Source organism: Ciconia boyciana, chromosome 9 (genome assembly GCF_034638445.1).
Source record: "Ciconia boyciana chromosome 9, ASM3463844v1, whole genome shotgun sequence".
Taxonomy (NCBI): domain Eukaryota; kingdom Metazoa; phylum Chordata; class Aves; order Ciconiiformes; family Ciconiidae; genus Ciconia; species Ciconia boyciana.
In genome coordinates, this window is record NC_132942.1 from 6,119,217 (window position 1) to 6,180,164 (window position 60,948).

At 40.8% G+C, this 60,948-nt stretch overlaps 1 protein-coding gene across 3 annotated transcripts; it reads left to right on the top strand.

Annotated features, from left to right (window-relative positions):
- Window positions 1–22,104: 22,104 nt before the first annotated feature.
- CNOT6 (CCR4-NOT transcription complex subunit 6) lies at window positions 22,105–55,693 on the top strand. 3 transcript variants are annotated; one of them, XM_072872534.1, is made up of 12 exons: window positions 22,105–22,273; window positions 37,295–37,408; window positions 39,983–40,169; window positions 44,009–44,094; window positions 45,094–45,198; window positions 45,285–45,353; window positions 46,821–46,978; window positions 47,483–47,637; window positions 48,596–48,750; window positions 49,723–49,953; window positions 50,738–50,940; window positions 51,622–55,693. In XM_072872534.1, exons 2-12 carry the CDS (start codon window positions 37,297–37,299, stop codon window positions 51,832–51,834), a joined length of 1,674 nt encoding a protein of 557 aa, XP_072728635.1. In that variant the 5' UTR covers window positions 22,105–22,273; window positions 37,295–37,296; the 3' UTR covers window positions 51,835–55,693. The 3 variants fall into 3 exon arrangements, with proteins under 3 accessions (XP_072728635.1, XP_072728636.1, XP_072728637.1); XM_072872535.1 differs by lacking the exon at window positions 22,105–22,273 and adding an exon at window positions 24,414–24,436; XM_072872536.1 differs by lacking the exon at window positions 22,105–22,273 and having other exon boundaries at window positions 45,094–45,183.
- Window positions 55,694–60,948: the final 5,255 nt, after the last annotated feature.

Below are 60,948 nucleotides of genomic sequence, written 5' to 3' on the forward strand. Positions count from 1 at the left end.
ACAGGCACTTGGCCGGGGACTGAGAGTCTGAATTATTGGTTGGATAAAAGGAAGAGACCCAGGGCTGATGGGCCTCCCATCGTTTTCCTGGAGAGGAAAAAATCTCTCCAGAAATCCTGCCCCGACCGTTCCCCGCGCTGCCGCGCCCGCCTGGAGCACACTGATCTCTTACCCAGGTCAGAAAGGATTTTCCTTGGCACCCAAGATTGGATCATGTTAGGTTTTGTTTGGTTTTTATAGACTTAGGGTTGGCTAGAAAACAGCATTATGTTTAATAAAAAAATGGAGGTTTCGAAATTTATTTTCTTTCAGCTTAGAAATGAAATTGAAGCCGTTCAAGAAAATTAGCTCCCCCCAACTCACCCTAATAAATCTTCCAGCCAGCTTGAGCCAAGGGGTTTTGTTTGCTGACTTGGGCTTTTTTAGCAAAAAGCATAATCAAAAAATTTCCAGTCTTTTTCTTTTATGGAGGTAGAGGGGAAAAGAGACTGAGTGGGTGTTTTCAAACTTTTTAAACCACCTCTAAAGAATTCAGTGGTCTGGAAGTTAACACATTTCCTTGGTGAGGGTCAGCTTTCAGCCCAGCCGGAACCAGCTGTGACTGCAGTTAGAGACAACAGATTGTGATAGAAATGCCCATGACAGATGGCCTATATATATATATATATATATATGTATATATATCTGTATGTATACATACCAAACCTTACATTCGTCCACCTTTGCAAAATGTTTTGTGACCCTCAGATGAACGCTGTTGTTTTAAGAGCAAAATATTGTTATTGCTTCACTGTGGCAGGAAAAGAGCTTTCCATCTTGAGAGCTTTATTAGCTAATGTGGAGCAAAAATAATTTAACTGCTTGCTAGAAATGTGGAAATTAATTACACTCGATTTCATCGAATTGCTAGGGAAAAAATATTTGGGTATTTTAACAGCTTTTAAACAAATGGACTGCCAACTGCAAACAGCTGAGCTCTGGAGCAGAGGGCTTGGCTCACAGGGGGAACCAGCCCAGGGCTAACTGCTAACGTGGCTTTTATTCATTGCTTTTTTCCAGGTACGGTTGTCATCCAGGAAGATGATAAACTCCAACACCTTATAATTATTTCAGCAAAAACAACTCGGAACAATGCATCTGAAATTAAAGGGTACCAAAAAGATGGAAAGTGTGGTGAATGTACTTTCAATACCTCTTTCTATTGTTCTTCAAGGATAAAATTCTCTCTTCTCTACAATTTATACAAAGTGAGAGAAAATCTGACAACTCCCACAACTACTGGACGCCCCGTGTGTCAGCAGTCACTTTGGCTGGGATGTGCAGAAGACTGAACTGTTCTTCCCCCCAGGCTTATCGCTGGAGCTGGGCTAGCTCTCCAAAAAATATTCTGTTTACACTTCAATCCTCAACTGCACATCAGAGAGCCTCTCACAAGGTCTGGGGTGTTCCAGCAACTGCAGTCCATCAAATGCATTGAAGAATGCAAAAAAAAGATAAGAAAAGCTGCGGAGGAGATGCTGGGCTGGGAGTCAGGAGGCTTTGGTGCTGTGCTGCTCCAGCGCAGCCAGAGCCCTGCCAGGCGGGGTGGGGAAGCGCTCCCACTGCCCCACGCTCCCCGTCCACTCTTTGCTTCATGTGTTTAAGAGCACGAAGCCTTTTGGGAAAGCAGCTTGTCTGCGAGGCCGTACGCAGTACGGAGCACTAAGCAGCTACACTCTCATATTGAGCTTTAAGGCACCTGTAAAATATCAACAAGAATAAATTGGCTTAGACAGCAACCCTCCTCTCCTCTTCATCACCGCTAGCCGTGTAGCAAACGCAACCTAAAATCTCCGCAGCACCTTCCCAGACCCAAACGTCCCCTGAGCCGCCCTGAGCCCCACGGGAGCTGGCTCGGGCAGAAGGGCTCTGCAGCTGCGCCGGGAAGGTCAACAAATTCTGACATTTGTTCAAATAAAGGCTCAAATTCATTTGACTGCTGTGGTCTCTTATGGCTTCCTGAAATTGTGTGGGGGGATACATATATGTGTGTGCGTGCATGTCCACGAAAACACACTGGTAAAAAGCCATATAGCGTGCTTGCGTTGGGCAGAAGGGGTATTTAGCGTAAGTATTCTTTCTTGAGGGAAGAGGCTGTACTGCAGCTTGCGGAGAGCAAGGGATTGAGTCAGAGGAATTTAAGAGATACCTCTATTCATTTCTGAAAGAGGAAAGGAATTAGGATACGAAATGAAAGCTGAAGACAAGATTAGGGCAGATGGAAATAAAGGGTAGGCATGTTGAGTCTAATGCCTTATTCCTAAAATCTCCAATATTTTTAAAATAAAGTTAATGAAAATTTTTCCAGGCATAATTCTCTTCAGATCTATATTTGCTTCTCCCATGAGTTGTAGCTTGTCCCATGGCAGACCTTGTTATTTTTGAGAAATGTGAAGGCAAAGGGATATATGTGCATCAGGAGCACTAAACCTCAAACCTTTACAGGACTTTTCTTGTAGAAGAACCTCAGAACATCTGTTTATTTTATCACATCCAATTGCCATGGAGATGTGAACACCCTGTGTTATTCACAGGAAGATGACATAGCTATTCTTCTGCAAAACAGAAATTGCTTCTTAAGTATTTCCAATCATAAACCAGAAAAACACCCAAAAATCCACGTTCCACCCATGGCCCAAAATACCACACCCTATTCTGTCAATTTAAAATAAATGTCTGTGATAACCTTACGCTCCATTTGGACGTGTCCTGCACTGAGAAGGTCAGCAGGGCAGCTTGCCTTCAGACCTGTCTTGCTGCCACAGCCTTTCTCTGAGTAATGAAAGGATTTGCATGGGCAGCCTGGCTGCAGAAGCAATGTTCATCCTGGCAGAAAGTATTTCTCTGCCTGAATTTCAGATATCAACAGTTTGTGGTGAATATGCCAGAGCGACCCACCAGACCATGAGTCTTCTTGGACAACCTGCCTGGGAGACAATTAATGGGTTTCAAGGAAGAAGACCATTATGATTGCTCTCCAAGCAGAAAGCTGCTAATGGAACAAAATACCTGCGGTTATATGAGCCAGTCTCTAGGCTCTACACTGCATTAAATCTTTCAAGTCTGTCACCGACCGATTATTTTAGCAATAATGTCATGTTAAATACCAGAGGCCCTGGGATTTTATCCCCGAAGTGCAGTCAATGAGCAACCCCAGCGCAGACCTGCCCATGTGCTGCCGTCCTGTGGTTTCCCTTTCCTTTTCCATCTACCTACCAGCAACCTCTCTCTGCATTTTCCCTCTGCCCTGCTGGCAGGAATATGAGTTCCTCTGACACCTGTGTGCGCATCCAACTCCTGTAAGCCTGGAAACCCTGCTGACAGGCATGCTCTGCCTTCTCCCCTGGACTTCTACTCATCGGAGCATGAGAGGTGCAAGAAGGAAAACTGAGACACCATCAGCAAGCGACAGATAAACCCTCAGATCAGAAACTATTGGCTTTGTCCTTTTGGGAATGTAGCTCCTTCAAAATACACGGAAAATTGGCTAGAGATTGTAAACTCCTCTGCAGAAACGTCATTTTTCTGGTTTCCTTTTGTACCCCACTCTCCATTATCTCAGCATAAGTTGTGTCCCCCTACTTGCATTATCTGAATAAGTGGATGTCCCATCTTCATTAAAAAACAACAAAACCAAGCATCACTTCGTATGTCGTGGAGGTATGAGATTATGTTGACCGAGGTCCCACCAGTGGTGGCTGCACACACAACAGCATCTCAGGAACACCGACATACTGCTTTGAAGCAGCTTCGCGAGCTTTAGTGGGGGATGTATCGCTGCCGGGTCCCCTGATCTATTTGGATAATTAGAACTCAGCTGTATTGGGAAGTAATCCAATGCCTCCAGCTCTTGCAACATTACAAGGACAATTGCCAGGCACAAGGTTTTCCTTTATAAAACATAGTTTTAGTCTCATAATCCCAGCCTGATATTTCACCCTCCAGCTATTTACCACATTTTATGATTAAAGTAGGCTTTCAATTAACTTGTCTTATGGATCAGATGCCACCTGCAGATACAAATACAAACATAAAAAATGGAAGGTTGCTCAGAGGCTAGACAAAAATCCCACACTTTATCACTTGTTTAAATCCAGCCAGCTTGATAGAGAATGGAGGCTGTCGCTGATGGCTCTGGAGGAGGTGATGTTTAGTTTTCTGTGCATCCACCATTTAGCACATCTTCCAGAAGCACTGGCACTGCTGATTCCTATAGTACACAAAACAGGACACAAAAGGGATCATCCTCTAGACAAGTGGCTTGTGTAATGGAAGAAAACTACAAGTATGTATGATTATTCATTCTAAAAGTATTTTAATAAATAACTTCAAATCTCTTTCAGGTTATTCTTCTGCAGGATCTCAGCAAGCATTGACCTTCTTGTGCCGTGCTCCCTTCTTGAACATGTTGATGAGCGAGAGGGAACTCCGCTCTCCTACGCCTTCACACCATTGGGAAAGCAACTGTTAAAATCTAAAATGACTGGCTAATATTATCAGAATAAAACAACACATTGCAGGAATTCCAGCTGATATGAAATGAAGCTGACTTATCTCACTGCAATTTCCACTGGGGGAACCGCACTGGGATACAGTGGGGTTTGCACAGCGTTAGCTCTTCTTCTGGCAGGCTCGGCCGGGGGCATTGCCAGCTGAGCTCCTTAGGGCCCTCAGTGGCGATGCAGAAGAAGAATTGCATTAAGTCTATGAGATGATAACTTGTCTGTTCTTCTGGGAGGGAGAGCAGGAAGGTTTTAGAGGACTTCCAACATGCAATGTACTATTCTAGTGGAGTTCAGTCAGTGACTCACAATTTTTTAATGTTATATAGACTATTGAGTGGTCTGGAAGACATAGTTGTCAATGTCTGTATTCTCTTTTGCAATCTACAGATGCAAAATTTGTATAATTTGTATTTCCACTAGAAAAATTTTAGGGAATCACTAAGTTAAAAAGGGTTGAAACCCATCCGTCTGTCCCTTAACTGCAGGTTACCACCACAATGTAAAGGAGCATGTGGATTTTAGCCCCTGTCTGCAGCTATGCCAAGTAACCTGCCATGAAAAGATGACTGCAGTCAAAGGAGGGATCTGTGCATGAGGGAGCATTAAGGTTGTCGTGGTTTAACCCCAGCTGGCAACTAACCCCCCGCCAGCCGCTCCCACACTCCCCCCTGGTGCGATGGGGGACAGAATTAGAAGACTAAAAGTGAGAAAACTCGTGGGTTGAGATAAAGACAGTTTAATGGGTAAAGCAAAAGCCACGCACGCCAGCAAAGCAAAAGAAGGCATTCATTCACTCCTCCCCATGGGCAGGCAGGTGCTCAGCCATCTCCAGGAAAGCAGGGCTCCATCACGCCTAACGGGGACTTGGGAAGACAAACGCCATCACTCCGAACGTCCCCGCCTTCCTTCTTCTTCCCCCAGTTTCTCTACTGAGCATGACGCCCTATGGTGTGGAATAGCTCTTTGGTGACTTGGGGTCAGCTGTCCCGGCTGTGCCCCCTCCCAGCTTCTTGTGCACCTGGCAGAGCATGGGAAGCTGAAAAGTCCTTGATTTAGTATAAGCACTACTTAGCAACAACTACAACATCCCTGTGTTATCAACACTGTTTTCAGCACCAATCCAAAACATAGCCCCATACTAGCTACTATAAAGAAAATTAACTCTATCCCAGCCAAAACCAGCACAAAGGTCAATCCCAACGGGATTCTTAAAGTAGAGAAATATCCTAATTACCCCAGAACTACCTTTGCACACAAGGTTTCAAAGTATTTATAACATAGTTGAGCCTTTTTTCTTGTAACATTCTGGCAGAGACTGCAGGAGAGCATCAAGTAATTTGCCTTTAAGACAAAAGTGTGGATGATTTTCACGCCTTGGCTTTGCTTTCCAAGATTCCCAAGAAGCAGAGAAAGAAGACGGGCTCTCAGGGGCAGCGTGAAGGGGCAGCTCAGCCTTGCCGAGCCCTGCTCCGCTCCAGGCGGGCTGCTGTCGGTGCGGGAGCCGGCCGCCCTGGGACATCTCCAGGGCCTCCAAGGGCCCTTCACCCACTCGTGTCCACAGGGACCTGGGTGAGGCTTTGCCTCATACGGAGATGGGTTTGCAGGTGACAGGGGCTGCCTGGCAGCCTCTAGTGGCACCGCTGGGTCCCTGCAGAGCTTTGCTCGCCTTAGTCCCTAGTTTAACCCAGCAAAATTTGGCTTTTTCAGCTCTCAAAATTTTGTACACAGGCAGGTTTGGTGCCTGCACGTCCCTGCCCTCCCTTCGTGGGTAGGTCAGGGTCTCGCACAACGTGGGGCAGGGAGGTGACGGCTGCCAGATAACCTGGTTACTTGTCTTAGGCTCCCTTACACTTGCCGCTGCATGCACGTGTGTGGTTTGCTTATAAACGGCGTGTTCAGGCCCAGCAGCCACAATTAGGATGAAATCAGGATCCCGCTGTGCTAAGGAGTGTGTTCTTCTGGAGAGCTGTAAATTTATAAATGATGAGAGCCGGGAGGATGGGTAGCATACAACATAATAATGTTTTTAAAACATCTAGCATTTGTGAGGTGTTTTTTTCCCAAATTAATACTAACTCTCCTTCTCTGGCTTTTTGCTAGACAACCACTAGCCGGTCAGTTAAATGACATCGTGGCAAAAACAAAAATCAAAGTAGGATCTGAGGGTAGGGAGTCCTGGTCTTCTGAGTGAAGTCAGGGCAGGGGATCAAGATACTGGAGTCAGGAGAGAGGCAGGGGAAGGAGCTGCCACGTCGATGGGAAAGGGCTGTATCGCTTTTGGAGCAGGCACGGTGCAGGGCAGGAGGAGGTACAAGAGGACAGCGACAGAAGAGGGAGGTGCTGGTTTACAAAAGCGCTGGCAGATGGGTAGGCATGTGCATGAATCGAAACACCTCCAAAGATTTATTAAGAACCCAAGGAAAGACTGTTGGTTGAAAAGTAGGTATTTATCCCCAAATCATCTTACTTTCAAAGGAGATGGAAACAAAGGAAGGATTTAGGAATTACTATGAAGTAATAAAATGCTTGTAACAGGGTCATAAAAGTCATCCCGTTTCCCTACAAAGGCAGCTGTGATAACAGAGTTGCTTTTCCTTTCCATTTCTTACAAGTGAGTGAACGACTGTAGAAAATACAAGTGCTTTGTGTAATGCTCCGCTTCGTGGTTGGCACAGTCGAGCTGAACTTTTTAAGGAGCGTAATGTCCTCTGCGGGGAAGCTCCGCAGTGCCTCGCTGCGAGTAGAGCCAAACCGCAGGGCACGCCAGCCTTCTTCCTGCTGCTGCCGCTTATTGGAAATGAGACTCCGAGATCTTCAGGGCACTGCATGAAATATCGCACCAGGCATCTATCCTGTGCCACTTCGCAAAAGTCATAGGCAACCTGGTTTCTAAAAGGCAAACAGTGCAAATAGTTTTATACCCTTTCTTTTTAAATTGCTTGTTCTCTGATTCAGCTTCTCCGCTGTCTTCCAGAGATGAGCGTCTGGGATGCTCTCTCGTAGATGCTTGGAAGTGAGGAGCAGTCCCTTGGAGTTACTATAGCTATCTCGGGGAGTGGTGCCAAAGAGAGACAGCACATTATCGTGCCCTTTCTAATATTGTTAAGTGCACAAGGACCACCTGTAACAGAGTTATCACCCTTTCGATCAATTGAAATGATGCTATAAGGGCAGCTATCCATTAGAGGGAAGAAACAGGTTTAAATGAGCAAAGCCAAAACCAGCGACAACTTTGAGCTGGCATTCAGTGCGGGTCTTTGTTCAAACTAGACCACTGCCACTCCTGGGAGCACCCAACCCTCCTATTTTCTGGGTGCAGTTATGCCTGCTGAAGCTCAGATCTCTTTACCCCACAGCTGGTAGCTGGACTAGAGCATCTGGGCTGATGCAGAAACCTCCTGATGAATTCTGTGGTTTGGATTACAAAGCAGGCAAAAATGACAATTGCTTAGTTCCCTGTAACATTTTCAAATCAACTTTCTATATATTACTAAGCTGCATAGGGGGCGACCGATCAGTTCTGACCGGGAAAGGCTGGGATTTGTGTGTTCAGCTGTTACTAGTGATGTAGGAAAGAAAACATCTGCATCAATTCAGTCACCTCCGTGAGCAACAGTGTGGATCAGACACTACAGAGCGGGCAGAACTTGTATTAAAAATCTGAGGATTAGGTCATATCTTATACAACCTTTTTTATCTTTTAGTGCGCTTAAAAACATGAAGCAATCCTTTTAATCATTAATCTTTCACAAAAAACAAACAAAAGCGAGTCTTTTACAACTGCCTATACTGATAATCAGTTAAAGCTAAAACCAGACACGGCTTTATTTTTAAAACTTCATTATATGGAACATATACGGAACATCACTTTTCTTGTGCATAGCAGTACAGCAGTTGAAAAACAAAGGTCTTTTATGGACAAGCTACAGGCCCTTCAAAATACTGTCAAACATTTCTCCTGCCAAAGGAGAACAATTTTACCCCACATAATATAGTGTAATACACCCAACACGCCCTATGACGCATCAAGGAATACTGCGTCATTAACAAAGTTACTGGAACCGATGCTTAAAGAAGTAATTTATTTTAAAAATATGCTCTTTTACCCTGCATTATCTGCTTTTCTAATCTGACCTGAAGAGGCAGCCTGATAAGTCTCATCTGAATTCAGCCAGTCCAGCACTAAGGAGGAGTTTCTTTTTTAGAAGCATTTGAATGTTTCCATTAAATCATTTTTTTCTTTCCTAGAGGCCTTTATAACCACACAAAGCACTCCAACACCTAATTTTAAATACACCATCCGTTTCAATGAGATCAATGAAATTATTCACATTCATTGCATAAGCACTGAAATGCTTTGTAGGGCCATGATGAGCAGCTACAAAGTAAGTATGAACCAGCTCCTTTGATCTGAACCTACACGTCCTCACACTTGGAGAAAGCAGGATTGAGGCTGCAGTCTGGTTTTCAGTGATAACTGACAGAATTCCTGAAATCTCCCATCAAAAAAAGGGTATTTTTGCAGCTTGACTTTATTACTGCGGGGGTCTGGAGCAGATCTCCCCTCTGCATTCCTGCACGCTAATCGCCTCCGCTCCCCCTTGACGTCTGCAGCCTGGGCTGCTCCTCCTTCGCTTCCAACTCTTTCATGGTGTTGAGCCAAAAGGTTACTTCACCTGCTGCATTATATTAGGATTTTCTTCATTCAATTCTGCAGCGGTGAGATACAGTTTGCAGCAGGGCCAGTTATGCTCCTTAGCGGCTGGACAAGCTTCCAGGGATGTACACTAGAAAAATGCAGAGAATAAAATCCCCTGAACCTCCACAAGCATCACCTAAGCATCACAAACACTTAAATGAAAGCTATTTAATATGAGAAAAACACAGACATGGCCTGAATCTCTTCTCTGGCTGAGAAGCTTTTTTCTAACAAAACCAGACTTACAAGATCTGGCATCTGTAGGGTAACTGGCAACAGAATCCTCTCAGAAAGGAAAACCTTTTCCTTCTGGCTGGACCGTACTAACCCCACAAATCTATAGTAAAGCCTATAAATATATTTTCAGCTTGCCCTCATTCAGATCCACTTGGGAACACATCAGATTTACTGTTTCCTTAGGTTAAATGTTTTTCAGCTGAAACCTGCAGACATCAAAGGTCAGTTGACGGATTCTTATCAGGTTTACTGGAGTTTTCCGTGGGAATCTCCCAGCTGGGTACTGTATCTCGACCACATAGGGTGGAGTTTCTCTGATTACTAATGTTCTCCTTAGCCCCCATCTATATCTAATAGCAGGACACTGTGTGTGAGATATCGGCTGCCTTGGCCAACAGCCAGAGAACTGAACCTGTGACTTCCCCAGCAAAAAGCCAGAGCCGCGGGAGCCAGAGCTGATGTACAGCTTTGCTAAGCTAGCAAAGGATACAGCCTTTAACCGGCTCACCCATCAGTAACGATATGAGCACCATGTTCTCTGCCAAAATTAAATGAAGCATCCCTGTAGTCTCTAGGCATGCACACTTTCTCACTTTGGCTAGAAAACAATGTCAAATGGCAGTCAAGGGACACGGTGAAGTGTTGCACCATGTGAACCACCGCCAAGGGGGGTCAAATGGCAGAGCTTCCCAAATCAGAGAAAAACATCTATGAGCTCAGCTGGATTTTCAGACTGAAGTGCCTCTGTTCCTGAATGAGGCTCTGTGACTTGTCTCTGAGCAATTCTACTCTTTTTTTTAAAAAAAAGACACAGCTTAGAAACAAAGTTTAAATCATTTACACCACTAAGCAAAACCAGGAAGATTGTCCCACTCCCACCTTCATGCTAATTCACAACTCAGGTCCTTCTTTTGCAAGCCATAAAAGACACCTTACAAAGGAAGGAATTTTTTTAGTAGACCCTGGTCCAGCCCCCAACACCATCAGCCCCAAGTACGAGAAGATGGAGCGGAGAGTCAGGTTTTAGGTCCTGTTTACAGAGCTGGACACCATCCTGCACATCCACATCCCATCTACAATTAATAGCATGTTCCCTGTTGTACTGAAATTAAATAAGAAAGAGCTGACCAGCCTGTCAGGGACATCTCTAATAGCCTGAGCCATCTGCACTCCTACAACGGGTGGTTCCTCCCACGTCACTGCAGTGAAGGTTACTGGCAGGACACCCAGTCTACGTTAGGACTTGTTCCCAGAGCTTTCCTATCACCCTGTCCTGAAGGGAGTTTTACTTACTAGCACTGATATTTCTGCAAGCACCACCCTTCAGAAGCAGCATGCTGCAATTACACGTCAGAATCTGGCTAAGTCTGACTGGTAACTTCATATCAGTCGCTACTTCCACATTCACTTACTTAAGAACAAATAAGTCATCACTAGCAACCCCCCTTCTCCACTTAAAATGTGTCTTTTATAGTATGGTTTACTAGCTAGCCATTTTTTTTCTGTAAACTTTATAAAAAATAACTTAGAAACATGCGACCTCATTGAAGAACCATTCCTGCTATTAACATTTGCCATGTGATTTATCAGCTGACTGGGACACAAAATTAATATCCACTCCTTGGAAAAGTTGGGGTTTGGCTTGACTACAACTCTAGAAAACAGGAGGACTGCAGTGATAATTTATCTTCTAGATTACCCAGATGAGAATTAATGAGGTTTTACTGGTAAAAGTTTAATGAAAGAAGAGGTAATATTGCCACATATTGTAATAAGCACCTGCCTGAGACAGCTTTGCACTGAAAAACAGATGACACAGTGACTACAGTGTATAAGAACTAATTTAAACTACACAGAACAAACCTCTGGAAGATTTGGAAGTCTGGCCAGTTCCTTGGAGAATTGTTACTGTTTCTACGTTTATGTTGTTTTACTTTTTCTACATTTAAGTTGGGAACAGGATCCCAGCCTGCTGATGCAGAAGAAAAGTTCTGGCTTGTCAGAAGCAAGACATAAAACCTCAAACACAATTTAATTACAGTAGGCTTATAGTTCAATCCTGAAAAAACCTAGAGAGTTCAGAATAAGCAGAGCCAAGTTGGATCACAGCATCCATTTCCTATAGCATAAAACGCTGGCATTTCTGCTCTCACAACTAAAATAGATATATACAAATATAATAGAATAGATGTATAATATTTTTTACACGACCAGCCACACCTGAAAATACATGCCATGTCAGAGGGTTAAGCCTCCTGGTACACGTCAGCTCTGGCCCAGGCCTGATGAGGAAAGAACTCAGTCATTATCCCAGTGGCCAAACTGCAGATGTTGTTGTCCAGATGTGGGCGCCTTTAAGGGCAGTCTGAAAGCAATTATAAACCCAGTCAAATGAGAAACCCGAGCTTAGATCGCCTTAATTTCATCTGAGAACATTTCATTGAAGCTCTGCTTTGCAGGCCACAGCAGACTGTCATAACACGTAAGTTAATTATGGAAGTCCAGTTAGTAAACAAAAAAAAGAAGTTTGCACCTTTATTGGAGCTGAAATCTCTCCAAAGTGAGCAGTAAACAAAGTGTCTGTACTAAATAAATCACAGGATGAATGTATTACTGACATACGAATTAACTGGGCTGAATGCTTCAAAACCGCGTCTGCATCTCTGTCCAGTCTCATGCAGACACTCTCACCAGGCCAATACAAAGCACCGCCTTATCACAAAACTTATAGGAATATTTGTCCAAAATAATGGACATTGCTCCTGTTGATGTACAGCTCGTAGGGAAGAGGGCTCTGTACATTTCATCTGCCAGCTGGAGGGCAGACCCAACCAAGTGGCCAGACCCTGTCTGTTTGAAGCACTGCCCTGGCTATCGGCACACCTCTCGGGAGCATTTTGGACTGGAAGAGACTGTTTCCTTTCGGCAGCACTGCTAGCTGATGCAACCGGTTTAATTCGGCGTTCCCGTGCGGGTACACACAGTCTGTCTGAGCTCGCTGCTGTTCCCAGCCCCGGTGCTCTGCTTGCTCAGCACTACCTGCATGCTTCCGCAGCAAAAATGATCCCGCACGGTATTACAGAGTCAAGCCAAGACAAGCTCTTTCGGTAACACGGCGAAGGAGCTGACAGAGGAAAAGTGTCTCTAGAAATGGCAGAGTGGAAGGGAGGGGTTTTAGCTTTCGTGGAAAAACAGAAAAACTTGGAAGCAAGCCAGGTGCTCATCCTCTCTGGAAGCAATCTTCCCGCCCCCCTACCCCTTTTTATAAAATAAGATGAAGCTTTGCAAAGCCTAATTATTTAAAAAATATAAAAAGTAATGAAATGAGCATGTGCTACCACCTGCTGTCCGTTATTTGCAAGAGCAGCCTCCTCAGCACTGTCTGGCACCAGACGGTCTCCGCAGCATGGGCAGCGTCGAGGCCTGATGTCCCATCCCTGCCCCAGCACATCTGGAGCAGCTTCAGCCTGTGCAGGGACAGCCTCAGAGGGCAGGAAACAGCCACGCTAAAGAGCAAAGGGTTGACATTTTGCTGAATTATGTTCAATAAAGAGCAGCATCGAGGACAGAATTAGGAGACAAGGCTAAAGGCAAGGTCAGAAAGGTGCCCAGGCTGGAGCAGTTCCGTGTGAACGTCAGATCCATGGATGCACGTGGAGGTACCGAGATGGAGAAAACAGCACGGGCAGCTCCACACACCGACATCCTGGGAGCTCTCCTGGGGCCCGTCGTCACCCACTGGCACATCACTGACAGGCTGCTGCTGTTACAAACAGCCATTATGGCAAACAACGCCAAAAGATTCACTGAATAAATACGGGTTTAAATAAACAAATCCCCACCAGGTCATCGACTCCGAACTAGCAACGCAGATCTGAAGCAGTAAATCACCTAAGGTTGGCAAGAATAACAGCCCAGAGCTCACAAATACAAAGAATGTATTTAATTTTTTTGCTGTTGCTCTGGTGAGCAAACAGAGCGTGCCTGGCACATTAGGCAGCAAAGGTGCGGGCTCTTCTTGCGTTAACGTATTACCCATAATTATTTGTAAAATAAAATGGACACCAGTGGATTCAGTCTAGGAACTAACCATTCACTGCAGCCAAAGGACTCCCAGGAATCATTATCCTCCCAAAGTCTTGACAAATAGGGAATTAAAGGAGAAAAAAAGATCTGGTTCCAATTGTTGTCCAATTGTCAGAACCACATACGTCCTGAATCCATAGTTACACATAAGATCTTACAGGAGAAAAAGAACGGAAAAAACTTCTGGACACATCAAAAATCCACCTTTATCCTTCTCAGCCTGTGCAGAGACTTTTGTGTTTGCAAGGGCCCTGGGCATGAAAGTTACACATCTCAGAGTCTTTATATACGCTTCTTTTGCAACATGTCACTGGTGCCACTGGTCCACAGAGCCTCTCGTCCAGCGCCCTCAAAACCCCTCTACAACCAATTAATCAAGCACACTGTTTTACAAAGGTTAAATGAACTAATCCCTCGCATGCAACGTTATATAGCTGAGCAGCAAACTTCAAACACCAACTCAGTGCAGAACACGTTATGGATTTGTCTCAAACAGCCGACGTGCTCAGCTGTGCTGGCAGAGACCACACGTTGAACATTTATGAAAAAGAAATTGGGAAGAATGGTACCTTTTCCAAGCACATGTATGAAACTAAAGTATGGCTAAATTTAATTAATAAATTAATCAGATATAATATTTTGATCAACTGCAACAGGAGGTTTGATTGCAGCAGAGATTTCATCAGTAACTTCTCTGGCCTTCCCAAGCCTCTTGCAGTTTGCTCTGAAAGCAAACCTCCCCTAAGCTGCTTTGGAAGCAATCGCTTCTATAAGCGCGTTTACCCCAGTTTTATGTGAAACCTTTTCTGTTCAGCCAACGTGCTGGAGCAGTAACTACCAAGGAATAAAAAGGCCAATCCAGCATCGGTGTAAAGTAGAAAGGCAAAAGGTATTCAGAGAAAAAAGAAAGAGGGAATGAGTTAATGGCAATCCAGGCTTTACAAATATGTTTCAAGGGCTCTTCTCTTACTTTCCATCTGCCATAAAGAGAAGAAAGAAACAATCTACAGTGCAAGAAAAATGAGCAAAGGAAGAAAATAACATGTGTGCTAAACCCATTTTTTTCAAAGCCTTGATGGCATTTCTCTTCCGCAGCACTCCACATCTATCCGTAGGCTTGAGCCAGCGAGCGGATGCTGGGTTACTTCACTCTCATAGCATGAACTCATACTCCTTACTATTCTCAATCTGTCACATTCAACAATCACATGCGAAAATGACTCAAGCTGCCAGTTGTCTGTGTGTTGTGCTCGTTGAGCGTTTGCCAGTTCCTCAGGAGTAGGCTTGATATTGAAAGCCACACTTTTGGAAACGTGATTTAGCTGGAGGCTGCTGCATTAGGCTCAAACATTTTGATTTGTGTCCTACAATTTTTTCTCCTTTTTTTAATCTTGCAGCCCAACGTTTCTGGACACAGAGGAAACAACGGCAGGTCAGATCGGTGGCTCGTTCAACCTGGCATTTCACCCCGTCTGAAGGCATTTATTCAAAGTGCCTAATATTTTGGAAGGAGTGGAAACACCCTTAATGCACCACACCAATCACCAGCTGTAAACGTTGGACAAATTTTCTTCCTGTCACCTGCAGTGATCACCTGAGAAGCAGGCAATGATTTTCATCTTTTTCTGAGCAAATGCCGTTTCATGGTGCAGCCTTTTAGCCAGCATGGCCATAGACACTGAGTCAACCCCCTCCCCTTTGCAGCAGTGAATACCGCTCTGAAGACCTCACTGAGGTCTCCCAGCGCTTGGAAACAAACCTCTTCCAGTTTCATAATCTCAGCTCCAATGCCTGCCCTCAAAGCCTTCAAAGAGAAATTACAGCCCCAAGGATCCGTACTGTAGCCTCCACTGACTATAGGGGCAGCCTATGGTGAGCAGCTCACAGACACGTACGATATATGCCCATGCTGATTTAGGTGACTCCTACCCCAGGGTGTCTGAGAGCAACGGCCCCAGCTCTGCAGCAGGGAAGCGATCAAATGTGTAGCTCCAGGAGAAGCTGCCGAGTTTTAGTACTTAATTATTTTGGCTGTGTTGGTGTTTCGCCCAATACTATGTTGTCCCCCCTCTCTGCAAACCTCGTGTCCTAAGGAAAGTATTTTGTCAATTCAGATAATATAGAAACATCCACACTTTACTAGCTAAATTTATTCAGTCATTTTGTATTTTTTTTGTAACTACCAATGAAAAAAAAAAGATTAGCACCTATAATAGCTTCATGATTAAAGTGTACTTTATAAATTCAGTGGCGGGTTTTTTTCCCCACTAGAGACTGTCCTTAGCCAAAACTCTTCAGATAAATAATGATCTCCTATACAAAACATTCAGCAATTAGGACATTTAACATCTTGGAAATGTGTAACAGGTAGCAAAAGGAAGACTGTGTGTAACTGTAATTGGAAATTGTATGAACTCACTTACTGTTATATAAGTACAATTTGTGCCTAAGGTTTGATGCAAGAAATAAGAAAATTATAGAGATTGATTCTAAAAGCTTCATGCAACCATTTTGTTGTTATTCAAAGTAATTAAACTGAGTTACTAATTTACAAAAAGTAAACAATAAATCACTCATTCTATCTCTCAAATATCACAAGTAAGGTCATGGTAATGATAAGCGAAGTTTGCAACGTCTTCTAATAATGCAGCAAATGAACTTTATATTCAAGAAGCCTCCATAACTTCCCCCAATTACATAGGTAGCTGTCTGAAAGCATACGGTTTGTGTAAAGACTGCATATACCATATGCACATATCACTTCACTTGCCACTGAAACAGTTGTGTCATGGGTGGAATGTGGCAACTCTACCCACACACAGTAATGTGATACAACAGATGAAGATAGTGGAAAGCCGTGAAACTGCATGGAGAAATTTAAGTAGATTGAGTCCATCTCTACCTCAATGGGAATTAGATCAGGCCCCAAATGAGAATTTATGCATGACAGCTGGATTAACATATATATTTCCTCAAAGATAGTACCTTTATAAGCTGTAGAGTTCCATAGTGTCACACTGGAGCATTAGTTCATCTTTTATTAAGAGAGAAACCATCATTTTGTAATTCATGGTAATTTCCTCCAGGACATAGGTCTCCTTGGTTATCTCTTTGGAGTCCTGATCCTACTTAATTTGCAAGGTATGAGACTGCAGGAAGGACAGCTAACTGTATATTTGAGTTATAGTCCCCATATATTCTGGTTCATGAGTAGGAAACCGTGCAAGCGTGAGAGACCCAATTAAGTTAAAAGTTCAGCAGTCTTCCATTTCAGTGAACTAGCAGGCGTCAAATGATTATAGTATTATTGCGTTTTCTTACACAAGGAAAACTGCACACCCTCTTTTTTTTAAAACCATGCCCAAGCGGCAGTACCCTGCCTGTGTGATCCGCGGTGTGAAATCCTGGCACTCCTGAAGGCTGGAGCTTCCTAGCAGTCGTACGAAACTAAACCAGACATGCAGTGCCACGGCAGGGGGAAGCTTCACAGTGCAGGAGCGCAGATGGGATCAGCTTGCAAGTAAATATGTTTCTGTTGCTAGAGAAAAGCGTAGAAAGCAACAATGAATAAAGATTAAAAATAAGATGCTGATAGAAGACGGGAAAAAACCCGCCAAAAGGGGTACAAAGAGAAGAGGATATGGTAGAAAGGACCAAAAAGCTGGATGGGTAGTTTGAGCAGCTGGCTTTCCACTAATGAGAATCCTTCCATCTTACATCAATAATGCCATTATTTGGCATTTAACCACTCAGTTGTGACTCCATAACTGGGCATTCAAGTATTTCATAGCAATTTTCACTATTCACTCACATACATAAAAGCTCTCCCTGTGAAAGGCAAAGCCTTGTGCTCCTTTTGCAGTGCTTTGAATGCAACCAGGAGCTCTGTCCATGCAACGAATGCATGCAGGTCATAGCTTTTTGCTTTTTCTTTCATATCATTAACTTAGTCTTAATATGAAAAGATCGTCAACTTCTTGGAGAAAGGTAACCAAGAGTTGGAGAGGTGATTCTAGAGACAAAAATTTGTAAGAACCAGTCCGTACCTAAAAAATGACAATGAGGAAAACATCACAGTTCATAATTCCAGCTTCTTAACGGTGTTCAGATTTTAATATTTGATTAGGACAAGTAAGAATTATGGTATGCTTAGATCTGTTACTTTACTACTACAGCATAGCACAAATGCACACAGTAGAAAATATTACTGTCTAAATGCTCCGTAGACGTGCAAGCTTAAGCTCGAGAACAAGATTCAGCACACATTTTAAACTGTTACAGTCCTGATAACAGATCAAATATTTAAGTAATTATAACAGTCATCAAAACATGGCATAAGCATCTCAGGTGGTGGCAGAGCCAAGTATTAGTATCCATAACTGGCAAAAAGGAGTTAGAAATTCTTCTCTCGCTATGGAAGTCTTCATACTAAAAGCAGGTATTTCTAGAAAGAAAGCTTTTGATCATATTCAACTTCTTTTTAAGTACTTAGACTATTTTTGTGTAACAATGCACATTAAAGTAATGCTAAGGCTGCAAAGCTCTTACCTACAAATTGTGCCATCCCAGGATTAAAATTCCTTAATTCAGCTCTGTTGTGGATATGCATAAGGGGAGTTTTCAATTATCTTTTTATATACAAGTCTTCTGGAAACCACTGAACTCCATTCCATGCAGAGGAAAGCAGGAATATTAATTGCCTCGATGCTTTTTGTATGGGGCTTTCACTGTAGTTTTAAAGCTCAATAAACATCAAAGAGTTATCTTTACTATCCAGCTCTGACAGAAGATGTTCTTACATTCACTCAGTAAATGGAGAACAGGCCATAAAACTTAAGGCTGAAATCATTAAGCATGCAATGATTTTAGATGTACAACATGAGTGCTCCAAGTCCTCATTTTTCAGAGTACCTGTCATTTTAGGAATGGCCCACGTTCAGAGCAGTGATGCCACTGATCTCAATAGCCATGGAAGCGATCCTGCACTTCAGATGCCTGTCTCTCTACCTGGATATATTGAAAATGTAGAGGATAATTAAGCTCTGCCCTCCTATTTGGGTTCCCTCTCCTCCTCCCAGTTACTCCCCTCTTTCCTCCTCAGTATCTCCCCTGCTTTGCCCTAACTCTGCTCTCCTCCCCTGCGTCATTTCTTGCCTCCAGTTACATTGGTTTTTTCACATTTCCTGGGCACAGAAAGTGGGGGAGCGAAGACCACTGAGCCTTTCCTTGTCCACCTCTTCTGTAACCCCAGGCACAAGAGCTTTCACAAGCCATGACAGCTCTGTACTTGCTTGCTCTCAGGGTGGGGTGATGTCTCTTCAGCTCACCCATCATATATGAGCCATGCAGGATGAAGGATATATCTTTTGCTACAAATAATTTAGAAGTCAAACAAGCCTCTACTACGTAACCGTATATAGATATTTCAAAAGAGCATAGCTTCACCGAATTTGGCAATTTAAACAAAGCAAAAAGTACCATGGCTCAGCCACAAAGACAACTCTCTACCACAAGTTTCACATCCCTCTGTCAGTGCACAAGGGCAACAGGACCTCAAAACAGCTGTAAGTGTTGGTGAGACAGACCAAGTAGCACTCCCCGAGTCCTCCCAGGCACACTCCCCAGCTCCTGCCTTGGGTGCGTGCATGAAGAGGGGAGATGACGGGGGTGCTGAGGGTTTTTAAACTACTCACAGCAAGTATTTCTGGCTCTGGGTATAAAGTCAGAAACGTTGTAGAACATTCACCTTCATTTTGTGGGACAGGTGGTTGTGTGTCACAAGCAAGGTTTGGCCCAACTGCAGCCTTATTCCACAGCACAAGAAAAGGTATTTTTGTTTTAGGGCTAATGAATGAAAACTTAAGCTCAGAATATGGTAAATTTAACATTGTGTTTAAAAAAGGGACTAATTTCTGCTCTAATCTGATTGTCTTTAACAGCAGTACTGTCCTGAACTCAGGACAACGGCACTCCGTGCGACACGGCAGCTCCCAAGATGTATGGAAACTCTCATGGGCAGGCAAAAGATTAATGGGAAGGGCTCTCTTCTGATTGATGAATCTGTGACCTTGAGCAACAAGAGCACTTGCACGAAGTATATCTGCCATGTGAGACAGACAAAATGAAAGAGGCTCATATTGCACTCTCAGATCTCATTAAGCACCCAGACCAGAAACACTGATACTGGCACTGGCCATCTGCTGCAGTGTTTGCCTGGTTACAGGTCTGATAACACTTAGAGGGAGCAAAAGTTAATCATACGTACAGATGAGCAACAGCACTTCTGCACAGGAAATTCAGTGGACCGTAACAGTTTCTAAAAAAAAAATCAACCCACATACCTGTTTTTACTTCATTCTGTTGTTTCAAACCACACAGGCAAGCTGGCAGTTCAAAGAAAAATTGTTGACGTAAAAGGCCATAACTTTAGACTCTTCAAATATTACTGTTTTTTTATAAATAACCTGTAAAGTTATCATAAAGTTAACTAACTTCAAATCTGCCAAATTGCTGTGATCTCCTGTTAGTCTATATAATGGGCAATAATATGGAATTATTTTTTAATTGCTTTTAAATTATTTCCTATAATGCTCTTTTTTGCTTATCTGAGTTATTTGAGAATTACTAGTATTTTCTGCCATTTGTTCTCCACTTGCAGCGATGCAGGCCCTCGCCAGTAGACTTTTCCAAGTCTACTGTAACATTACCCCAGCATCCATCCCCGAGGAATGAAGTTTCCCTGCAAGCATTTTTCGAGAGACTTACAATCAGCTGAATTTTCTTTGCTGAGCAGCAATTCCTGGAAAATCTTGCAACGTATTCAAAGTCTTTCCTACTGCTTTTGGAGAATTAGCTCTGCGCAAAATGATACAGCCTATTGAGGCCATATCTGACCTAGAAAGTATTAACTGAAGAATGTGCAGGACAGCTGGTTATCGGAAAGAAAAGATATGCAGCGCAGGAGAGTGACATGTAGAGCTACTCGAGTTAGTTCTGAATGACTGTCAGCTCTCCAGAGCCAGCCAAGCCCGGGAAGCAGATACGGCACTTCTGCCAGAGCCTGTGCCGCATCCCGTAACGGAGCTAGCTCAGATATCTCTAGCGCAGGACTGCGCCATGCCGCGAGGAGATAGTTTATCATCCGAGAGCATTTCAGATACGTGATATGATAAGGCTGTCCAGAAATCTGAAGTATAGCAGGATTATTTCCAACAAAGTGCCAAAGGATTCAGCCTTTCGACGGCGGTCGTTCTGCGATCAGGTTTGGTACAGAGCTTGCCAGAGTCATCTTTTTCAAAGCACTGCTCTTGATGGTCGTTGGTGGTGTTCCTCAGCAGCACAACCAGGTACCGTCCTCCTTTAAATTATGTTAAAATAGAATGCCTTGTTGCACAACAGCGTGAGCGCTATTTATTTCCAGCTACATATCCAGTTGTACCTAAACAGATGAGGCTTCAATCCTTTTTTAGCTTTCCCAGTTCAGACATAGGGTTGTGTATCTGGGATAATGTTTTTTTTCTTTACTATTCCTGTCGATGAGGTGGGGCATACGATGCACACATTTGCTGCTGCATCACCAATGCTTGAACATTTTAACCCTATGAAAATCAGAGGAAATCCTTCATTTGGAAGTCATTCTTTACAGTTTTGGCGGGTACTACACCACGGATAGCACTTCCCCACCATTGCTTCACCTAGCATCTCTCAGCTTACTGTAACGTCTTGTTGCACAGGGACAGTAATAACACCACTTAATTATTAAAGGACAACTTTTATTAAAAATAAAGGACAAGAACGTCCTTTATTTTTCCCAATACCTTGGTACACATCCATTAATGGGTTCAAGAGAGAAAATTATGTGAGCCGTAACCTGAGTTTCACAAAGGGGCCGTTCTAGTGGCCATTTCATGGGAAACACTGTTGGTGCAAATGTCACAGCAAAGGATGTGGGGCACTATTTTGCTATTAAAGACACAAACATATAAAAGATATCCTCTTTCCTAAAAAGCGCTCAGCACACCATCCACATTTCGTCTGAGCTCATCTACCGCAAGTTCGAGTTCCCGATTCGGACTTTTGCAGGAGAATTTAGAAGTTCTTTTTCAAACAAGTGACTATTTTAATTAGGCTTCCTGGACTCCCACTAGAAACCGCTTCCCTGCGATACTCCATTTACGCTGGTTTCGTGTTTTACGATAGAGCTGACACGTTCCTCTCTCCCACTTTCCTGCCTCCCTCTTCCCTCCTCGCCCGCGCCCCCCGTTCCTACAGCCGTACCCCGAAACGTCCCTCCAGACGCCTTCCCCCACCCGTTACCACCCCCACGGCCCACGGGCCCCTGCCCCTCCCCAGCTCCGCCACAGCCCCCCCAGCCCCCCCACCCGCGAGTGCCCCCGAGCTCGCCCCGGCCTCTCGCCCCGCGTTGCCCTCCGCGGCCGCGGAGCGTGCGCGGAGTGCGGGCGGCCTGGGCGGGCGGGGCAGAGGGAGAGGAGGAGGAGGAGGAGGAGGGGGAGGAGGAGGAGGGGGGCCGGCCCGCCCGCAGCCGCCGCCGCCGCCGCCAGCGCCGCCATGATGCTTGTTTGCTTTCAATGAGTGTGAGGAGGAGGCGGGGGGGAGCTGCTCTCCCGTCCGGCCCGCGGCAGGAAACAAAGAGCCAGGCAGGCGGCGGAGCGAGGGCGGCGGGGGGACGGGGATGCTGCAGCCACAGGTAGGGGCGGCCCCGCCGCGGGGGGCGTCCGCGGCGCCTCGCCTGGAGGGGGCTCTCGCTCGGGGGCACTACCGGGGGGGAGGTACTGCTGTGGGGGAGGAGCGGCGTTACAGGGCGGGGGAGCCTCCCTCAGAGTTTGGCGGGGGCCCTCCCCGCGCCGTGTCGTTTGGGGGTGGCATGGGGGCGAGGCCCCTCGGGGCGTGAGGGGGCTCCGGGGGGGGGGGGGCGGGCCGCGGCGCTGGAGGAAGCGCTGGGCCCCGGGCGGTTGTTGCTGCGGGGACGCCCAGGGGAGGCTCCGCGCCCCGGGAAGCGGGTGGGAAACGTCTGGTATCAAAGCGGGGAGCGGCGGGGAAAGGGGGCTCCGCCGCCGGGAACTTGCCCGGCCACGCACCCCCGGCCGGAGGCCAGTAAACAGCCAGCCGGCGTGCGGGAGGGAGCCGGGCCGGGCGGCGCCTCGCAGGGAGCCCGGGCTTATTTGCATCGGGAAGGCAATTAAGAGAAATTAGTATAATGGCATCTGGAAGCCTGAAGTTTTTTTGTTTTTGTTTTTTTTCCCTCACTGTGCAATTGAGTTTAAAATAATTAAACAAAGGCAGAGGGAAATGACATCAATCTGGTAATTGCCCGTCCACCCTCAGCGCACGGCTTCCCCGTGTCTCTGCCTCCCCGGAGGCCGATCTACCTCGCTGAGAGCACACCGAGGACCGGCAGCGCTGCCTGTCAGCGGAGCGCCTCTCCTGCTCCGGAAGGAGCTGCCGGCAGCTGCCCGCCCCGCCGGCAGCGGGAGCCGCGGCCTCGCCGGCGCCGGGGCCCGGAGCGGCCCTCGCTCGTTCCGGCGGAGGGAAACGGCGAGGCAGGCGCGGGGCGTGATTGCCAGCCCTGGCGGCCAATGGGGGAGCGCGGGAGGCGGGCCGAGCGCTGGCACGTGAGGCCGCGGGACGGACGCATGCAGGGATAAACAGAGGGGAATTGGGGCGGGCGGGGGGGGGGGGGGGTGTGCGCTGCTGGAGGGGCGATGGCACCCGTGACAGTGGGGTCAGGGAAACTCGGCGTGCTCCGACGTCTGAACAGCAATTACTCTTTAATTGAGCTAAGTAGGAGGGGATTTTGATGGCGTTTGCTCGACTCGGGCAGGTGCACGGGGACTCGGACCTGAAGTGGGTGCAGGACTGCTGCGTCGTGTCCTGCGTGACTGCTTCAGGCGTGGGGGAGTGGGGCAGTAGCTCCCGGCCGCCATGGTCTGCATCATGCTTACGGGGCAGCTTTTCTCATTTATCGTTTTATAGGGAATGTTAAGCCTGGGGTCAGGCAAGGCTTTAGAAGAGTATGGATCTATACATCGGTCTCTATCTTGATATACATGCATATTGTGAACACGTATTTTATCAGCAATTTTTCCACAAACATTAAAAATTCATATGAAACCTACTTTGTGTAATACAAGAAATCTGTTCAGACCAAATACAGCAGAACAGAGGTTTTGGTGTGTTTTTGTTTTTTTTAAATACAGATACCTGTATTTCCACAAATGCATAGAAAATTGTATTACTGAAAATATAGCTTCACAGACGGGTATTTGCTTTGTAACTAGAGCTGCAGATCTTCTGTTTTTTTGTTTGATTTCTGGGGCTTATTTTCTTAATCTAGATTTTGCCACACTGGGTAACTAATTCAAAATTCAAGGGATTAAGAAATACCTGTGGTATTTGTCTGGCTTAAATACAAAGATGTGCAAGTGTTGACTGGTAATTGTATTGTATCTTGCATTTTTTTTTCATTCTAGAGCAGGTCTCGTAATTGGGAATTTATCAGCATTTCCACTGGGGTAATTTTACAGGATTATCCGCCCTCTGTTCTTCCTGCTGGTTCATCTGGACTCTGTGGAGTTTGCTGCTAGCAATGAAGCCTTCTGTGGGGGTTTATTCATGCTATTACTGAAATGGAGCCCTTCGCATTTGGATTAACTCTTTGTTCACTTTTCACCTGAATCGCTCGGACCAGTCTGTTTATAAAAAGGATACTACCATGCATCTCTTTTCTGTTTGCATTTTGAAGTTGAACTCTGAATACAGGCTTGATCTGTTCAGGCTGTTTACTTTGCTTGAATTTTAGAGGAAGACCTGAAATATAAAGATAGATGAGACTGTAATACTGCATGGGCAGGTAAATACTTTTGATGTTTTATATGTGAAGACTTGGAAACGTGTTACGAAGGGTCACAAATTGAATAAGCATGGTACCTTTCAAGGTAGAAATCGTTAAGATCAGGCTGTACTAGATATTAGGAAGACATTCTTTTAAGCAAGTGCAATGTTCATGATGGAAACCACTGTCTTTAAAATGGGGGTGAATGCTCCCAAGATTGAGCAAACTAAAAATTCTTTCCCAACGGATGCACAAAAGCATCTATTTTTTTAAAGCATGGCAGTGTAAATAACAATGGTCCTGTTAATCTACCACCAAAAAGCTAAGTATTTTTGTTTGTGGTGCAGTGTGTCTTACCATTTGGATTACTACCATGCCTAGGAAGCCAGGTGGTGAAACAGAATTTCTCCTTCCACTTGTGCAGCACCTGCTACAACAGGCAGCCCCTGCTGCAGAGGCCCTGGTTCTGTTTGCTAACAGACTATTGAGTTTTAAATTATTGTCTGTTTTTGTCATGTAATTTTGGCTGTACGCATGTATGTGTGCAGTCTGTACCATTACATCCCTGGCCCAAATGGTGCTGCGTTAAGTGAAGATTATACACAGACAGTATCTTTATGCCTTTCAGTCTTCAGAATTGAAAGAATATACAATAATTGTCACTTAATTCCATAGGGGTGTGTTTTGCTAGGAGAAATATATAGTATTTAAGGGTTACAATTGTGTATGATGAACTGAAAAAAAGTGCCACTGACGTTAAAGCCCCACAAGAACAATCTCAACAGACCCTACCTGTAGATTTTAGTCCTAGTTGCATGAGACAGAGGTTGACCCTTGCCCTGTTGCATACAACGTATCTGGGTTTTTTTTAATCTGTATATTGAGATTTTACGCTGTTTTCGGTGTCAAAATACTTTACTGATATTACTGAATCCAGTATAAATTTAGACTTCTTCATGGTGTAATTTTGAAAGCTTTAGACCTAAATTGCTCAAACTGAGTCACTGCAGGGTTTCATCTGTTTTGTATTTCTTCTTCAGTGTTGGTGCTTCACACTTGGAAGTGTGATTATTGTACAATATCCTGCAAGATTATTAGCATTGTATTAAGTGACATAATTTATGTTCCTACATTGAAATTGGGTTGTAGAAGTCCACTCAACAGGGAAGCTTGGCATAACTCGGGGACCTGCACTCACAATTTCTACATTGAGCAATTTTTGCAGTTGAAGTCTTGGAAGAGTTTACAAATGCTTAGGCAGGTCCCATAGCAAAAGCTGTTTAAATGCTTAACGTGTACTTTTGAGCTACTCATTATGCTTCCAAGATGGTGCTTATTTAAAAAAAAAAAAAATCAGTACAACTCAATTTTCTCTTTTGTAAGACTGCAACATGAATCCTTTTGTTAATGCCTCAGAGGGCTTTTTTTAATCAAGGAGAGACTAGGAGCAGAAAATATATACATAGTTGTTTACTTTAGAACTAAAATACTTGCTGTTAGTATTGCAATTTATGCTATAATGGAGCTCTGCAGGAAGAGATTTATTTTTTTTTTAGACTGGGAAAGCCATTATATGTGTTATGCAGGCTGCCATAGATGTTGTGATCGCAGCCTGGATATTCTGATGGCTCTCTTGTGTGCCTTAGTTCATGTTCCTGATATGCAACCTTTATTTTGCAAGTTAAGCGGCTTCCTATGTTAAGCCTCTCCTAAAGTTATTGTACCATTTTATAATACCAGTATCTTCAGGACCTCCTTCAGCTCTTTGAACTCCCCCCTTTCCTTAGCAAGGCAGCAGTTTCAGTCTGAAGACTGGGGGTTTCTAGAACATGCTGAAGCAATCTGAGTGATAGCTCATGTCATTAGGGTACAGCATCTTGCCATAGTTAGGAGACCATGAAGTATATAATAATTTAATATACGGCATATTACAAATAATCTGTGCAGCTTTACTGCTTGAGCTATTTTGGAGTATATGGATGAGTGAAGCGTGGATCCTGCAAGTTGATCTGACTTAAATGGTGCTCCACAAAAGTATCTCTCTGCATAGATCAGTTTATAGAGTCAGGGATCAGAAAAAAACTTTAAGCACTGGCTGCGCTTCAGAGACAGATCCTTTCATGTGGTTTTTGGAACAAAAAACACATTGAACCGACACCTACAAAGACAGGAAGGCTTGAAACTAAAGTAAAAACACAACTAGGTTTGAGCGTGCACCATCTGATGCATATCACCTGTCAGAACAAGGAGACAGCATCATAATAGCTAAATAATAAAAAGTATGAAGATGTTTTATGCCAAACTGACCATTAGCACTTTTTAATATTCTTTTAAAGAAGTTTTGTAACAGTTGTCCACCCAACAGAAGAGCTTTGCCTGACAAAGCAAAGGTCCTGTGGACTAACATAGAGGAGTTTCAGTGCTGCCTTAATCACAAGTCATCTGTATATAGAGTACTTTCAGGAACAAGAGTTTTTAGGAACAAGTGATCTGTGTGAATAATAATTAAAACTAGGAAGGAATCCTTGCTTTGCTGAGAAATGTCATGAAAGACCCACCTCTGGAGAGCTGAGAACTGATTGTACAGTAGTTGTCAGTCATGGCATAGATGCTTTCTAGCAATCGGCTAGATAATCCATGGTTTCTTCTGGTATAGTATGTCAGGACTTTTCTCCAGTGGCAGAACTTGGAAAGCTGCTACTTTGGTTGCTCATTAACTCCACATAATCTACATCAGTACAACCATTGTTGGAGTAATACTGAAAATCAACCAGTGATGTGGCTGGAGTGGTGATACCTCCCCCCCCCCCCCCCCTTTTTTTTTAAACCACCAACAATAAACCCCACTTTCTTACCTGGGTATCATTGTTGGTTTTCACCACTGTCTCACAGACAGCTGCATCAACACACCGGAGGGAGGTGATGTAGTGGAACATGGGGACAGGAAAGAAATCTCGAGTTGGCTTTGCTGTGCAAGAGTGTGATTGTGGAACAACATTCTTAAGCTTGTTGGTTTAACTTGAAGTAAAAACAATCTATGAATAGTCTGCTTGCTTCTGTCAGGATGCAGCTAGCTGGGTAGAGCATGAACTCCGTGAACGAGTTCTGTGATATCCTGAACATCAGTTAGTTTAGCAACTCGAATATTAACAAGAATTTAAATATCTAGAAATTGTTTTTCAGGAAGGCAAAGATTTTTGGATTTAGATACTGACATCTCTTGTCAAGCTCTTGTTCAGATCTGTAGCAGGAATGTTGAAAATGAACTCATGTCCAAACTTAATTTAAAATAGCTAGGTTATCTCTTACTCCTAAGTTTTATTGCAAGACTAAGAATAATGTTGTGTGGTGACTTCATGTTTTTACCCACAAAACAACAGAAATGTGGTAAGTATTCTGCAGATGCGTAAAGGAAAATGTGGTGAGGAACATTGTGGTATACACGCCAGTATTTAGAATAGCTTACTGAGTTGGACCAAGATAAGAAATTGTGCAGTAGTTACTCTAAACAAGAATTAATGTTCCATGTATTGTGAAGAATCATAACTAAATCGTCAAATATTATTGCCTGGACGCAACCAGTGGAGTGAGAGTTGTATTGTATTAACATTTTGGAGTGTAAGACCATTCTCATTAGCTTTCTGAAGACATCTGTAGGTGAAGCTTTTAAGCCTTGGTCTTACTGCCTATATGCATTTTTTTAAACTTGAAGCTAAATGTTTTATGACAGCACTCTTCCTTTTAGAGTTGATCTTTTAGGTTCCATCTTATTCGTAAAGTATATAATTATGTAATGCAAGTAAATTCTTAAAGTAATTAGTGAACCTGACAGATCTTTTAATGTATTGGCATTTCAGAATACACTAAAATAGAAAATGCAAAAATCTGAGTGTTGTAGAGTACTCATTAGCTAGCCAAAGTGTTTCTAGGGATACCAGTTAAAGGTCAGCCTTTGCTTTGCAATTTGGTTTTGCATTAATGTTTGTTTTGTATACAGCAGCCTTTTACTACAGGCATAATTACATACAATTGCTGATAAATAAGAACTATTCTAATTATCTGGACTACGTCTATGCTACGCTGAGAACATGTGGACATAGTATTTCTAATCAGTAGATGTTGTGCAGGGTAAGGGGTGGGAATTTGAGTTCTTTATCATGAGTCAGATAAAACAGATCTATCTTGTAGGTCTGTCTAGCAGATGGAGCAGTCAAGGACCTCTGCGCTGAATTGTGCCTTTTGTATTCTGACTATTTTAGAGTTCTCTTTTGAACCCAAACTGGTCTTCATAGCAACTGACCATGGAAGTGAAAATTGCTTCTTTGCACTAGTGAAACTATGGTAAATAAGTTTTCCACACCTTCCAAGGTTTAGGGGGTTACATATACACCATTAAAATACTGGACTGCAGGTTGCTTATCTGATAGGAAATTGTGATTGCAAGTGGAGTGGAGGGGTGGTAGGTTGGGCAGGAGGAGACATAGAGGTTTGGAAAATGGGAACCTCCCTACCCCTGCCACACACCTTGTAACCAGCCAGTTTGCATTTCTATAAACAAGTAGTTAAGAAAGACAAATAAACCTTAATTAAATTTGAAATACCTGCAGGTCAAAACTGAACAATATGGTTGTCTTAAAAATATGCATTGACTGATTTTTGGACTTAACAGAATTTAAAGCCTGATCTAGTCAGTACTATATAGCTTTATAGTCTAATCAAGTCTTCCTGATTTGAAAACAGCAAATATATCCTTTAACATTTATGGCCCAGTTGATCTGAACTGGGATGCTTTGCTTTTCAGGAGGGTTATGTCTCATTTTAGTCAGCTTCAGCTAGGTTAAGGGTTTTGCAGAACTTTTACAGCTTTATAGATTTTTTGAAAGAATACTAAAACATTTGTCAACTTCTGAGTTTTCTGTAGTAGAACTTATATACACAAAATCAAATAACTCATCTGATTAGTCATATTCCAGATATACTCACATGAACTAATGTGTATTGACTTAATCAGTATCTTGTATTTATTATTACAAAGTTGTAAGGCATGTTCACATCCCACTGCATTATCTAGGTCTGAAAAAGAGGAAGGGTAACTTGTGGTTTTGTATTGGCAGTCATGTAAAATTCTAGTTTTAGAAGTCCTCAAAATATGATGAAGCAGCATTACTTCCCTGATTAAGCCATTAAATCTTAATATGCCAGCAGCCACTAAAATGTGATCCTACCAAGTGAAAAAGCACTTGGAATGAATCAGTTGACTTTGTGTTGACTTAACAGCATTTTTATTTTTTTTAATTTAGTTTATTCCAACATTAAGCTGTAAGTTGGGTTAAAGGGATCTTGACACTTTCCCACGCGTTGCAGTTGAGTCTCTTGGGGGTGGGATGTGTTTCAGGAGTCGTTCTTGTGCTGCTCCAGTTCTGCCTGTGCACACAGCTGTTAGGTGCCATCCCTCCCCACACTAGGGAAAAGGAAATTTTTAATTCACAGCATGTATTCTGAAAAATTCAGGTGTTACCCTTTAGCTAATTTCCCAATCAGATATTTCCTAGTCTTATTTTTTCAATACTGTAAAAAAAAAAATGACTTGAACAGCCTTTTTTAAATAAAATGCCAAGAGTGTTTGCACTAGTCAACAAATAATAGGTGTTTACACAACAGACTTGATATTTACCTAAAAGTAGCATACTAGTAGGGGGAAAAAAAAAAATAAAAATCTGTGTTTTGCAGTACTGATGTTTTCTTTGTGTATATTTCAATAGAGCAATCTTATTCACTCCTACAAAGTTAAACGTAAGGTTGTATTTCAATAGATAGGCAAGTCTTCAAATTTCTGTTTATTCAGCATCAAAATATTTGTAACTTTGGTTCTAATGTGCTTTGCTACAGATTCCTCTAATTTGAGGAAGCTTTAATTCTTTCAGATTTTTTTCTTTCAGGTGGTAGCTTACACCTGCATTTCTGAACTTCGGTTTATCTACTTTGCACAGTTGTATATTGTAGCAAAATATAACCAGAAGCTATATTTCATAGCAGGATGCAAGTATTCTTCCATATTAGGGTGTATACCTGCTAGTAGTTAGGAAATCCAAAACTGTAGGTGTATGTTAAGATTTATTTTTAAAAAAACAAAGTTTCAATTTAGTAAGTTCTGAATAAGACATTGATAGAAATAAGACTGACATGAAATTTAGAAGGCTTTGTAGGAACAGTATCAGGCATACAGAAGAAACATTTAATTCTCTAATTTAAGTTTTATAGCTCGGGGTGGGGGGTGGTCCCAAATAATTTTAAATAAGCATTTAGCTGAAGTACATTGTTTACTTCACATGACACTTGAGGTTTAGCTGAGATGCGTTGGGTACTTGCTTGCTTCCTTTCCTCATCGTGGTATCTTGCCTATGAACATTTTTTCCATCATTTTTCAGTATTAAGATCACCATCTTGTTCGTTGTCCATGCACGGTATAGACTGAGGATAAATACAGTCATTGACTCAACTCATCAAGTGTGTAAATTCTGTAGGGACTGACCTTTATCATAAGCCTGTTCAAGCTTCTGTTGCCTTTCTGTGAGAAGATGGATGTTGTGCCTTGTCCTGCTGGCCAGGAACTGTGTCTGTTTACACAGGGTTGTTGTTTCATTTGCCTGTACTTCAAGCTGAAATGTAATTAAGTTCCCATAGAAATTCACTGGTGGTACTTTACTCAGCAAGTTACGACAGGAAGGTGAAAGCAGTAAGCTTGATTCATTTTGGAAAAGCACTTGTTTAAAGAATGGGTAGTGGGTCTTTGAGTGGGAATGAGCAAATCTTAAGTTTTATGGTAAAAACTGAAATACAGCACTATGCAATTGCCTTAAAGATTTTTTTCCAAAGCATAGTAGTTATCTTTTAGCTGTACTTCTGTTCCCTTTGAAGAGGGTCACTGTTCAGAATTTAAAGCAGTAATTTCTGCTCGTTCTAATAAAGCTCAACAGTAGAGATTAACCCTTTAAATACAGGTTAACATTTCTGATTAGCCTATACATTGCTAGAACTGCTACAACTTTAAGTTATCTAAAAAGCAGTGTACTTTGCCTTCAGTTAGGATTTCAGACTTTGTTCAGTGTTACTATTTAACTGATGCATGGGTGAGGGTAGTTGGAAGCAAGATTTTGCTTCCTGTGGTGGGAGATGAGATTTCGGGTAGGTCTGGCCAGAAAGACAATTATGTTGTTGTCCCGATTTCAGTCCTGTAAACAGCTGTGCTGCAAATCCACATATACATTACTGCTATATAGGAATAATAATACAGGAAGCTAGGCTCCCTCAAATATTTTTTTTTTCCCCTCCTTCCCCTTAGCTTTTCAGCAGTTTAATTCTCTTAACCAGCTCCTTTTGTTATCAGACAAAAGTCAGCGCTGATGCAAGAGTGAAGTGGAAATACAGGGTCCTGGGGAGGAAGGAACTGCAGCAGGACCAGCTTAGTTCTGCTTCATGCATTGTAAAACCACAGTGCAAGTGGCTGGTGTGAGGAGGATCCTAAATTAACTTTGAATTCAAGACATACCAGTCAATTTAAGAAACACTTATTAGAACCCATTTTCAAATGAAACTTTGGCTTGCATGGAAGAGAGCTTCAAAGTTAAAGACACAAGGGTACAAATGAATGGTCTGGGATGAGCTTCCATTATTAGGGTTTTGAGAAAGAAAGGTCTCCTGTATGTGCTATCACTTTCTTACAAAATCTTTGAGCAACTCAATGGTTTATAATTAATAGGAAGTACAGTAGATTGCATTCTGTCCTGCTGTTTTTAGCAGTGCAGAAGCCATTTATTTGGTAAGTAACACTGTACTGCATCAATAAATGGAAAGTTACTTAAATTATCTTGTTACTTCTAACTTTGTTAGATCTAGATTTGTATAATTTATTCACTATTTTTAATTAAAGTAGCAAGAAGTTTGAGTAATTCTGCACTCCCTCAGGTGTGGTGCTGCTTTGTTTACTTCCCACTCCTGGCTGTCTTCTGATCTACATCAGCTTATTAGTGATCAGTAATATAAAGTAAGGGAGGGAAGTTAAAAGAAGTCATCAACATGTGCCAAGAAGTTTCAGAAGCAAAGTTGTAATGCTTCAGCATAGCAATCTTGAGGTATTTCTAAAGGTATTTGTAAATGGGATTCGTAGATGCTGCTTAGTAAGCGGTGAAATAGTTATTTCAGAATAGTTGATTAGATCAGATAGAGTTGTATCTGAACATTAACCCATGCTGCTCTCACTTGTTCCTTGTTTTCTATGAAGTTTCAGAATTCAAGTTTTCTTTGCCTAATTTAAATTTTGATATGGAAGAAGCTGATGTTTCTAGGAGAGGTTTTGTAGCAATTGTGGTATCTACATTTATAGTAAAGCTAATACTATAAAGGATTGATGGTACTTGGCCTACAGGAGTTGTCTAATACATTTAGTTTTGAAATAAAGTTAACTTATGTGTGGTATTATAGAGAGCATTTCAGGAAATGAACTGCTGTAGTATTTTCTGTTGGTGTTTTTTTAAAAAAGCCCTTACTGCTTACTGTCAAAAAAACCTGCTTACCTACCTAATTCTGATTAAATCCTTCTCCCAGCCATCTTCTAATTTCATAAAAATGGCAGAAGGGAAGGACAGGAAAAAACTCACCATCTTTCCTGCCCTGTTATTCAAAGGAGTTTCCCCAGGCTATCATCTCTCTATTTGAGGCATTATTTATGGGTAGTTTACATAGTCACCTGGAGCATTAACTACTTCATAGTCCAGCTTCCACCTTACACACACCTATAGCCTAGGAGACTTACCAGTTCAAAAGTCTTGTTGGGCAATGGTCTGAATTCTCTTCAGTCTTCTACAGCTAGCAGTGTAGCTAAAACAGCTTGGCCTTTGGGCAACTCCTTCTCTTCTAGGCCACCAGCTCCTCCTGACACCATACCCTTAATGGCACTGGGGCTGCAGCTGTAGCAGCGGCTGTTTTGTAGCACAGCACACCCACTCGCATGGCTGCTGCTAATCACGCTGTCTCTTGTCCAGGACAGTTCTCTAAAACAACACCTAGCCTGGCTGTTCATCACCTGATTGCACTCATTGCTTTAATCTGGAGAGACAGGCAGCAATCGGTACAGGTGCACCTCGACCTGGGAACATTTGGCTTTGTCTCCAGTGGTCTGTTCCTGAGTCAAGCCAGAGCCAGTGCTCCAGCATCCACTTGTTGTATTGGCCAACTTTGTCAGCTCTTCTTCTAGCAGGTTGCCCTCCCTTGACTTTACAACCTTCAGGTTTTTTCTTCTCTTTCTGATCCTCATCGTCCTTGCCCTGCGCCTTTCCCTGAAGGATCTTGTCTGCCACTGCTTGCCTTGCCCTGTCCTACTGCCTTTCTCTCGGTACCTCTGTGCAACCAAGGGCTTAAAACTGTGCCTGCACTGAAGACTCGAGATCTAATTCCTTGCGTCAGACCCTTTGCACTGTTGACCTCATCGGCCTCGTTTAGCTCAGTTTCTTTGGGGTAAGGGGTGTTAATTCTGTGTTGGGACTAAATGACCCTGGGTGGGAACGGGCAGCCACGCTCCTCTTGAACTCACAAGCTCTCCTGTTTTTACAGCTATTTAAATAACAATTTTAATAACCTGGTACAAGATAATAAACTATTCCATTTGCATTCAAACATATTTAAATGTCCCCTTCATTAAATTTATATAGTCTGGGGTGTGTTCTGGGCATCCATGTCATATCTTTGTTTATACAGATTTTCTCCTTTATGAACTAACTTGCTGTAGGGATAACAGCCTAATGTTCAGTGGTGCTTTCCACCGTCTGTGTTGGTGCAGCTGAAAATTACAGGTGGTGTAAGCTCTTCTGAAAATGATCGTCGTGATAGTTTAAAGCTGCAGTTATCAATGGCTCTAAGGTTGTTCAACACCATTTTATGGGTCTTACTAAAAATTGCTTTAGTCTGACAAAACTGTATCACTTAATCTGACGTTTACCTCAGCTATTATGTTTAACTGTAGCAGCTCAGCAGGCTCTGAATTTGGCTTTGGGGAGGTGGAGACAGGAGGAGAGACAGTGATTTGTAGAAGAGACTGATTTTCTTGAACTACTCCATGCTGTGAAGTTTTGAAATGCAATTCAAGGTATTGCGCTCATGTTTTATGATGACCTATGAAATACGACCCAAATTTAGCCTTGCTGTCAGGTCCTGAGAAACCTTGAGCCCTACGTGATGGGTAAAGATGCACTAACCCTTGGTGTGACAGTATCCTTGGTGTTCTGGTGTGGCTGGTGTCAGTGATGCTGTCGGTCATCAGCAGCTCCTTCAGCCGGGAGTCTCGAGAGCATTTGCTGCTTTTTGTGCTCCTGGTAATCCTAAAAAGCAGAGAATCGTCCACTGTGAAATGCAGCAGTGAGAAAGGGGAAACCATCAAGAGCGGGAACTTTAATGAGAGGGAGAGTAGTGCCATGGATGGACTGGGAGCGCGGGATCACCAGGATCCAGTGTTAAAACCTCAAATTCTTAAATCTCTAATTGTTTTAGCACACATTAACAAAACCCGCTGGAAAAGTATGTCATCCTCTTCTGGTAGCGAGGAGCGATATGCTGCTGGTACCAGCAAGGCTGTTAATTAGTGCGTGTGATTGAGTGTGCTCTGGGGAACGGTCGCGTTTCTGTACTGAATGAGATTTCTGTCTCTAGTATACCTGCTTCGTCTCTTGAAAAATTGGAACGTATTTATTAATTCAGGAAGAGAAAGCATCAAATGACTGAGGAAGGTAAATGTTTCCTGACAAACTGGAGTGTTCCTGCGTGGCACTGATCTTTGTGAATGATATATAATTATATATAGCAATTTCAGAAGAGATGCTCTATACATTACTTTGCCATATATTATTACACTAGTTGCATAGTTATAGCAAGGAGAAGTTAATGCTTTTACTTTTCCGGTGGTTATAATCCAGTCTTATCTCCTTTAATTAGCTTAGTTTGAAGAAGAAAGTGTTACACTTGATGATTCCAGTACCCTGGGTACTCAAGTGTCTTCATTCTTTAAGGAGCTCCACCCAGCTGCTATTTATAATCTCATCCTTTTACCCACAATTCACTTTTTAAAGGGAAATTTCTTTTCATTGCAGAAATCTGTTTTTGACCAGTAGTGGGAGTGGGAAAGGGAAGGAGCAGTGTGAATTAATAAAAGAGCTGTTGTATTAAAGTAAGCGTGTCGAGCCTAAAAGCTTTATTTTAATTAGGATGCATAGTTAGCTGGAAGGTTTGGGGGGTTTTCTGTTGTTTATTTAACATGTGGAGTAAACATTTTCCAGTAAATTCAATAAACAGATAGTAAGTCTGGTTGTTAGTCTAATTGACTAACAATTATTCCTCATTTATTCTCTATATAATTACAACACTTTTCTGATGTATTCACTTTGTCCAGGGATATGAAAAAATTAGAAAGTCTTAAAAGACCTGGTAGGTAGGTGTGCTCATGATTTTAACCAGTATAGCTGCTTCTTTATTGAGTGTTTTTGGGTAGTATTATAATATTACTGTAATGTATTTTGCTTAATAATTGCATAATATTGCTTGTAATGTGTTTGTAAATGTGATTTGAGCCAGCATTGTTTAATTTCTCTATTTCATATAAATAATTTTATAGCTTGTTGCTTGTGCTTTTCTGTGTGTATTTGGATGTGGCAGCTTAAGATGGTGAAATCTTTGCTATAGAAGTTCTAAGGTATATGTAGGGCAGTGAAAAAGCATTATTCTTATTTGTGATAAATGTGATTTCTATTGGAAGTCCTATGTAACTTGAAAACACGGAGCTAATTTGTAAATTAATATAGTATTGATTGATTTATTTAAAATCTATGTAAGCTGGTTTTCCTCTTAAACTGACTAAAACCCAGATGTATTTCTCCTGGGACAGAGGAGAGCTAGCTCATGGTACAGGGAGGGTTATAGCACAGGGCTTTTTTAGGGAGCCAGGGATGCCTTTTTTTTCCTCCCCCTCCTCTTTGCAGTGAAGCAGTACAAATATGTTGATGTACAAGAAAGCTGGAAGGAGGGGGTTTTTTTGAGAGGAAGGAGGTCTTTTGGAGAAGGATTTTCTCTCTCATGGTCTATGATTTGGTATGGTAAAAAGAGATAAGAAATTAAAAAATATTTCTGGTAAAGTTATTGGGAATGATGTGAAAGAGGGTGAAAGAAATTGAGTTAAACTTCAGCGTTAAGCACTTGCCTGAAGAAAGTGATAGAAATTTCTACCTCGGGTACAATACTTTCAGATTAAAAAGAGTAGGATCAGGGTAGGATTAAAAGCTACCATTTTGCAGACTTAAAGAATTGAGGATCTTTTTGAAACCTGAATTCTTTCCTTAGATGCTGAATTGTGTGAAGAGTTAAGAATTGCAGTAAACCTGGAACTGATAGATAGTCAAGGTTGTTAGCAAATGTTTTCTTTATAGTTTGTATGAGGGAGAACCCAGTGGTGGTCATCATCACTTTTTGAAGTTTCATTGTTGAAGAACCAAGAGCCTGCAGCAGGATGGATTGATTTTGAAGGACGCAGTGACATACCTATGAAAGATGGCAGAACACAATGTTTATGTTGGTCTACAAATTTTGTTAAATTATTGGGGGGTTAGGCTGTCGTCTGCCATTCTAGGAGCATCAGGAATCTGTTGTCTTCTATTTTATAGCAGTCTTTCCCACTCAGTGAAGTTTGTAAATGGGCACAGGTTATCTTTATCTTAAGTTTTGAAAAGTATTTGGAGCGAATATCCAATACGAAATTGAACTGAAACGGAAATTACCTTTTAAAGAATTCTCAGTATATAATATCTTAATTAATTATTTGTCTTTGTGTCTCAACAGGAATGCCCAAGGAAAAGTACGATCCACCTGATCCACGGAGGATGTACACAATTATGTCCTCAGAGGAAGCAGCCAACGGAAAGAAATCACACTGGGCAGAGTTGGAAATAAGTGGTAAGAAACTGAGGAACGGTCCCAAGTACGATCTCATTGCGGAGTTAGGAGTAGCCTACGTAGTATGGGCTTGAACAAGAAATCTGGAGTGGCTTACCTACCTTGAAGTGAGCTAGCACACCAACATAGCAGCTGCCAGCCTTTGGGTGTGCCAAGGGAAGAGGCTGGGTTGGGATAACGTAGGGAGTTGTAGGAGAGGTAAGGTGAGGCAGGTGGGGAATCGTAACATGTAGGAAAGTTGGGAAGATGAGGATATGGATGTGAGCTCTTTGTGTTTTAAGAAGATGGGGTGGGTGAGAGCGTGGATTTAAGATATAATTTGTCAAAGAGCAGGGAGTGAAGTTGGGATTGATATATACACATATGCTGATACTTAAAGTGATGTAACAAAAGTGTTGTATTAGTCCATGACGGTCTAGTTTCTATTGAAGTAGAAGTTTTCAGTTTAAAAGCAGTTGTAAATCTTTGGTCTGTTCTTGAGATTTAAAAAAAAAACAAAACTACAAAGATCCTCCAAGAGCTGTGCTAGCTTTGCGATACTGTTTGACTTTTGGATCTTTTCTTGAACGTAACATAATGCTCAGAATTCATAAACATTAATTCCAGCTGGTGTGGGACACCAGTCTCTCTTGATTTGTAGAGTAAATTCTGATTTTGCTACATAAAGTGTGTTTACAAGGAAATTCAAACAAATATTTTAAGAATTTAAAAAGTATTTTGTGATGTTGTAAATTTAGGCTGAAATTTTGCTTAAATATGGAGGTTCTGTAAGAGACTGCAAAAATTGCCATGTGGTATTTTTAAATGACTGTCCAATAGCGAAATTTATGGAAGGAGGAATACAAATAGAGTTCTTTGAATTATGAAGAGTCTTTCCATCCAGATCATTGACTCTGTCTTGCTTCAAGTGCCACGTGCCTTCACGTGTGAATAGCATTCTTCACTTGAAGGTTACAGAGGCAGAAGCCTACTTAAATGCTGCTTCAGGAATCAGCATTATATATCAGCATTAGGCGTGGATATCCACTTGGACATCAGCTGCCTCTGCATAAGGAAATGCATTAAGTGATGGCTCTTTCCTTTCATGCCTAGTAATCTCACTATCGACTGATTCCAGCCGAGAGAGGTGCAGGTAGTGAAGAGGATGGATCAGTGATGTTGGTTGGAAATCCTTTCAGCTACAAGGATCACAGTCACCTGTTTGCATTGGGGGGTGGGGGGGGGCAAGGAAAGAGGTGTTAATTCAATTTTAAAAATGCAAAGAACTATTGATTTGTATTTAAAACTTGCAAAAGATTTCTTAATGAGCATTACAGTAGCATGAATCCTTTAAGAACTGTATTCATTTGCCTTGTGAAATAAAATGTGACAATGGTTTTGTTTTATTATTGTTCACACTGTCTTTTCCTTGCAAAATACTTGGTCATCTAATACAGAAAGCCACAAATGTTTTAACTGCTCTCATTTAAATCACTGAGCTTTTTCACTGCAGGCTTTTTTATGCCACTCACTTTCTTATAGCTCACTGGAAATGATACCTGTATTAAACCTTTTGTTACCAGGGACTGGGTCCCAGATACGTGTGTATCAGTGTAGCTTTCCCCAGGCACTAAATATGACTTCTTTTATTTTGAAGAAAATAATTTAAGGAAAGGAATTATAATGTGTGTATGTTGGTATAATATTAACCAGACCATTCTTAATATTAGTGAGTCATGGTGGGCTTTTTAAAGGCTGTCACAAGTGACTTGTTGCCTTGGAAAGACTGGTGTTGGTACTGTTCTTCTAATGCTTTTGGTACAGTGAGGTGACTTCTGTAAATGAAAAAGGATCCACTCCTGGGGGGGAAAAAAAACTTTTGGAGAGAAGAAATGTTTTGAGATCTTCTGATATCTCACATTCCTTGCGTGCAGCAATGTAAAAATCTTGATTCTGTCACACAAATCCATGTTACCACCCTTCAGTTTATACAAAAATCATACCATTTTTTTAAATATCTGGCAATAGTTTATGCAGCTTTTAGTTGAATGCCAGATGGATATCCATGTTCTCAACTAAGCATTTTAGTCACCCTAAATATAGTGCTTCTATCTGTTCTTGGCTGGATTAATGCCATAGAATATAGATTTTTAGTTTGAAAGACGTTGCACAGAAATAAGAAGCAAACCGAAGAAGCATCTTTCATCCCAAATATAAACTGTAATTGAAAACAATCTGTTTCTTACACCTATGTTAATTATTGAATTCATGGTCAGTTAGTAAATATGCCTTGTTTTGTATAGAACTTGGGAAAGACAGAGGTTTAAACCTTAAGTACGGACTGGAGAAAACCAGTCGAAGCATCCCTGGCAACACCTCACATTCTCTTATGCAGTGCTGAATTTTTTTTGATCTAAAGAATCAGTGATTAATGGAATTTTCATTAAATAAAATAATAATAATAAAAACCACAACAAAAAACCCAAACAAAACTCCCCGTCAAGTCCCTGCTCCCCCACTGCCCCATACATACTTGTATGATGTGTAATTATTGCCAAGCCTATATATTTTAAATGTTCTATTTTCCTTCCGCAGGGAAAGTGAGAAGCTTAAGTTCGTCATTGTGGACACTGACCCATTTGACAGCTTTGCATCTCAGTGACAATTCCTTATCCCGTATTCCTTCAGACATTGCCAAGCTTCACAATCTGGTATATCTGGACCTGTCCTCTAATAAAATTCGCAGTTTACCAGCAGAGCTCGGAAACATGGTGTCACTCAGGTATGTAAATTTTAACAGTTCTCTTTTGTCTTGGTAGCAACAGTTTAAATTTCAGCATAATTTTCGTTTACTAGAACGTAAAAAGCATAAATAAATTCCAGCTTCCTCAGTTCTTTCTATGTGTCTCCCTGAATACTTGGGTATGGTCTGTGCAGCTATAGCAATGCTGGTTTTTCTGTGGTCTCCTGTTCTGATGTACGACAGTACAGAATGAGCTTCAGAAGTGCTCAGTTTGATAGCAATCACCCGTTTTATATTTTTCCAAGTCAGGTTTCCTCTCTTATGCATCTCTTTCCAGACTCTTACAAATCTTGATGTGGCGTTTTTCTCTAATAAATACTGATGCACAAAAAAAAATTGGTTTTAACTCATAGTAAGGTAGGAAAAAGGTCAGATTAAACATTCGTAATCATGCTAACTACATTTTTTTCCTCTTTATGCATCTTTAGTAATTATTCTTAACAATAGTTCTTATTCTGTTTAGTTTATAACAGCTGCAACTTGTCTAATATCATCTCCTTCCCGCCTTTGCTATCATGTAACTGCATTCATGCGCAAACTGGGGAGGAGAAAAAAAAAATGTTCTCAACGCACCTTTTTTATTTTTTCTCAATTTTATAGTGCCAAGATGTGCAAAGTTTGCATGGAATGATACCTCCTTTTGGAAGTGAAACATGAATAGTGATGCCTATTTAGATTATAATTAAGGCTGCAGCGTTTCACTTTGTAAAAACACTGTTATGTAAATATATAAATGATTTCTATATGAGTAAATATTTACAGGATACATTATTTTGCCCTTGACCCAACGGAAGAGCCTTATCTTAGGTTTATTAGACAGTCACCAGTAATTGCCTTCATTGCTTTTAATTTTGAAGACATTTATGGATAGCTTTCTCAAATCCAGAAAACACTGAGTCTAAAAGTAACGAGTATGTTATTAGAAGTAAAGGAGACAACAATGGAGAAATGGACTGCCAGCACAGCTTTAATGAAACTGGAAGCAAAGCAAGTTTGCACATAGAAATATCAGTCATTGAATTTTCTTCTACTTTAGAAAAGTCCGCTCTGTTGGGGAGGATTAAACTAGCTGATTAAATCGGTACTAAAAGATCAAATTCCAATGCAGTTAAAGTCTCAACCTTGGAGGCTGAGCAGAGTGACGTTGCTTTTTAAGAGCATAGTTGTCAGCTGTTTTGTAGTGTGTTGTGCAGTTGTTTTCAGCTGTGAAGCAGTCTGTTCTAAAGAAAGCTTTGTGTTACTATTTCAATTAAGAGCAGTTATTAGTAACAGGTTTCTTCCCTCCTTTATCCACTCCTCAGGTATTGTGAGCTAGCAATCCTAGATTTACTGGAATATTCTCAAATTCATCTTTGTACTTCGTTAGCATCCTTTTATTTTCATCAGTCTTTTTCCTTTTAAGATACTGCTGTAAACCTAATAATCCTGACATGGAGTTAGCTTAGCACTGTATAGTCCTAAGTAGTGTCAAAAGATATTATGCCTTCTTCCCAACACTTTCCCCAATTTATTCTGGCTGATTCTATGAAGCTTCAGCTCTTCCAAGTCCTAAGTCTCTTCTGAGTAGAGAAGGCTAAATCTTGTGAATGTGAAATGCGTAGCTAAGGCCTAGGATCACACTAGTTTTCTATTTGTGACCTAAACATAACACTTGAATCCAGATCTCTAGATGTGAAAAGCTAGTGCATTAATCTCCTGCGTGCTCTCTGTCCTCAGTAATTGCAGCTGATCCATGATTTCTTTTCACTGGGATGAAAGTGAAGAAAAACCTGTAAGTGCATCCTACGTGATAGCACTCTGTAGGTCTCAGCTGTGCTGGAGTTTTATGTTTCAGGCTGGCTCTTACTGCAGACACTTCCCATAGCTTTTGAGAAGTTGTTCAAACTAATGGTAATTCAACACTGGGCATTGCTAATATCCTAAGCCACAGAAATCATTTGTGCTCTCACACTTGAGAACTGATAACACGTCTTCCAGCTCCCACATCTGGAGCTCTGGGTTTGGTCTGTATAGCAAAGCTCGCCTAAGGCTCCTCGCATCTCCCTTTTTGCTGCAGGTACTTGAAGAAAGAGGTATCAGAGAGAGCAGTAAGATTTCTGATCTTTGTGGAAAGAGGAGAAAAAACAAACACTGTAAGATGTTATCTTGGAAAGCTCAGCTGTAAACCAGATTCTCTTGATACGCTTGAAAGAACTAGTGGGATTTGCTGTGATCCCCTTTCCTGTGTAGAGGGGGCGGGTTCTGCGGAGGCAAGGATCATTAGAGAAAATAATTATTTCATCCAAGAGAGAAAGTGTAACGATACCTACTACTGTGCCATTCTTCCAGCTCGGTGTTTTTTCTCTAGAAGAACTTAGTATGGTTTTTTATAATTCATACATAACTTTTTTTAGACTTCAGCAGTGCTTTGAAAAACTCTTAGAGGAAAAAGTAGCTTCCTAAAGAATAAACTAGTAGCTTTATAATGTCATATAGAATATCATCCCTAAAAATAATAGCCATTTACATCTCAAATGTCTATAGAAGTGCTGAGAACTAGTGGAGATGTTGATGGTTTAGGTGTTTGTTTTTTTTTTTTAACACACCCCCCACACCCCCCCCCTTCTACCTGCCATGTGCCTCTTTCATACTTAGAAACCCTAGAATGACACAGTGGGCTTCTGAGTTTCTCTAAAATACGTGCTTTTGTCTATGGGATTTTATATTGGAAAAAAAACCCCAAAGCCCCCAGTTGGCTATATGTGTTATAGTCTGGCAATCATTTGTGCAATGACTTGACATTTCTAGATAACCCAGTGAAATAAAAAGGAAGTCCCCTCCTGTGTCTTCTTCCACTCCCCAGAGTGTCTCTTAAACAATCCACTTTACTTTTACCAAGGTTTCTAAATACGCAGTGAAACGGAGAGAATTTCTCAGAAAGTCCTTGTTAGGGAAGGACCAGGCAGAGTACTCTTGAAATGCAAGGCTAGAAGAATTGTGTCTCTTTGCTTGTAGAAAAATCTAAAAGAGCTAAGGTAACTCTTAGCATCTGGGTTTCCTTTCCTTCCCCCCCCCCCCCTTTTTTTTTTTCTTTTTTGTTGCCCCCAAAATACTTTTCAAGTCTCTAAGCACGTAAGTTGTAAACACGTTGAAGTAGCAACTTTATATTGAATATGGTGAGGAAGGTCTTCACTGCTTAGATGGGAATGCATTTAAGAAAGTGAAAGGCTCCTAACAAGTCCATTTTCTCTGCCCAGTTCATTGGGATATCAGAATTCAGGACATGAATTCTGTTCCTGTCTGCATGTTGGTTTTGTAAGTGAAAAAGCATGTATTTTTGTCTTAACACTGAAATTATGAAAAAACCACCAGAAAATTACTGTTGTAAATGACTATTACATGGTAATGTCATAGCTCTAATTGTACTGCCATGATCCTGGATTTTTTGCTTATTTGGTTTTGGGGATATAATTTCCCTTTATTTGGCCTTTAATCATAGCCGAACTGTTTGGTCTGGTTTGTCAGCGCTGTTACTGCTTCATCACTTGTAGTTATTAAAGTATTTAATTATTGCTAATGTTTACAAAATTTCTGACTTTTTAAGATGAACTTGCCAAACAGCTACTTTCCTCCATACTTCCAACATAATATGTTTTGTCTCTGTGTGTGTGTTTGAGTACAGCAGGATTTCCCTAACTATTGCTGTTTAGTCTTTGAGTTTTTCAGTATTGTGGTTTGCTAGTATATTGTTTCTCTTTTAGTTAAACTTCTTGTACTATACTGCTGAAGACAAATGTTGGTCTGTTTTCAGCCCTATATGATTCTTGCTCTGTCTACAGGGAACTACATTTAAATAACAACCTGTTACGAGTTTTACCTTTTGAGCTGGGAAAACTGTTCCAGTTACAGACTTTGGGTCTGAAAGGTATTACTACTTTTTCTTGGTATCTGTGCTTTGTTTAACGGTATCGCTTCTGAGATGTAATGGCTGTAGACTGCTAGTTCATAAAATGTTACTGAATAGCAATCCCAAGTGTAGCTACTTACTCCACATTTATAAATATTGTTATTTAGGGATTATTTAAAAAAAGAAAACGAATGAGTTTGGCGAAGCACTCAGCACACAAAGAGGTTTGCTTCTCTTTCTGCAGAGTGAGCGGAAGCTTTCAGTTGCTTGCATAGGGGTTGAATACAGTGCTGCTTTAACTAAGGAATAGCCTCCAGTTAACTGTAGGTATTCAACCCCAACCAAAAAAGGAACGTGCCTTGTACTGCTGTAGGGTACTGTGCTGTTTATGCAAGCAGCAATTTAAATCTTTTTCCAATTTTTTTTTTCTCTGAACTGTGTGGATTCTAGCTATAAAATTGCTGACCTCGGGGGAACTTGTGTCACAAAATCAGGAGCACTGAGTGATGCAATACCTCTAAACACTGTTAAATCCCAAAAGTCTGTTTTTCTCCCCCTTAAAACTGGATAACTGCAACGTGCATTGTCCATGAAAACTTTCACAATCCGCTTATGCGTTTGTCAGATGGTAGACTCTCTACTCGGGTATGACTGGCAAATAAAGTGATGGTGGATGTTTCACTCACGCCGAGCAAAGCGAGCAGAGGTGGCTTGTGTTTGGCCTCATCAGCTCTGCCTGCGTGTTGTACCATGCCGGTTCTTCACTACTGTCAGATCCAACAACCGCCCTTGGGGTGGTCAAGCAGAAGACAGACGCAGGAGGGAATGTGGTTAACTTCACTAGAGCTATTCACACAGCTAGTGTTTTGTGGGACTGAAGACCTGAGATTTGAAACCTCGAAGTAGTTCATAATAGATGCAGTATCTTTTCTCAGAGTTGCCAGCTTTGAACACTGATATGTAAGTTCATGATGGATCTGTTTATTTTATTCAATATTTCTGTAAATGTGTTTGCAGGAAATCCACTTACACAGGATATTCTGAACCTTTATCAGGAACCAGATGGGACGCGAAGGCTACTGAATTATTTGCTTGATAATTTGGCAGGTACTGCAAAAAGAAGTAAGTGATCATTCTTGAAATATTTATTTCTGGTGTGTAAAATAAATGGGATTATCACTTGTTGTATCTCTAAAATGTTCCCACAGTTTCAACAGAACAACCACCTCCAAGATCTTGGATTATGTTGCAAGAACCAGACCGTACAAGACCAACAGGTACTGTAACACTTTTTTTTTTTTTCTCCCCTGTTATAAAAGGTGTGGATCTTTACTATCTGTTTAAAAATTTTTGATGCTTAAATTAACCAGTCATCTGTGCAGTGCTGACCAGCCAGCTGAAGTAGTTCTATCTCAATTGGAACACCTGTTCCAGATTTACCCATCTTTTACTATAAAGTAATTTCTTTTTAATTAACGTCCTCCTCACAGGAATTGAAACTGTTGTCCACAATTAGTTAAATAGTTGAATTATAACAGGCTTAATTGAACATTTGTTGAAGAATAAAAAGATGGAAGAACATGTGAGCATAATTTCACAAAAATGTAGAAATTTTTTTCTTTTAAGTAAATGATGTATCATCTTTGAATCAGCATATTTCTTGCTATTGGGATTCAGGTCATGTTTAATTGTTTACTAATTTTTTCTGCATGAATTGTCTAAAATACAGCCTTTTCTATTTACCTGCACACCAGAAATCTTAGTGTGTTTCTCAATTATTGCAGCATCCTCTCTTTGAGGACTGATGTACGTTACTTTCCCCTATTAATTTTATTAAGGCGGTTGCTTCAAAGATCATGATGTTAATGCAGTTTGTCTTTTGTGGTCACCTATTTATTTTCAAAATGCTGGGCTTTGACCCCCAATCAGCCCAAGATTGTTGCCTCAATTTGCTAAATCTTCAAACTGTCTTGGGGTTTTTTTCCTGAATTGTACTCCACGTTTGAGAGGAGCTCCCAATAAGCTTCCAAGTGTCTCATAATTGTACTGCAAATTCCTTAGTGCTTTTAAAAAACAAACCATAAAACCCAACAAAACAAAACCAAAAATCCATGCCGCTGGATTACCTGTCAAGTTGCCCCAAACTGTCTCATTATCACTCCTGTTCCAAATGAATACAGAGAGTAGATGTTTCTTGTCTTTACACCTGAATTGTAAGCTTTTTGAGGTGGAAACATTTGAGATTTTATTTTGCCTATACTTTTTCATTGTGCAAAGGGATCCTTACCCTGCCTATGGATCTGTTACAGTTCATGGTGGTAATCATTAAGGTAGATTTTAAATAATCTATTTGAAGAGTCTGCAAATCTTTATATAGCTAGCAAATGTAAGTGTTCAAATACTCTTGCCTTGTTTTAGGCTTTTCACAGTAGAGCACCACTTAGCATAAAGTGCATTTGTCTTCTATTTACTGCATTAACCATATAAAGAGGGGGTTTGGCTTTTGTTTTCTAATTAAATGCTAGAAGACAGCTGCCATAAGTCCAAACTTGTAATTTATCTTACTAGAAGGACTAACAATTTTTTTTAGTATAGGTAACACATGCTGTGTTTTGGTTGAAGCAAGTGAAGCATGAATTGACAAATTTGCAGAAGACAAAAGTGAAGAAAGTAATTATAAATATATGATTTTTTGTTGTTGTCGTTAAATATATCAGTGTGTAAGTAAAACTATTGTTCTGCAGCCTTGTTTTCTGTCATGTGTTACAACGTACTCTGTGATAAATATGCTACCCGGCAGCTGTATGGCTATTGTCCGTCTTGGGCATTGAACTGGGAATACAGAAAAAAAGCCATTATGCAGGAAATCCTGAGCTGCAATGCTGACATCATAAGTCTTCAGGTAAAAGATATACTATTATTTCTTTTCCTTTTCTATTCCCATGTGCAGGTTTCTCTATATTAAATGTATTTACAGTAAACGGTCTGTTTTCAAAACCTTCTGAAAACAAAAAAGAAGTGGTGTTTAGAACATTATTTGTTGCTTGACATCAAAAGAATGCTTTTCAGCCCACGCAGTTGGAACGTGAACCAGCAGCTGCTGATCAAAGAAATGTACGTGGGGGTGTCTTTGTGCCTGTGTGTGTATGTGGAGCTATAATTGACACATTTTCAAATAAAAGGCTTAAGATAATCATAACTCTAGGGATTGCAGAAATTCATTTATATTTTCTTAAAATAGGGATATTGCTCTCAAATTTGCATTCTCTGATGTACTTAATTCTTACATTTTTTTCTCCTAAATCTAATTTGAAAGTGATTTACACTTCTGAAGAGTCTAAATAATATCAGTCTTCTGTATTTTCGTAATAGTACTTTCATGCTGTGCTGTCTTGCAACTTTATAGGAGGTTGAAACGGAACAGTACTACAGTTTTTTCCTGGTAGAATTGAAAGAACGTGGCTACAATGGATTCTTCAGTCCAAAATCTAGAGCTAGGACAATGTCAGAACAGGAAAGAAAACATGTTGATGGTTGTGCAATATTTTTCAAAACAGAAAAGTAAGTGATGTGTTTTGCAAAGCCTTCTATTGTGTCTTGCTCTCTTTCACATCATTTCTCAGGTCAGTCTATAGCTAAAACAGTTTGGCGTTTAGTCGCCCTTCCTGTAGTTGTTCAGTGTTTCTTATAGGGCATTCCTATCATTAGAAAGAGTGGTCTGTATGAGAGAAACCATTCTGTGCATAACTAGCAATAGAAAATTTTACCCTGAAGTTTTGTTGACACTGAAATTTCATTCTGTTAGAGCAATGCAGGTTAGGAGTTCACTAAATTATACTTCAATTGTTGAGCGTGTGTCCCCCAACTATTAGGTGTTAATAATGAAAAATGAAGCAAATGTCTTATTTTCTTGCTTTTTTTGAGTAAAGGAATTGATAATCCCCAAAACTGCTGAAATAAGACCTCAGATGACATTGACTTTTTGGTACGTTAGCCTTCTGACAAAGCAAAAGACAAGGCACTTGATATCACTGCTTGCTTCTGAAAAAAAGCCATTATGTAAGAGCTGCAGCACTTACCGATTGTGTCATATTGTACTTGTACAACTCTTTGGATATGAGGGTGGTAATTCCCTTCCTGCTCCCATTCCTTTGTTTCCACAAGTAAATATAGGTGCCAGGTTTTATACCATTTGGCTCAGAAAAATTATTTAGTCCCTCTATTAAACCTGCATCTTGGAACTAGAAACTGGTGCAGAATTAGAAACAAGCACTCCTTTTCTATAGTGTGTCGTGTCCCCCCCCCCCCCCTTTTAATTGAAACTAAGTTAGTATAAAATAATCTAAAAATTGCTAGGAAAGCTATCCTTTGAGTTCACTGTAGGATTTTATGAAATTATGTGGTTGGCTGAGATTTTCACATCATAAACGTGTTTGAGCTTTAATTAAAAGGAGAGTTATCTACAACATTTACTTTTGTATATGGCTGCTGAAGAAAACATATGATGTTTCTCTTTCAGATTTACTTTGGTTCAAAAACATACTGTTGAGTTCAATCAACTAGCTATGGCAAACTCAGAAGGTTCAGAAGCTATGCTGAACAGAGTTATGACAAAAGATAACATTGGAGTTGCTGTATTGTTAGAGCTGCGAAAGGAATTGATAGAAATGTCATGTAAGTCCTATTTGGTTTAATTTTTTAATAGATTATGATTTGTAAATGAAAAAATCAACTTTTGTTATAGTAAACCAGAGGAACTAGGTTCTTCAGATGAGTATAACTTTGCACGTTGTATGCTCAAATTTATTTCCAAAGAGGATTTGAGGAAAAGTAGTATTGCTTAAATGAAGATTGTGCACCCTCCCCCACCCCCGCTTATACCTTTTTGTTTTAAAAATACAAAGACTTGAGTTTGAGTGATTTTTGCGTGGAGTTGCATACGGGTATCAAAGAGTCAGTTGGTGTTAGTCACCTGTTTCTGGGTCATGTATCTGCATCATTTGAGCTTGTTATTTTCTTCACTGTCATGCTTATACAACCTGCTTGTTCTGCCCTGTCATTCTTAATTTAGGAAATGTAAATTGGCTTTATAAGTATCGCAGTGGGTACCTACTCAACCTGTGTTATGTTTATCCAAATGATATTTTATTAATTCAGATTCTAACAAACAAGGCTTTTAAGAAGCACTTCTAGCAAGCGGGGTAACTTACAAAGTGGATAACTTAAAATTCAGAGCTTGTTGCCTAATAAGAAAGAGAAGAGCAGTGCCTGTTTACCATCACAACCTGAGGAAAACTGTTCTAATTTTTTAGAACTACACTATTTGCCTGTCATTAGGATTATCTGTTATTTATGGTAATTCACAGTATTCTTAAATATGTTAAGCGTTACCTGTAACAGGATAGTCTGTCTGTAATGGTCTTGAATGTGAAACACAATTATTCCTAATGCTTTATATCAACTAAAACACTTAGTAGATGTAAGAGGAGTTGTATAACCCTCTTAAACTAAATGGTATTAACCCTCTTCAAGTTATACTGGTATTTTATTTTATTTTTTTCTCCCCTAAAACATCTTGTTTAAAATTCAGTAATAGTGGTTTTTGTTGCTGACCATATAAGGTAAATAATTGATTTTAAATTTTAGCTGGAAAGCCACATCTTGGGATGGAAAAGCAGCTAGTTCTTGTAGCTAATGCACATATGCATTGGGACCCAGATTATTCTGATGTGAAGCTGGTTCAGACTATGATGTTCCTGTCCGAGGTAAAGAACATTATTGATAAAGCTTCTCGTAGTCTCAAACCTGGTGTTTCGGGAGAACTTGGAACCATTCCACTTGTACTGTGTGCAGATCTCAATTCTCTGCCAGACTCTGGTAAGAATTCTATTTCTTTTTTGGTTTGTTTTTTTGTGTGGTTTTGTTTTGTTTTTGTTTTTTTTTAGATTGTTTCAAGTGTGTAACAATTTAAATTTTAAGGTCTCACTTTTTTAAAGGAGTTTTCAAGTTGGAGAATACGTTGTTTGATATCATAAGCTCTAAAGGTACTAAGAAAATAGAAGGGAGAGAGAAAAGATAGAACTGTTTCTTTTGTGAGCAACCTTATTGCCTATGCAGTAGTACAGCTATGTCTGGTCTTTCAGAAGCTTTTTCATTGTTATCTTGCAATACAGGAATGGAAAGGAAGAAAATATCTTTCAAAAATAACTTGTCAATTTGGCTTTGCAGCCTCTTTAAAGTTAACTTTATCTGAAGTAGTGTTATGAAAGTTGGCTTTTTTGCAACATGTTAGCCAAAGAACGAGAAACGCCAAGACTTGTGCATAGAGATGAGGAGAGGAGGAAGCTGCCTGCCTAGCCCCTATAGAATTCTGCTTCCACTTTTTTCATCCCTCCCCCCCCCCCAGTCAGTCTGTTCCTAATTAACCTTCTAGTTTTTTTTAATCAAAGCATGTCTCTTTGTTCTAGGTGACATTTGCTCTTGATGTACATATACATTGTCTTGAAATACTTTATAAGACCTACTGCTGACTGTATTGTATGCGTGTTAAGGTTTTGCTTTTATAACGCATAAGGTTGCATGTCTGACTCGAAGTAATCTACACACACTTATTTGCTGAATGCTTGTTAATACTTTCTTGTGTGTATGTCTCTCCTAATAGGTGTTGTTGAGTATTTGAGCACTGGTGGAGTGGAAACAAACCACAAAGATTTTAAGGAACTGAGATACAATGAAAGTCTTACTAACTTCAGCTGTAATGGGAAAAATGGAACAACAAATGGAAGAATTACACATGGTTTCAAGTTGAAGAGTGCCTATGAGAACGGTCTAATGCCTTACACAAATTACACATTTGACTTCAAGGTAAAGACTTGGCTGATATTTTGGACAGGTTTTCCATTTTGAAGTTTAACTAATGTGATTTGCTGTACGGAATTGTTTAACGAAGCTAATCCGTTTGGGTAGCTAACAGTAAATTCACCAAGTTTATATTTAAAACATAGCTAACTAGAGTGCCCAACCCTTCAGTCTCCTAGAAACCAAATTTTCCTTTTTCTTGTTCGTAACTTGTAATAGATTTGCAAGAGTTGGGGTGCTGTTAACCTTCCCTGTAAATAGAAAGATTTTGTGTTTTAATACTCCAAGCTAAATGAAATAGTACAACAGGGGCACTTAAGCTGTCAACTGCAAGGAAATAATTCACGTTGCTACTGGAAAACTCAGTGCTCCGTTGCCCAAGGGAAGCAAAGATGGTTCTTTTCCTCTTCAGAATTAGAGGAATGTGATCTGAAGCTTTGTAGGAGGTTGGAAATTACAACCCACAAAAGCAGAGCAGAAGTGATACTTTTTCTTCTGTTTTCCTAATTTATTTTGAGCAACCCATGGGATATAGGAAGCAGAAGTCTCCTAAGTCGACGATGTGCTGTGGAGAAGGAATGGTAGCATTTCAGTTACTCGTACTACTGGGCTCACCTTTTGTTTGGAACAATACCTTGAGTCAAGAATATATACTAATAATCAATTTTATTTCTTTTCTTGTTTTAGGGTATTATTGACTACATCTTCTACTCTAAACCTCAGCTAAACATACTTGGCATTCTTGGACCTTTGGATCATCATTGGTTAATAGAGAACAATATAAGTGGTTGTCCACATCCACTCATCCCTTCTGACCACTTCTCACTTTTTGCACAACTGGAGCTTTTGCTGCCTTTCCTGCCTCCTGTAAATGGAATCCATCTCCCTGGCAGGAGGTAGTCAAGTACATTTTAGAGGGCAACCTCAATCTAACTTGTACAATTGTAAAATCTGAATATAGAGGAGTGAGGTATGGCCAACAGGGATTTTTTTTCTTAATAATCTTAATCTTAAATCTAATTATTTGCTAAAGACATAGTAAAAGCCAGGTGCTATCAACAGACACAATTCTGAGCCCAATATACTTTGTATACTGTTTGACAGCGATTGGTGCATTTGCACCTTTCTTTAATACGTTACAATTAACCTTCCTGTTTCTTTTATCCAACGTGACATTTTCATGCCTTGAAATAGGGAATTGTTATACAGTATATTCTCTTTGCACAGTTATCTGTAGCACGACTTTTTGAGGCCAGTAGGAACATCCACAGAACATTCTTCCGTACTTCACTCCCTCCTTTTTCAGACTTGTTTGTAAAATATAGAATTTGAATTTAGCCTTTATTGATTGTATATGAACAACAGAAAACCTGATTTATGAGATTTTGTACTTTAAAAAAAGAAAAATCAGATTTGGAAAATGATTGTATTGTAAACTAAGGCTAAATTTTTATCTGTTTTCATGTGTTATAGAGGCCAGCTTGTAAAAGAGGTTGTCACAGGTTTTCTCTGCTAATGATTTGCACTGTTAGGGTTTTGTTAGCCCTTTTGTACTACTTTTTATGTTCAATTGAGAACGTTGCTTTTAAAATCCAAACTTATAAAATCATAATATCTTACAGAGATAACTAAATACATTCTGTCTTTTTCTGATTTAAAAAAAAAAAGAGAAAAGCATAGAGTTCTCGCAGAACAGATAAGCTAAGCAGTGAATATAAGTAGACCTGTATGGATTGAAAGTTATTGCTGATGTGTATACCCTCAGATATTTTTCTCATCTCTAACTTTTGAAGTAAAATTTAGGGATACTTGTGTACAGCTTCTTCATTTCTGTTTTAAATACTTGTCCTATCTCCACTGTGCCTGCTTAAATTTGTTCTCAACTAGCACTGCCTGTGCATGCAGAGAGATCCTGTGCATCCTCTTTTATTTTTTTAAATAATGTTAACACTTGTGAAAATTTTATGAAGATACTTTTGTATAAGCTGTGGCATCTTTTTTTCCTTTGTGAAGCATTGAATATCACACTCTTTGAACGTGTTCAGGTTATGGGTACACAGTTTCTAGCTTCTAATACCCATGCACTGCTTCTTTCAGTGTCATTGCACAGTGCCGTTTTTCCCACTAAGAATTACTATCATGTGAATTCTCTTTCGTTTAAGTGTGTTCCTCAGTTTCAGAAAGTATAATTCCTTGAAGAAGAGAAAAAACCCAACCCTACATTTTCTATTGATGAAGCAGTGTAAAATAAATGCATTTTCAACACAGGTCCCAAAGACAATTCTTCAGATCATTTTTTTTAAAGTGACCAAGTCTTATTTTAAAGTGTCAAGCAAGACTAAAGTTACAGTGTACCCTCAGTGCCATTTGTGTTATGAAGCCAAGTATATTAACAGCTTACAAATTTAACTTGTCTGTTTGTATCCTAAAAGGGAGAATTTATCATCTCCGTAAACTAATACAACTTGAATAATCAATGTAAAAAAAAAAAAAAAAAAGGGCGATAGAGAGCTTGGTCTTTAAACAGCTTTTGTTTCAGCTGCGGGCAGGGAAGCAAAAGGACACTGAGCATTAAGAGAAAATTTTCTAAATATTGTGAATTTTTATATATAAGAGTGGATTGGTGATAATGATTCAAAATTTTATTGAAAAGTAGTCAGCACATAAGTGTGCTCGAACTGTTCTGTTTGAAGCTGAAAGTAAAAATTACAAACAGTTCGGATATGTAAAATGTACATTTTAAAATTTCAATAGGAGAAATTTTGATCTTGAATCCTTGTCTGGGACCTGATCTCTTGGGGTTACTTTGTTTCGGTTTTAGTTGTGAAAACACCAAACATGTCCAGTTTATAATCAGTACATTGAAATGCTGGTAGTATTGCTGTAGTAGACTTAATGCGTAGTGTTATTTTTTTTCTGTTTGTTTTTTTGGGTTTTTTTGTAAAGTGTGAATAAAAGGTGTTTTACTCATATTTCCTTAATGATGTCTTGGTAATGTACATCATGACAATTTCCAGTGATGATGAGCCAATTTAGCTTGTCAAACTGAGCAAACTATTTTTCTTTTCTGATTATCTGGATTGTGTAATTAGTCCAGAAAGCTTTACAGAAGGGGAAGGGAAGCACTTACTCATTTTGTATTTCTTAGAGGGGGATAATTTACTTTAATAGATGCTGGAGCTTGAGTGCACTTGTTAGATTCTAAAGGTTTGAGCTTTATCCAATATGTGTTCTCCTGTATTGCTTAGTCTTAAAAAATATTTGAATTTATGACAGCATGTTAAAATATGGTCCCTTTGCTTTTGGAGACACAACTGTTCCTGCTTAGTCACCTTACAGTCTAAGGGTCCATTTAAATAACCGTTTCCTCCAGCTTTTATACTAGTCCATCAGGTCCCAATCGAAAACCCACCGAATACATTGAAGACACTCCTTTGACTTCACTGAGTTTTAACTGGACTGCAGCTATGACTCGAGGGCTGAAGGAAGGAGAAATATTTTGAATATAGGAAAAGACCAGATGGCACCAAAACAGAGCTGAGATAAACTTTGTCAAACAATCTTTCAAAGAAAATATATTCCTGTGTCAAACAAATCTAACTCAAGAGTCTCAATTTCCAGCTATAACATAGAATAAGGCAATAAACCGTGTCTTCACAAAATCAAAATGTTTGCTTCATAGTTTTTAACAATGGTTATTTGCAATATTTTTATTCGAGGTGGTTTTGGGTGTTGCCATAACGTACCTTCAGTGTTCTTGTTGTAAAAGCACATATAGCAAAAGTCACAGAACATCCTTGGGGTTGAAAGGATTTATTTAGGTTAGACCAGGCTTTTTTCCACTTAAAGTACAGTCAACCATATCTTGTCTAGTTTTATTTACATTTACCAAGAATTCTGGGTGTCAAAGTGTAAATTGAAATATACCTTTAACTAAAAGAATTGATTAGAGTACAAAACTAATACCACAAGTTACTGCTTTTAACATAACACAAGTGGGGGTGGGGGGGAGCATATAAGTCGGTGCGTGTTGTAATTATTTTGTCCTTTTAGCAGCTTTAAAAAAAAAAAGGTAAATTTGGCTAGCATTTGACAAAACTGACTTTAAGAACATTGTATGTATGCGTCTTTGTAACTTCAGCAAATCTCTCAAGATTTTTTTTTTTCTAGTGCAGACTTAGAAAATGGCTTATGGTTTGCTTTTTCAACCACACAAAGCCTGTATGAAAGACAAAATAATTACAACACCATTGGGGAAAAAGAAATACCTAATTACACTGTAAAACTTAAAAAATTCAGTTAACCGCTTAAGTAGCAAGCCTTTTTCATCCAGCCGGACACAGTATTTTTTAGTATGTTAACTGCTATTCTTTTCTTTTGGTTGCATAAATTTGTAATACTTAAGTGTCTTGGTATGTTTAAGTAGTGTCTAAAATAGAATATCTTAGTCTTTATTCACAGTACTTCTGTATAATGTGTAATGCACTGGACTAACTCTTGTTTACCATTCATGTAACAAAAACCAGCACATTATCTGCACTAAGCTCAAAGAATGTTGCATTTGTCTATAGGCAGCTCTTCAATAAGATAAATGGGAAACTGAATATGGTCTGATGGTAAACAAGGGCTTTTACTGTTCTCTTCAGTGGAACTTTCTTCTTGGTCAAATTTTAACTAGTTAGTATTATATTTATATACAGGGTCTTCTTTTTCTTTACCAATGTATTTTCCTACTCATAGCTGACCAATAAATCCAATATCTGTTTCAAACCTTCTTGAAGTCTTAATTCATATTTTAACTTAATTCCTAAAGCTTTTCCTGAAGAGTTGCACAAAGTGAGTGAAGTGTGTTAAGGGTGAAATGGAAGCACGTAAGAAACTTGATAATCCCAGCAAAACTTTCCTGTACTTTGTGTAACTTTCTAGATCTGCAGACCAGAAAGCTGCTTGAATCAGTTGGGTTTGGATTGCAAAGTGAAGACCTGGTTAGTAATGCCTCTGGAGTTTGTGGAAAACCTATGTCCAAACCTACTCAGATATCAACCCCATGTCTTCATATCTGGCCATCTTCTCGCCTTCCCAAGTCAGTCAGTAAGGTCAGTTGTGCAGTGTAGGGTCCACAGGTTTTGTCTGTGTCCAGTAGACCCCGCTCCTTCCTTCCTTTTCCCTCCCCACCCCAGAAAGCCCAAAGTAGACTTGGAGTCTGGCAGTGGGAAGGGATTCAAAGATTCCATTAATTTACCATAGAAGGGGAACAAAGTGAAGATTCCTTGCATTTTTTTTTTTTCTTCAGGAATGAGATTCGGCTAACTCTTGTCTTTAGTTCATTTTAATATCACGTTCTTTCTGCCAGGGTTTCTTCTGCGTCAGAGCATATGCGTAACAATGCAGACTCTTATGTTTTATATGATGTCACCGTCACGAGCAGCAAAAAACATAACGTGAGCACACTTGCTGGGTAAAGCACTGAAGCACGCACGACATCTCACTGGCACCCCTGTATCTCTTCAGAACTCACGTTCAGTATGTTGGCACTGCTTTGCTTTGAAATAAATGATCTAGTTCAGTGTTTCCAGGAATACCACACGCCCCAGAGCATTCAGCTTATTTGTAGTTTTGAAATTTGCTGTCTTGAAGCAGCTGTAAGTCCCCAACAGAGTGATGAGTCTGTTCCAGACTTCAGCAATGATTTCTCTTTGGTTCTGTCTCCTGGGTGAGATTTTAATTCCTCCCATCACATTTGCAGTATTGCCACTAGATGGTGCGTGTAACACAGGCTTCGTGTCCACAGAGCGTTAGAGTGAACATGCCGGAGTGCCATCCGGAAAGCGTGGCTTGTAGAATTATTCTTAAGAGTATTTGTGGGAATTCAGGCCCAGGAATGAACCTTTTCCAGTGGCAGCAGTTGGTTTGGTAACATCCATGTCAATTAAATACTGGCTTTTTAAAGCCAGCTGTCACAATGGGAATAAAAATGATCTACTTGGTCCTCAATGGTAAAATAATTCTAGAGCCTTTGCTTGCTGCATTTAATCTACTTAATGGTATGTTTTAAGACAAGTACAGTTGTTACATAGTTCCAAATTGGAGTTTATGAGCTCTTAAATAATACCTGCTAACCTGGCATGTAAGTATTGGGTGATCTGTCTGTAGGGAAACTGCCAAAATTCACAGAGAGCCTGGGGTCCTGTCCAGAGAGAGTATATGGAAAACAGCATCTCAGTCAAAGACAAAGATTTGAGCTGAGCTTTTGTCCTGTGGTCCTAAGCCAGGTAGGAGAAAATTTGTCTTTCCTTAACTTGCAGTAAAATAACTACAGCTATTTTAATATAATTGAATAAAAAAAAATCACTCTGGCCAGACTCCTAGTTACTGTTCCTTTGTACCGCACATCCACTGGCTCTTCCAGCAGTAGTACAAAGTTGGGTTTGTGCCGTATAGGGTGGGAATGTCCCAAACTGATGCAGGTGACTGCATGGCATTTCTTTTCTACTGACATGGGTAGAACAGAGGAGCCTGAAAACATCTGGAATTGAGCCCGGAGAGGGAAGGAGGAGAAACTGAGAAGATGGTAAGTGGAAAGGACAAGAATTTGCAAGGTACCTCAGGTGACCTTTTGGGAGAAGCCGTACCTCATTAAAGGTGAGTGTTCTGGTTACTTTCTTGCTTTTCATCTTCCCCTCCTAATCCAGAGGCACTAATTGTTCACTCTCTAAATGTTCACTTACTCTGTTTGCACGGAAAGCAGTAAAGCTAATTAAGCTATGGGGACCTTTGGTGCATTTGAATATTTTCTTATTCCAAAATAAGCCTAGTATTCTCCCAGGTTATCAATTTTTAAAAGATAGGAAGGTATGTTCTGGTTAAATCTTCCCAGTGTTCCAGTGGATAGTATTAATTTCTTTTAAAAATGCTAGATGTTTATTGTAAAATAACATACATTACAGAAAATAAAAACATATATACACTCCTGCTGAGTTTTAATGACCACAAAAATTTAAGCTTCTGCTTCATAGCACACTTTTTTTTTTCCTAGTTAGTTAGTTTAGTTTAGTTTTTCTAGTTTTTTCTAGTTTTTTTCTAGTTCAAGGCACAGACTGCACCCTTTGGGTGCCCATAGTGAATTACTGGTAGTTTCTCCGCTGTGGCTAACGGTATTGGTAGCTCTTCAGAGGCTGGATTTATTGATTTTATTTCCCTTCTTCCTTTTCAAAAAAGAGCATACCAGTTAAGTCTGCTTTTTGGCCAAGAGAGCTAAGACCTGTTTTACCTAGACCTGAACCCAGCTACGTGCTGGTTTTGCTGACCCTGGCAGCAAGACACTGCCAAGGCGCAGATTAGATGGGGGAAAGCCTAGAGATGCACAGGGATTTCTTTTGACCATCTCCTCCCCTCCCACCTCCCAGATGAAGCATTGGGAGAGAAGAGGGGTTAGGAATTGCATACAAGTTGCTCTCGTGAGCAGCGTGGGGTGAAGGGAAGCATCGTGTCTGGCAACGTGGTATCTCTCATGACAGGGCTGTTGCTTCTTGGTCAGTCACTTGATGAGGCTGGCCCTTTTCTTTCCCTCGTTTAGTTGCTCTCTGCAGTTTTCTGGGCTCTGGGGGGACACGAGCCAGGCTCCAGTGGCACGCCAGAGTGCTTCACCAGCCGGCGTGGTTGCGTGGCGTTGGGACGCTGCGAATCCAGGTCTTGTTAGTCGGACTTGTGCACTCATGCAGGTCGTGGGACGCGTGTGCTGCCGTCCATGGAAGAGCTGCTGCTGAAATCTCAGAAATATGAATTACAGGTTACCATGCAAAGGAAGCGAATGGAGATATTTAATATCTATCTTGGTTAACACCTCTGAACTTCCTTTGTCTTGGCATAGTCGTGAGCTTTTCAGTAAATAGCAACAATATTCAGTAAAAAGTCTAGGTGCACTGCCCAGTGACAGAAGAGCAAGTCAAGGGTGCTTATCCTTCAAACTGCATTTTTATTTCCCATTTCTCAGTTCATGAGTTTCTGTATTTTCATTCCCTTTGCAGTGTTTTAAGACAGTGTGTGAAACAGCTGAAGGCTTACACTGCATTAGCTGCTCTCTGAGAGGCTGTACCTCTGTATTAGTGTGGGCTATTCCTGCAAATGCTTGCACATATTAAACTAGAAATATTTCTGGTGTAACTTTAGGTAATAGACTACAGGTAGGGCTGGGATTACTCTTGGTAATGTTTTCTCCCTTAGGTGGAATCTTTCATCCAGGGACCAGTGAAGGAGGATGAACAAAAGGTAGAAATTTGGGTCTTGGCCCACGATGGCCAACAGAAAATTTTCCATTAACTCCACTGGGCTTTCACTGGGAAAACAAATATTCCAGGAGTACAAAAAATGAAGTTACTACACATGCATGTAGAACAGACTCTTCCCTGAGATCCGTCCTAACCCACCAGAACACCGCAGGCGGGGAGGGCGAGTGTCTGACCTGCAGCACCAAACACAGGAATTCACGTTCCGCTGAACTGGGTTTGCATTTTTTGCTGGGTCCTGTCCTGAGTCTTTGGTATGGCTGTACAATTTAATTAAGCTTTCACATTTGACAGTGCGAAAACTGCGGTTTCATCTAGTTACATCATCTTCAGTAGATAACCAGCCTTGTCATTACATTTGTCTTTGTATTACTCATGTCCTATAGGAACTATTGAAATGAATAAAGAGAAAGAACCCACTCAGCGCTCCAGCACATGCTCCTCTTCTACCACTGCAATTCTTTGCTGGCTATGAAAAATCTGTTTCTATATAATTATTTGTTCTTATAGGTTTGGCTGATCTCACAAGCCCTCCTTCTTCCCCTAAGTAAGAATTATTCCCATTCTACAGAATGCAAAAATAACTCAAAAAGCCAGCAGCTTGCTGAAGGTCCTGGGTGTCCGGACTGCAGAGCGGATGATGCCTGCGGTCCCCGGCTCGGGCTCCTCAGCCGTTTCTGCTCCCTCGTGTCCTGCAGGTGAGCATCACCGCCCATGAGCCGAAGCGTTCGGAGGGAGCGTTGAGGGTGCAATTGCTCTGCATTCGGGTAGACCAAAGGGCATGAGAAGAGTACAGAGCTGTGGCCATCTCCTGCCTGGAGTACCTCCCACAGCAGGTTGAGCCACGTGCCTTCAGTTGGTCAGGTGGGTTGGTTCCCTTCTCTGTCTCCAGTGGGAGAAATGTATGCGGTGCAGCACTTCTATTTCTTTCATAGTGATTTTAAAAATACTCTAAGATTCTGAAAGCAGTGGCTCCTTAAATATGTCTGCAAAGGCCCTGATCCATAAAGATATGTAAGTCTTTGTTGTGTGTTGAAGTACAGCAGAGCTGAAATAACTTGGGAGCTAGCGTGGATCAGGATGTAAATGCTTGTACCAGTAAAATCTTATAGCCCAACTGTTCTATTATGATCCAAGCAAGAAACACAGCTCTCAAAAAAAAAAAAAAAAAAAAAAAGTTACATGTGACAAACTGCTGTGTAAATGCAGCCCTTGATACTGTTAATGAGAAAGGAAAGAATTCGAATAAATGCTAATTAGAGTGTTCTGTCTGACAGCTGGGTCCTCGTGGCCCCACCGCGTCTCAGAGTCTGACAAAGTTGTGACAGATCGTATTAAGCGTTGCTATTCCTGGAAGAGCAGGCAGTAAGGAAAATGGAAAACAATCTAATTTTGCAAAACAGTTTGAACTTCATTTTGAAATGAAATCACTAGAATCAACCAAACGGCATTGGATGCAACAGAATTTGGTGGGGAGGTTTGGGGAGGGTTTGTTTCCTTGGCAATTTTGGCAGCAGTTTTTTTCATCCTTTTTTTAAAATACCAAAATTTCAAAGGCAACGGCCATCCCAAATTTCTGCCAAGCCTAATGGGATGATATTTAAATGTTGACACGTTTTTCTTTCTATCCTGTATCATTTGCAATGGACTGTAGGAAGAAGGTTTTGTGTTTGGGCACAGAATCCAGAGATTTCCACTGCTGGACTGAGATTACCAGGTAATTTTCTGT

Bases quoted from the DNA above. Each gene is read 5' to 3' on its own strand.
- CNOT6 (XM_072872534.1), top strand. From the start codon at position 37,297: ATGCCCAAGGAAAAGTACGATCCACCTGATCCACGGAGGATGTACACA. The intron at 37,409-39,982 runs GTAAGAAACTGA...TTCCTTCCGCAG, and splicing joins GGCAGAGTTGGAAATAAGTG to GGAAAGTGAGAAGCTTAAGT. The intron at 46,979-47,482 runs GTAAAAGATATA...GCAACTTTATAG, and splicing joins CTGACATCATAAGTCTTCAG to GAGGTTGAAACGGAACAGTA.